This window comes from Pan paniscus, chromosome 17 (genome assembly GCF_029289425.2).
Source record: "Pan paniscus chromosome 17, NHGRI_mPanPan1-v2.0_pri, whole genome shotgun sequence".
In the NCBI taxonomy this organism is placed as follows: Eukaryota; Metazoa; Chordata; class Mammalia; order Primates; family Hominidae; genus Pan; species Pan paniscus.
The window spans coordinates 5,454,390-5,526,478 of NC_073266.2; positions in this window are offsets into that span (position 1 = coordinate 5,454,390).

Here is a 72,089-nt window from a genome sequence, read left to right on the forward strand (position 1 = left end):
TATTACATACTGTACATAAAATGTCAAAAAGTACACCAAATGTGTGTTATATATACTGTAAATAAACTATAAAAACTGCAGTAATTATATTTAATATACTGTACATAAAATATCAAAAATTACTCAAAATGTATATTATATACTGTTAATAAAATATCAAAAATTACAGTAAATATATATTACACATTCTATTTAAAATATCAAAACTACACCAAAAATATATTTTATAATTTACATAAAATATCAAAAGTACACCAAGTATATATTATATACTGTACATTCAATATCAAAATGCACAGTAAATCTATTTCATATATTGTACATATAATATTAACTGAAAGTACACCAAATACATTTTATATAATGTAAATAAAATGTCCAAAAGCACAGTAAATATATATTACATACTGTACATAAAATACCAAAAAGTACACCAAATATGTGTTACATATACTGTAAATAAACAATCAAAAAATACACTAATTATATTTAATATACTGTACATAAAATATCAAAAATTACACGAAATGAATACTATATACCGTAAAAAAAATCTAAAACTACAGTAAATATATATTGCACACTCTATGTAAAATATCAAAAACTATGCCAAATATATATTATATAATTTACATAAAATATCAAAAGTACACAAAATAGATATTATATACAGTACATAAAATATCAAAAAGTCCAGTAAATATATTTCATATATTGTACATATAATATTAACTAAAAGTACGCCAAATACATTTTATATACTGTAAATAAAATATCCAATAGTACAGTAAATATATATTACATACTGTACATAAAATATCAAAAAGTACTCAAAATGTATATTATATACTGTTAATAAAATATCAAAAATTACAGTAAATATATATTACACATTCTATTTAAAATATCAAAACTACACCAAAAATATATTTTATAATTTACATAAATTATCAAAAGTACACCAAATAGATATTATATAGAGTACATAAAATATCAAAAAGTACAGTAAATATATTTCATATATTGTACATTTAATATTAACTAAAAGTACACCAAAAACATTTTATATACTGTAAATAAAATATCCAATAGTACAGTAAATATATATTACATACTGTACATAAAATATGAAAAAGTACACAAATATGTGTTATATATACTGTAAATAAACAATCAAAAACTACAGTAATTATATTTAATATACTGTACATAAAATATCAAAAATTACAGGAAATGTATACTATATACCGTAAAAAAAAATCTAAAATTACAGTAAATATATATTACACACTCTATGTAAAATATCAAAAACTATGCCAAATATATATTATATAATTTACATAAAATATCAAAAGTACACCAAATAGATATTATATACAGTACATGAAATATCAAAAAGTACAGTAAATATATTTCATATATTGTACATATATTAATTAAAAGTACACCAAATATATTTTATATACTGTAAATAAAATATCCAATAGTACAGTAAATATATATTACATACTGTACATAAAATGTCAAAAAGTACACCAAATATGTGTTATATATACTGTAAATAAACTATAAAAACTACAGTAATTATATTTAATATACTGTACATAAAATATCAAAAATTACTCAAAATGTATATTATATACTCTTAATAAAATATCAAAAATTACAGTAAATATATATTACACATTCTATTTAAAATATCAAAACTACACCAAAAATATATTTTATAATTTACATAAAATATAAAACGTACACCAAATATATATTATATACTGTACATTAAATATCAAAATGCACAGTAAATCTATTTCATGTATTGTACATATAATATTAACTGAAAGTACACCAAATACATTTTATATAATGTAAATAAAATGTCCAAAAGCACAGTAAATATATATTATATACTGTACATAAAATACCAAAAAGTACACCAAATATGTGTTATATATACTGTAAACAAACAATCAAAAAATACACTAATTATATTTAATATACAGTACATTAAATATCAAAAATTACACGAAATGTATACTATATACCGTAAAAGAAAATCTAAAATTACAGTAAATATATATTACACACTATGTAAAATATCAAAAACTACACAAAATATATATTATATAATTTACATAAAATATCAAAAGTACACCAAATAGATATTATATACAGTACATGAAATATCAAAAAGTACAGTAAATATATTTCATATATTGTACATATAATATTAACTAAAAGTACACCAAATATATTTTATATACTGTAAATAATATATCCAATAGTACAGTAAATATATACTACATACTGTACACAAAATGTCAAAAAGTACACCAAATATGTGTTATATATACTGCAAATAAACTATAAAAACTACAGTAATTATATTTAATATACTGTACGTAAAATATCAAAAATTACAAGAAATGTATACTATATACCGTAAAAAAAAATCTAAAATTACAGTAAATATATATTACACACTCTATGTAAATATCAAAAACTACGCCAAATATATATTATATAATTTACATAAAATATCAAAAGTACACCAAATAGATATTATATACAGTACATGAAATATCAAAAAGTACAGTAAATATATTTTATATATTGTACATATAATATTAACTAAAAGTACACCAAATATATTTTATATACTGTAAATAAAATATCCAGTAGTACAGTAAATATATATTACATACTGTACATAAAATGTCAAAAAGTACACCAAATATGTGTTATATATACTGTAAATAAACTATAAAAACTACAGAAATTATATTTTATATACTGTACATAAAATATCAAAAATTAATCAAAATGTATATTATATACTGTTAATAAAATATCAAAAATTACAGTAAATATATATTACACATTCTATTTAAAATATCAAAACTACACCAAAAATATATTTTATAATTTACATAAAATATCAAAAGTACATCAAATATATATTATATACTGTACATTAACAATCAAAATGCACAGTAAATCTATTTCATATATTGTACATATAATATTAACTGAAAGTACACCAAATACATTTTATATAATGTAAATAAAATGTCAAAAAGCACAGTAAATATATATTACATACTGTACATAAAATACCAAAAAGTACACCAAATATGTGTTATATATACTGTAAATAAACAATCAAAAAATACACTAATTATATTTAATATACTGTACATAAAATATCAAAAATTACACGAAATGTATACTATATACCGTAAAAAAAATCTAAAACTACAGTAAATATATATTACACACTCTATGTAAAATATCAAAAACTACGCCAAATATATATTATATAATTTACATAAAATATCAAAAGTACACCAAATAGATATTATATACAGTACATAAAATATCAAAAAGTACAGTAAATATATTTCATATATTGTACATATAATATTAACTAAAAGTACACCAAATACATTTTATATACTGTAAATAAAATATCCAATAGTACAGTAAATATATATTACATAATGTACATAAAATATCAAAAAGTACTCAAAATGTATATTATATACTGTTAATAAAATATCAAAAATTACAGTAAATATATATTACACATTCTATTTAAAATATCAAAACTACACAAAAAATATATTTTATAATTTACATAAAATATCAAAAGTACACCAAATATATATTATATACTGTACATTAAATATCAAAATGCACAGTAAAACTACTTCATATATTGTACATATAGTATTAACTGAAAGTACACCAAATACATTTTATATAATGTAAATAAAATGTCCAAAAGCACAGTAAATATATATTACATACTGTACAAAAAAATACCAAAAAGTACACCAAATATGTGTTATATATACTGTAAATAAACAATCAAAAAATACACTAATTATATTTAATATAGTGTACATAAAATATCAAAAATTACACGAAATGTATACTATATACCGTAAAAAAAATCTAAAATTACAGTAAATATATATTGCACACTCTATGTAAAATATCAAAAACTACGCCAAATATATATTATATAATTTACACAAAATATCAAAAGTACACCAAATAGATATTATATACAGTACATAAAATATCAAAAAGTACAGTAAATATATTTCATATATTGTACATATAATATTAACTAAAAGTACACCAAATACATTTTATATACTGTAAATAAAATATCCAATAGTACAGTAAATATATATTACATACTGTACATAAAATATCAAAAAGTACACCAAATATGTGTTATATATACTGTAAATAAACAATCAAAAACTACAGTAATTATATTTAATATACTGTACATAAAATATCAAAAATTACACGAAATGTATACTATATACCGTAAAAAAAACTAAAATTACAGTAAATATATATTGCACACTCTATGTAAAATATCAAAAACTACGCCAAATATATATTATATAATTTACATAAAATATCAAAAGTACACCAAATAGACATTATATAGAGTACAAAAAATATCAAAAAGTACAGTAAATATATTTCATATATTGAACATATAATATTAACTAAAAGTACACCAAATACATTTTATATACTGTAAATAAAATATCCAATAGTACAGTAAATATATATTACATACTGTACATAAAATATCAAAAAGTACACCAAATATGTGTTATATCTACTCTAAATAAACAATCAGAAAATACAGTAATTATATTTAATATACTGTACATAAAATATCAAAAATTACATGAAATGTATACTATATACCATAAAAAATATCTAAAATTACAGTAAATATATATTGCACACTCTATGTAAAATATCAAAAACTATGACAAATATATATTATATAATTTACATAAAATATCAAAAGTACACCAAATAGATATTATATACAGTACATAAAATATCAAAAAGTACAGTAAATATATTTCATATATTGTACATATAATATTAACTAAAAGTACACCAAATATATTTTATATACTGTAAATAAAATATCCTATAGTACAGTAAATATATATGACATACTGTACATAAAATGTCAAAAAGTACACCAAATATGTGTTATATATACTGTAAATAAACTATAAAAACTACAGTAATTATATTTAATATACTGTACATAAAGTATCAAAAATTACTCACAATGTATATTATATACTGTTAATAAAATATCAAAAATTACAGTAAATATATATTACACATTCTATTTAAAATATCAAAACTACACCAAAAATATATTTTATAATTTACATAAAATATCAAAAGTACACCAAGTATATATTATATACTGTACATTAAATATCAAAATGCACAGTAAATCTGTTTCATATATTGTATATATAATATTAACTGAAAGTACACCAAATACATTTTATAAAATGTAAATAAAATGTCCAAAAGAACAGTAAATATATATTACATACTGTACATAAAATACCAAAAAGTACACCAAATATGTGTTATATATACTGTAAATAAACAATCAAAAAATACACTAATTATATTTAATATACTGTACATAAAAGATCAAAAATTACACGAAACGTATACTATATACCGTAAAAAAAATATCTAAAATTACAGTAAATATATATTACACACTATGTAAAATATCAAAAACTACACAAAATATATATTATATAATTTACATAAAATATCAAAAGTACACCAAATAGATATTATATACAGTACATGAAATAGCAAAAAGTACAGTAAATATATTTCATATTTTGTACATATAATATTAACTAAAAGTACACCAAATATATTTTATATACTGTAAATAAAATATCCAATAGTACAGTAAATATATATTACATACTGTACACAAAATGTCAAAAAGTACACCAAATATGTGTTATATATACTGTAAATAAACTATAAAAACTACAGTAATTATATTTAATATACTGTACATAAAATATCAAAAATTACAAGAAATGTGTACTATATACCGTAAAAAAAAATCTAAAATTACAGTAAATATATATTACACACTCTAGGTAAATATCAAAAACTACGCCAAATATATATTATATAATTTACATAAAATATCAAAAGTACACCAAATAGATATTATATACAGTACATGAAATATCAAAAAGTACAGTAAATATATTTCATATATTGTACATATAATATTAACTAAAAGTACACCAAATATATTTTATATACTGTAAATAAAGTATCCAATAGTACAGTAAATATATATTACATACTGTACATAAAATGTCAAAAAGTACACCAAATATGTTTTATATATACTGTAAATAAACTATAAAAATTACAGAAATTATATTTTATATACTGTACATAAAATATCAAAAATTTCTCAAAATGTATATTATATACTGTTAATAAAATATCAAAAATTACAGTAAATATATATTACACATTCTATTTAAAATATCAAAACTACACCAAAAATATATTTTATAATTTACATAAAATATCAAAAGTACACCAAATATATATTATATACTGTACATTAAATATCAAAATGCACAGTAAATCTATTTCATATATTGTACATATAATATTAACTGAAAGTACACCAAATACATGTTATATAATGTAAATAAAATGTCAAAAAGCACAGTAAATATATATTACATACTGTACATAAAATACCAAAAAGTACACCAAATATGTGTTATATATACTGTAAATAAACAATCAAAAAATACACTAATTATATTTAATATACTGTACATAAAATATCAAAAATTACACGAAATGTATACTATATACCGTAAAAAAAATCTAAAATTAAAGTAAATATATATTGCACACTCTATGTAAAATATCAAAAACTACGCCAAATATATATTATATAATTTACATAAAATATCAAAAGTACACCAAATAGATATTATATACAGTACATAAAATATCAAAAAGTACAGTAAATATATTTCATATACTGTACATATATTAACTAAAAGTACACCAAATACATTTTATATACTGTAAATAAAATATCCAATAGTACAGTAAATATATATTACATACTGTACATAAAATATGAAAAAGTACATTAATATGTGTTATATATAATGTAAATAAACAATCAAAAACTACAGTAATTATATTTAATATACTGCACATAAAAGATCAAAAATTACATGAAATGTATACTATATACCATAAAAAAAAATCTAAAATTACAGTAAATATTTATTGCACACTCTATGTAAAATATCAAAAACTACGCCAAATATATATTATATAATTTACATAAAATATCAAAAGTACACCAAATAGATATTATATACAGTACATAAAATATCAAAAGGTACAGTAAATATATTTCATATACTGTACATATAATATTAACTAAAAGTACACCAAATACATTTTATATACTGTAAATAAAATATCCAATAGTACAGTAAATATATATTACATACTGTACATAAAATATGAAAAAGTACACCAAATATGTGTTATATATACTATAAATAAACAATCAAAAACTACAGTAATTATATTTAATATACTGTACATAAAATATCAAAAATTACATGAAATGTATACTATATACCATAAAAAAAATCTAAAATTACAGTAAATATATATTGCACACTCTATGTAAAATATCAAAAACTACGCCAAATATATATTATATAATTTACATAAAATATCAAAAGTACACCAGATAGATATTATATAGAGTACATAAATTATCAAAAAGTACAGTAAATATATTTCATATATTGTACATATAATATTAACTAAAAGTACACCAAATACATTTTATATACTGTAAATAAAATATCCAATATTACAGTAAATATATATTACATACTGTACATAAAATATCAAAAAGTACACAAATATGTGTTATATATACTGTAAATAAACAATCAAAAACTACAGTAATTATATTTAATATACTGTACATAAAATATCAAAAATTACATGAAATGTATACTATATACCGTAAAAAAAATCTAAAATTACAGTAAATATATATTACACACTCTATGTAAAATATCAAAAACTACGCTAAATATATATTATATAATTTACATAAAATATCAAAAGTACACCAAATAGATATTATATAGAGTACATAAAATATCAAAAAGTTCAGTAAATATATTTCATATATTGTACATATAATATTAACTAAAAGTACACCAAATACATTTTATATACTGTAAATAAAATATCCAATAGTACAGTAAATATATATTACATACTGTACATAAAATCTCAAAAAGTACACCAAATATGTGTTATATATACTGTAAATAAACTATAAAAACTGCAGTAATTATATTTAATATACTGTACATAAAATATCAAAAATTACTCAAAATGTATATTATATACTATTAATAAAATATCAAAAATTACAGTATATATATATTACACATTCTATTTAAAATATCAAAACTACACCAAAAATATATTTTATATTTTACATAAAATATCAAAAGTACACCAAATATATATTATATACTGTACATTAAATATCAAAATGCACAGTAAATCTATTTCATATATTGTACATATAATATTAACTGAAAGTACACCAAATACATGTTATATAATGTAAATAAAATGTCAAAAAGCACAGTAAATATATATTACATACTGTACATAAAATACCAAAAAGTACACCAAATATGTGTTATATATACTGTAAATAAACAATCAAAAAATACACTAATTATATTTAATATACTGTACATAAAATATCAAAAATTACACGAAATGTATACTATATACCGTAAAAAAAATCTAAAATTACAGTAAATATATATTGCACACTCTATGTAAAATATCAAAAACTACGCCAAATATATATTATATAATTTACATAAAATATCAAAAGTACACCAAATAGATATTATATACAGTACATAAAATATCAAAAAGTACAGTAAATATATTTCATATACTGTACATATATTAACTAAAAGTACACCAAATACATTTTATATACTGTAAATAAAATATCCAATAGTACAGTAAATATATATTACATACTGTACATAAAATATGAAAAAGTACACTAAATATGTGCTATATATACTGTAAATAAACAATCAAAAACTACAGTAATTATATTTAATATACTGTACATAAAATATCAAAAATTACACGAAATGTATACTATATACCGTAAAAAAAATCTAAAATTACAGTAAATATATATTACACACTCTATGTAAAATATCAAAAACTACGCCAAATATATATTATATAATTTACATAAAATATCAAAAGTACACCAAATAGATATTATATACAGTACATAAAATATCAAAAAGTACAGTAAATATATTTCATATATTGTACATATAATATTAACTAAAAGTACACCAAATACATTTTATATACTGTAAATAAAATATCCAATAGTACAGTAAATATATATTACATACTGTACATAAAATATCAAAAAGTACACCAAATATGTCTTATATATACTGTAAATAAACAATCAAAAACTACAGTAATTATATTTAATATACTGTACATAAAAGATCAAAAATTACACGAAATGTATACTGTATACCGTAAAAAATATCTAAAATTACAGTAAATATATATTGCACACTCTATGTAAAATATCATAAGCTACGCCAAATATATATTATATAATTTACATAAAATATCAAATGTACACCAAATAGATATTATATAGAGTACATAAAATATCAAAAAGTACAGTAAATATATTTAATATATTGAACATATAATATTAACTAAAAGTACACCAAATACATTTTATATACTGTAAATAAAATATCCAATAGTACAGTAAATATATATTACATACTGTACATAAAATATCAAAAAGTACACCAAATATGTGTTATATATACTGTAAATAAACAATCAAAAATTACACTAATTATATTTAATATACTGTACATAAAATATCAAAAATTACATGAAATGTATACTATATCCCATAAAAAAAACTAAAATTACAGGAAATATATATTGCACACTCTATGTAAAATATCAAAAACTACGCCAAATATATATTATATAATTTACATAAAATATCAAAAGTACACCAAATAGATACTATATAGAGTACATAAAATATCAAAAAGTACAGTAAATATATTTTATATATTGAACATATAATATTAACTAAAAGTTCACCAAATACATTCTATATACTGTAAATAAAATATCCAATAGTACAGTAAATATATATTACATACTGTACATAAAATCTCAAAAAGTACACCAAATATGTGTTATATATACTGTAAATAAACTATAAAAACTACAGTAATTATATTTAATATACTGTACATAAAATATCAAAAATTACTCAAAATGTATATTATATACTATTAATAAAATATCAAAAATTACAGTAAATATATATTACACATTCTATTTAAAATATCAAAACTACTCCAAAAATATATTTTATAATTGACATAAAATATCAAAAGTACACCAAATATATATTATATACTGTACATTAAATATCAAAATGCACAGTAAATCTATTTCATATATTGTACATATAATATTAACTGAAAGTACACCAAATACATGTTATATAATGTAAATAAAATGTCAAAAAGCACAGTAAATATATATTACATACTGTACATAAAATACCAAAAAGTACACCAAATATGTGTTATATATACTGTAAATAAACAATCAAAAAATACACTAATTATATTTAATATACTGTACATAAAATATCAAAAATTACACGAAATGTATACTATATACCGTAAAAAAAATCTAAAATTACAGTAAATATATATTGCACACTCTATGTAAAATATCAAAAACTACGCCAAATATATATTATATAATTGACATAAAATATCAAAAGTACACCAAATAGATATTATATACAGTACATAAAATATCAAAAAGTACAGTAAATATATTTCATATACTGTACATATATTAACTAAAAGTACACCAAATACATTTTATATACTGTAAATAAAATATCCAATAGTACAGTAAATATATATTACATACTGTACATTAAATATGAAAAAGTACACTAAATATGTGTTATATATACTGTAAATAAACAATCAAAAACTACAGTAATTATATTTAATATACTGCACATAAAATATCAAAAATTACATGAAATGTATACTATATACCGTAAAAAAAATCTAAAATTACAGTAAATATATATTACACACTCTATGTAAAATATCAAAAACTACGCCAAATATATATTATATAATTTACATAAAATATCAAAAGTACACCAAATAGATATTATATACAGTACATGAAATATCAAAAAGTACAGTAAATATATTTCATATATTGTACATATAATATTAACTAAAAGTTCACCAAATATATTTTATATACTGTAAATAAAATATCCAATAGTACAGTAAATATATATTACATACTGTACATAAAATGTCAAAAAGTACACCAAATATGTGTTATATATACTGTAAATAAACTATAAAACTTCAGTAATAATATTTAATATACTGTGCATAAAATATGAAAATTACACGAAATGTATATTATATACTGTTAATAAAATATCAAAAATTACAGTAAATATATATTACACATTCTATTTAAAATATCAAAACTACACCAAAAATATATTTTATTATTGACATAAAATATCAAAAGTACACCAAATATATATTATGTACTGTACATTAAATATCAAAATGCACAGTAAATCTATTTCATATATTGTACATATAATATTAACTGAAAGTACAACAAATACATTTTATATAATGTAAATAAAATGTCCAAAAGCACAGTAAATATATATTACATACTGTACATAAAATACCAAAAGTACACCAAGTATGTGTTATATATACTGTAAATAAACAATCAAAAAATACAGTAATTATATTTAATATACTGTATATAAAATATCAAAAATTACATGAAATGTATACTATATCCCATAAAAAAAAATCTGAAATTACAGGTAATATATATTGCACACTCTATGTAAAATATCAAAAACTATGCCAAATATATATTATATAATTTACATAAAATATCAAAAGTACACCAAATAGATATTATATAGAGTACATAAAATATCAAAAAGTACAGTAAATATATTTCATATATTGTACATATAATATTAACTAAAAGTACACCAAATACATTTTATATACTGTAAATAAAATATCCAATATTACAGTAAATATATATTACATACTGTACATAAAATGTCAAAAAGTACACCAAATATGTGTTATATATACTGTAAATAAACTATAAAAACTACAGTAATTATATTTAATATACTGTACATAAAATATCAAAAAATAATCAAAATGTATATTATATACTGTTAATAAAATATCAAAAATTACAGTAAATATATATTACACATTCTATTTAAAATATCAAAACTACACCAAAAATATATTTTATAATTTACATAAAATATCAAAAGTACACCAAATATATATTATATACTGTACATTAAATATCAAAATGCACAGTAAATCTATTTCATATATTGTATATATAATATTAACTGAAAGTACACCAAATACATTTTATATAATGTAAATAAAATGTCCAAAAGAACAGTAAATATATATTACATACTGTACATAAAATACCAAAAAGTACACCAAATATGTGTTATATATACTGTAAATAAACAATCAAAAAATACAGTAATTATATTTAATATACTGTACATAAAATATCAAAAATTACATGAAATGTATACTATATACCATAAAAAAATATCTAAAATTACAGTAAATATATATTGCACACTCTATGTAAAATATCAGAAACTACGCCAAATATATATTATATAACTTACATAAAATATCAAAAGTACACCAAATAGATATTATATACAGTACATAAAATATCAAAAAGTACAGTAAATATATTTCATATATTGTACATATAATATTAACTAAAAGTACACCAAATACATTTTATATACTGTAAATAAAATATCCAATATTACAGTAAATATATATTACATACTGTACATAAAATATCAAAAAGTACACAAATATGTGTTATATATACTGTAAATAAACAATCAAAAACTACAGTAATTATATTTAATATACTGTACATAAAATATCAAAAATTACAGGAAATGTATACTATATACCGTAAAAAAAATCTAAAATTACAGTAAATATGTATTACACACTCTATGTAAAATATCAAAAACTACGCCAAATATATATTATATAATTTACATAAAATATCAAAAGTACACCAAATAGATATTATATACAGTACATGAAATATCAAAAAGTACAGTAAATATATTTCATATATTGTACATATAATATTAACTAAAAGTACACCAAATATATTTTATATACTGTAAATAAAATATCCTATAGTACAGTAAATATATATGACATACTGTACATAAAATGTCAAAAAGTACACCAAATATGTGTTATATATACTGTAAATAAACTATAAAAACTACAGTAATTATATTTAATATACTGTACATAAAATATCAAAAATTACTCAAAATGTATATTATATACTGTTAATAAAATATCAAAAATTACAGTAAATATATATTACACATTCTATTTAAAATATCAAAACTACACCAAAAATATATTTTATAATTTACATAAAATATCAAAAGTACACCAAATATATATTATATACTGTACATTAAATATCAAAATGCACAGTAAATCTATTTCATATATTGTACATATAATATTAACTGAAAGTACACCAAATACATTTTATATAATGTAAATAAAATGTCCAAAAGCACAGTAAATATATATTACATACTGTACATAAAATACCAAAAAGTACACCAAATATGTGTTATATATACTGTAAATAAACAATCAAAAAATACACTAATTATATTTAATATACTGTACATAAAAGATCAAAAATTACACAAAATGTATACTATATACCGTAAAAAAAATATCTAAAATTACAGTAAATATATATTACACACTATGTAAAATATCAAAAACTACACAAAATATATATTATATAATTTACATAAAATATCAAAAGTACACCAAATAGATATTATATACAGTACATGAAATATCAAAAAGTACAGTAAATATATTTCATATTTTGTACATATAATATTAACTAAAAGTACACCAAATATATTTTATATACTGTAAATAAAATATCCAATAGTACAGTAAATATATATTACATACTGTACACAAAATGTCAAAAAGTACACCAAATATGTGTTATATATACTGTAAATAAACTATAAAAACTACAGTAATTATATTTAATATACTGTACATAAAATATCAAAAATTACAAGAAATGTATACTATATACCGTAAAAAAAATATCTAAAATTACAGTAAATATATATTGCACACTCTATGTAAATATCAAAAGCTACGCCAAATATATATTATATAATTTACATAAAATATCAAAAGTACACCAAATAGATATTATATACAGTACATAAAATATCAAAATGTACAGTAAATATATTTAATATATTGAACATATAATATTAACTAAAAGTACACCAAATACATTTTATATACTGTAAATAAAATATCCAATAGTACAGTAAATATATATTACATACTGTACATAAAATATCAAAAAGTACACCAAATATGTGTTATATATACTGTAAATAAACAATCAAAAAATACAGTAATTATATTTAATATACTGTATATAAAATATCAAAAATTACATGAAATGTATACTATATCCCATAAAAAAAATCTGAAATTACAGGTAATATATATTGCACACTCTATGTAAAATATCAAAAACTATGCCAAATATATATTATATAATTTACATAAAATATCAAAAGTACACCAAATAGATATTATATAGAGTACATAAAATATCAAAAAGTACAGTAAATATATTTCATATATTGTACATATAATATTAACTAAAAGTACACCAAATACATTTTATATACTGTAAATAAAATATCCAATATTACAGTAAATATATATTACATACTGTACATAAAATGTCAAAAAGTACACCAAATATGTGTTATATATACTGTAAATAAACTATAAAAACTACAGTAATTATATTTAATATACTGTACATAAAATATCAAAAAATACTCCAAATGTATATTATATACTGTTAATAAAATATCAAAAATTACAGTAAATATATATTACACATTCTATTTAAAATATCAAAACTACACCAAAAATATATTTTATAATTTACATAAAATATCAAAAGTACACCAAATATATATTATATACTGTACATTAAATATCAAAATGCACAGTAAATCTATTTCATATATTGTATATATAATATTAACTGAAAGTACACCAAATACATTTTATATAATGTAAATAAAATGTCCAAAAGAACAGTAAATATATATTACATACTGTACATAAAATACCAAAAAGTACACCAAATATGTGTTATATATACTGTAAATAAACAATCAAAAAATACAGTAATTATATTTAATATACTGTACATAAAATATCAAAAATTACATGAAATGTATACTATATACCATAAAAAAATATCTAAAATTACAGTAAATATATATTGCACACTCTATGTAAAATATCAAAAACTACGCCAAATATATATTATATAATTTACATAAAATATCAAAAGTACACCAAATAGATATTATATACAGTACATAAAATATCAAAAAGTACAGTAAATATATTTCATATATTGTACATATAATATTAACTAAAAGTACACCAAATACATTTTATATACTGTAAATAAAATATCCAATATTACAGTAAATATATATTACATACTGTACATAAAATATCAAAAAGTACACAAATATGTGTTATATATACTGTAAATAAACAATCAAAAACTACAGTAATTATATTTAATATACTGTACATAAAATATCAAAAATTACAGGAAATGTATACTATATACCGTAAAAAAAATCTAAAATTACAGTAAATATATATTACACACTCTATGTAAAATATCAAAAACTATGCCAAATATATATTATATAATTTACATAAAATATCAAAAGTACACCAAATAGATATTATATACAGTACATGAAATATCAAAAAGTACAGTAAATATATTTCATATATTGTACATATAATATTAACTAAAAGTACACCAAATATATTTTATATACTGTAAATAAAATATCCTATAGTACAGTAAATATATATGACATACTGTACATAAAATGTCAAAAAGTACACCAAATATGTGTTATATATACTGTAAATAAACTATAAAAACTACAGTAATTATATTTAATATACTGTACATTAAATATCAAAAATTACTCAAAATGTATATTATATACTGTTAATAAAATATCAAAAATTACAGTAAATATATATTACACATTCTATTTAAAATATCAAAACTACACCAAAAATATATTTTATAATTTACATAAAATATCAAAAGTACACCAAATATATATTATATACTGTACATTAAATATCAAAATGCACAGTAAATCTATTTCATATATTGTACATATAATATTAACTGAAAGTACACCAAATACATTTTATATAATGTAAATAAAATGTCCAAAAGCACAGTAAATATATATTACATACTGTACATAAAATACCAAAAAGTACACCAAATATGTGTTATATATACTGTAAATAAACAATCAAAAAATACACTAATTATATTTAATATACTGTACATAAAAGATCAAAAATTACACAAAATGTATACTATATACCGTAAAAAAAATATCTAAAATTACAGTAAATATATATTACACACTATGTAAAATATCAAAAACTACACAAAATATATATTATATAATTTACATAAAATATCAAAAGTACACCAAATAGATATTATATACAGTACATGAAATATCAAAAAGCACAGTAAATATATTTCATATTTTGTACATATAATATTAACTAAAAGTACACCAAATATATTTTATATACTGTAAATAAAATATCCAATAGTACAGTAAATATATATTACATACTGTACACAAAATGTCAAAAAGTACACCAAATATGTGTTATATATACTGTAAATAAACTATAAAAACTACAGTAATTATATTTAATATACTGTACATAAAATATCAAAAATTACAAGAAATGTATACTATATACCGTAAAAAAAATATCTAAAATTACAGTAAATATATATTGCACACTCTATGTAAATATCAAAAGCTACGCCAAATATATATTATATAATTTACATAAAATATCAAAAGTACACCAAATAGATATTATATACAGTACATAAAATATCAAAATGTACAGTAAATATATTTCATATATTGTACATATAATATTAACTAAAAGTACACCAAATACATTTTATATACTGTAAATAAAATATCCAATAGTACAGTAAATATATATTACATACTGTACATAAAATATCAAAAAGTACACAAATATGTGTTATATATACTGTAAATAAACAATCAAAAACTACAGTAATTATATTTAATATACTGTACATAAAATATCAAAAATTACATGAAATGTATACTATATACCGTAAAAAAAATCTAAAATTACAGTAAATATATATTACACACTCTATGTAAAATATCAAAAACTACGCCAAATATATATTATATAATTTACATAAAATATCAAAAGTACACCAAATAGATATTATATACAATACATGAAATATCAAAAAGTACAGTAAATATATTTCATATATTGTACATATAATATTAACTAAAAGTACACCAAATATATTTTATATACTGTAAATAAAATATCCAATAGTACAGTAAATATATATGACATACTGTACATAAAATGTCAAAAAGTACACCAAATATGTGTTATATATACTGTAAATAAACTATAAAACTACAGTAATAATATTTAATATACTGTGCATAAAATATGAAAATTACACGAAATGTATATTATATACTGTTAATAAAATATCAAAAATTACAGTAAATATATATTACACATTCTATTTAAAATATCAAAACTACACCAAAAATATATTTTATAATTGACATAAAATATCAAAAGTACACCAAATATATATTATGTACTGTACATTAAATATCAAAATGCACAGTAAATCTATTTCATATATTGTACATATAATATTAACTGAAAGTACAACAAATACATTTTATATAATGTAAATAAAATATCCAAAAGCACAGTAAATATATATTACATACTGTACATAAAATACCAAAAGTACACCAAATATGTGTTATATATACTGTAAATAAACAATCAAAAAATACACTAAATATATTTAATATACTGTACATAAAACATCAAAAATTACACGAAATGTATACTATATACCGTAAGAAAAAATCTAAAACTACAGTATATATATATTGCACACTCTATGTAAAATATCAAAAACTACGCCAAATATATATTATATAATTTACATAAAATATCAAAAGTACACCAAATAGATATTATATACAGTACATAAAATATCAAAAAGTACAGTAAATATATTTCATATATTGTACATATAATATTAACTAAAAGTACACCAAATACATTTTATATACTGTAAATAAAATATCCAATAGTACAGTAAATATATATTACATACTGTACATAAAATATCAAAAAGTACACCAAATATGTCTTATATATACTGTAAATAAACAATCAAAAACTACAGTAATTATATTTAATATACTGTACATAAAAGATCAAAAATTACACGAAATGTATACTGTATACCGTAAAAAATATCTAAAATTACAGTAAATATATATTGCACACTCTATGTAAAATATCAAAAGCTACGCCAAATATATATTATATAATTTACATAAAATATCAAAAGTACACCAAATAGATATTATATACAGTACATAAAATATCAAAAAGTACAGTAAATATATTTAATATATTGAACATATAATATTAACTAAAAGTACACCAAATACATTTTATATACTGTAAATAAAATATCCAATAGTACTGTAAATATATATTACATACTGTACATAAAATATCAAAAAGTACACCAAATATGTGTTATATATACTGTAAATAAACAATCAAAAAATACAGTAATTATATTTAATATACTGTACATAAAATATCAAAAATTACATGAAATGTATACTATATCCCATAAAAAAAAATCTAAAATTACAGGAAATATATATTGCACACTCTACGTAAAATATCAAAAACTACGCCAAATATATATTATATAATTTACATAAAATATCAAAAGTACACCAGATAGATATTATATAGAGTACATAAAATATCAAAAAGTACAGTAAATATATTTCATATACTGTACATATAATATTAACTAAAAGTACACCAAATACATTTTATATACTGTAAATAAAATATCCAATAGTACAGTAAATATATATTACATACTGTACATAAAATATGAAAAAGTACACCAAATATGTGTTATGTATACTGTAAATAAACAATCAAAAACTACAGTAATTATATTTAATATACTGTACATAAAATATCAAAAATTACATGAAATGTATAGTATATACCATAAAAAAAATCTAAAATTACAGTAAATATATATTGCACACTCTACGTAAAATATCAAAAACTACGCCAAATATATATTATATAATTTACATAAAATATAAAAAGTACACCAGATAGATATTATATAGAGTACATAAAATATCAAAAAGTACAGTAAATATATTTCATATATTGTACATATAATATTAACTAAAAGTACACCAAATACATTTTATATACTGTAAATAAAATATCCAATAGTACAGTAAATATATATTACATACTGTACATAAAATATCAAAAAGTACACAAATATGTGTTATATATACTGTAAATAAACAATCAAAAACTGCAGTAATTATATTTAATATACTGTACATAAAATATCAAAAATTACATGAAATGTATACTATATACCGTAAAAAAAATCTAAAATTACAGTAAATATATATTACACACTCTATGTAAAATATCAAAAACTACGCCAAATATATATTATATAATTTTCATAAAATATCAAAAGTACACCAAATAGATATTATATACAGTACATGAAATATCAAAAAGTACAGTAAATATATTTCATATATTGTACATATAATATTAACTAAAAGTACACCAAATATATTTTATATACTGTAAATAAAATATCCAATAGTACAGTAAATATATATTACATACTGTACATAAAATGTCAAAAAGTACACCAAATATGTGTTATATATACTGTAAATAAACTATAAAACTACAGTAATAATATTTAATATACTGTGCATAAAATATGAAAATTACACGAAATGTATATTATATACTGTTAATAAAATATCAAATATTACAGTAAATATATATTACACATTCTATTTAAAATATCAAAACTACACCAAAAATATATTTTATAATTGACATAAAATATCAAAAGTACACCAAATATATATTACGTACTGTACATTAAATATCAAAATGCACAGTAAATCTATTTCATATATTGTACATATAATATTAACTGAAAGTACAACAAATACATTTTATATAATGTAAATAAAATGTCCAAAAGCACAGTAAATATATATTACATACTGTACATAAAATACCAAAAGTACACCAAATATGTGTTATATATACTGTAAATAAACAATCAAAAAATACACTAAATATATTTAATATACTGTACATAAAACATCAAAAATTACACGAAATGTATACTATATACCGTAAGAAAAAATCTAAAACTACAGTATATATATATTGCACACTCTATGTAAAATATCAAAAACTACGCCAAATATATATTATATAATTTACATAAAATATCAAAAGTACACCAAATAGATATTATATACAGTACATAAAATATCAAAAAGTACAGTAAATATATTTCATATATTGTACATATAATATTAACTAAAAGTACACCAAATACATTTTATATACTGTAAATAAAATATCCAATAGTACAGTAAATATATATTACATACTGTACATAAAATATCAAAAAGTACACCAAATATGTCTTATATATACTGTAAATAAACAATCAAAAACTACAGTAATTATATTTAATATACTGTACATAAAAGATCAAAAATTACACGAAATGTATACTGTATACCGTAAAAAATATCTAAAATTACAGTAAATATATATTGCACACTCTATGTAAAATATCAAAAGCTACGCCAAATATATATTATATAATTTACATAAAATATCAAAAGTACACCAAATAGATATTATATAGAGTACATAAAATATCAAAAAGTACAGTAAATATATTTAATATATTGAACATATAATATTAACTAAAAGTACACCAAATACATTTTATATACTGTAAATAAAATATCCAATAGTACAGTAAATATATATTACATACTGTACATAAAATATCAAAAAGTACACCAAATATGTGTTATATATACTGTAAATAAACAATCAAAAAATACAGTAATTATATTTAATATACTGTACATAAAATATCAAAAATTACATGAAATGTATACTATATCCCATAAAAAAAAATCTAAAATTACAGGAAATATATATTGCACACTCTACGTAAAATATCAAAAACTACGCCAAATATATATTATATAATTTACATAAAATATCAAAAGTACACCAGATAGATATTATATAGAGTACATAAAATATCAAAAAGTACAGTAAATATATTTCATATACTGTACATATAATATTAACTAAAAGTACACCAAATACATTTTATATACTGTAAATAAAATATCCAATAGTACAGTAAATATATATTACATACTGTACATAAAATATGAAAAAGTACACCAAATATGTGTTATATATACTGTAAATAAACAATCAAAAACTACAGTAATTATATTTAATATACTGTACATAAAATATCAAAAATTACATGAAATGTATAGTATATACCATAAAAAAAATCTAAAATTACAGTAAATATATACTGCACACTCTACGTAAAATATCAAAAACTACGCCAAATATATATTATATAATTTACATAAAATATAAAAAGTACACCAGATAGATATTATATAGAGTACATAAAATATCAAAAAGTACAGTAAATATATTTCATATATTGTACATATAATATTAACTAAAAGTACACCAAATACATTTTATATACTGTAAATAAAATATCCAATAGTACAGTAAATATATATTACATACTGTACATAAAATATCAAAAAGTACACAAATATGTGTTATATATACTGTAAATAAACAATCAAAAACTGCAGTAATTATATTTAATATACTGTACATAAAATATCAAAAATTACATGAAATGTATACTATATACCGTAAAAAAAATCTAAAATTACAGTAAATATATATTACACACTCTATGTAAAATATCAAAAACTACGCCAAATATATATTATATAATTTTCATAAAATATCAAAAGTACACCAAATAGATATTATATACAGTACATGAAATATCAAAAAGTACAGTAAATATATTTCATATATTGTACATATAATATTAACTAAAAGTACACCAAATATATTTTATATACTGTAAATAAAATATCCAATAGTACAGTAAATATATATTACATACTGTACATAAAATGTCAAAAAGTACACCAAATATGTGTTATATATACTGTAAATAAACTATAAAACTACAGTAATAATATTTAATATACTGTGCATAAAATATGAAAATTACACGAAATGTATATTATATACTGTTAATAAAATATCAAATATTACAGTAAATATATATTACACATTCTATTTAAATATCAAAACTACACCAAAAATATATTTTATAATTGACATAAAATATCAAAAGTACACCAAATATATATTACGTACTGTACATTAAATATCAAAATGCACAGTAAATCTATTTCATATATTGTACATATAATATTAACTGAAAGTACAACAAATACATTTTATATAATGTAAATAAAATGTCCAAAAGCACAGTAAATATATATTACATACTGTACATAAAATACCAAAAGTACACCAAATATGTGTTATATATACTGTAAATAAACAATCAAAAAATACACTAAATATATTTAATATACTGTACATAAAACATCAAAAATTACACGAAATGTATACTATATACCGTAAGAAAAAATCTAAAACTACAGTATATATATATTGCACACTCTATGTAAAATATCAAAAACTACGACAAATATATATTATATAATTTACATAAAATATCAAAAGTACACCAAATAGATATTATATACAGTACATAAAATATCAAAAAGTACAGTAAATATATTTCATATATTGTACATATAATATTAACTAAAAGTACACCAAATACATTTTATATACAGTAAATAAAATATCCAATAGTACAGTAAATATATATTACATACTGTACATAAAATATCAAAAAGTACACCAAATATGTGTTATATATACTGTAAATAAACAATCAAAAACTACAGTAATTATATTTAATATACTGTACATAAATGATCAAAAATTACACGAAATGTATACTATATACCGTAAAAAAATATCTAAAATTACAGTATATATATATTGCACACTCTATGTAAAATATCAAAAACTACGCCAAATATATATTATATAATTTACATAAAATATCAAAAGTACACCAAATAGATATTATATAGAGTACATAAAATATCAAAAAGTACAGTAAATATATTTCATATATTGTACATATAATATTAACTAAAAGTACACCAAATGCATTTTATATACTGTAAATAAAATATCCAATAGTACAGTAAATATATATTACATACTGTACATAAAATGACAAAAAGTACACCAAATATGTGTTATATATACTGTAAATAAACTATAAAAACTACAGTAATTATATTTAATGTACTGTACATAAAATATCAAAAATTACTCAAAATGTATATTATATACTGTTAATAAAATATCAAAAATTACAGTTAATATATATTACACATTCTATTTAAAATATCAAAACTACACCAAAAATATATTTTATAATTGACATAAAATAACAAAAGTACACCAAATATATATTATGTACTGTACATTAAATATCAAAATGCACAGTAAATCTATTTCATATATTGTACATATAATATTAACTAAAAGTACACCAAATACATTTTATATACTGTAAATAAAATATGCAATAGTACAGTAAATATATATTACATACTGTACATAAAATATCAAAAACTACACAAATATGTGTTATATATACTGTAAATAAACAATCCAAAACTACAGTAATTATATTTAATATACTGTACATAAAATACCAAAAATTACACGAAATGTATACTATGTACCGTAAAAAAAATCTAAAATTACAGTAAATATATATTACACACTCTATGTAAAATATCAAAAACTACGCCAAATATATATTATATAATTTACATAAAATATCAAAAGTACACCAAATAGATATTATATACAGTACATGAAATATCAAAAAGTACAGTAAATATATTTCATATATTGTACATATAATATTAACTAAAAGTACACCAAATATATTTTATATACTGTAAATAAAATATCCTATAGTACAGTAAATATATATGAGATACTGTACATAAAATGTCAAAAAGTACACCAAATATGTGTTATATATACTGTAAATAAACTATAAAAACTACAGTAATTATATTTAATATACTGTACATAAAATATCAAAAATTACTCAAAATGTATATTATATACTGTTAATAAAATATCAAAAATTACAGTAAATATATATTACACATTCTATTTAAAATATCAAAACTACATCAAAAATATATTTTATAATTTACATAAAATATCAAAAGTACACCAAATATATATTATATACTGTACATTAAATATCAAAATGCACATTAAATCTATTTCATATATTGTACATATAATATTAACTGAAAGTACAACAAATACATTTTATATAATGTAAATAAAATGTCCAAAAGCACAGTAAATATATATTACATACTGTACATAAAATACCAAAAAGTACACCAAATATGTGTTATATATACTGTAAATAAACAATCAAAAAATACACTAATTATATTTAATATACAGTACATAAAATATCAAAAATTACACGAAATGTATACTATATACCGTAAAAAAAATCTAAAATTACAGTAAATATATATTACACACTATGTAAAATATCAAAAACCACACAAAATATATATTATATAATTTACATAAAATATCAAAAGTACACCAAATAGATATTATATACAGTACATGAAATATCAAAAAGTACAGTAAATATATTTCATATATTGTACATATATTAACTAAAAGTACACCAAATATATTTTATATAATGTAAATAAAATGTCAAAAAGCACAGTAAATATATATTACGTACTGTACATAAAATACCAAAAAGTACACCAAATATGTGTTATATATACTGTAAATAAACAATCAAAAAATACACTAATTATATTTAATATACTGTACATAAAATATCAAAAATTACACGAAATGTATACTATATACCGTAAAAAAAATCTAAAACTACAGTAAATACATATTGCACACTCTATGTAAAATATCAAAAACTACGCCAAATATATATTATATAATTTACATAAAATAACAAAAGTACACCAAATAGATATTATATACAGTACATAAAATATCAAAAAGTACAGTAAATATATTTCATATATTGTACATATAATATTAACTAAAAGTACACCAAATACATTTTATATACTGTAAATAAAATATCCAATAGTACAGTAAATATATATTACATAATGTACATCAAATATCAAAAAGTACTCAAAATGTATATTATATACTGTTAATAAAATATCAAAAATTACAGTAAATATATATTACACATTCTATTTAAAATATCAAAACTACACAAAAAATATATTTTATAATTTACATAAAATATCAAAAGTACACCAAATATATATTATATACTGTACATTAAATATCAAAATGCACAGTAAAACTACTTCATATATTGTACATATAGTATTAACTGAAAGTACACCAAATACATTTTATATAATGTAAATAAAATGTCCAAAAGCACAGTAAATATATATTACATACTGTACAAAAAATACCAAAAAGTACACCAAATATGTGTTATATATACTGTAAATAAACAATCAAAAAATACACTAATTATATTTAATATAGTGTACATAAAATATCAAAAATTACACGAAATGTATACTATATACCGTAAAAAAAAATCTAAAATTACAGTAAATATATATTGCACACTCTATGTAAAATATCAAAAACTACGCCAAATATATATTATATAATTTACATAAAATATCAAAAGTACACCAAATAGATATTATATACAGTACATAAAATATCAAAAAGTACAGTAAATATATTTCATATATTGTACATATAATATTAACTAAAAGTACACCAAATACATTTTATATACTGTAAATAAAATATCCAATAGTACAGTAAATATATATTACATACTGTATATAAAATATCAAAAAGTACACCAAATATGTGTTATATATACTGTAAATAAACAATCCAAAACTACAGTAATTATATTTAATATACTGTACATAAAAGATTAAAAATTACACGAAATGTATACTATATACCGTAAAAAAAATCTAAAATTACAGTAAATATATATTGCACACTCTATGTAAAATATCAAAAACTACGCCAAATATATATTATATAATTTACATAAAATATCAAAAGTACACCAAATAGATATTATATAGAGTACAAAAAATATCAAAAAGTACAGTAAATATATTTCATATATTGAACATATAATATTAACTAAAAGTACACCAAATACATTTTATATACTGTAAATAAAATATCCAATAATACAGTAAATATATATTACATACTGTACATAAAATATCAAAAAGTACACCAAATATGTGTTATATATACTGTAAATAAACAATCAAAAAATACAGTAATTATATTTAATATACTGTACATAAAATATCAAAAATTACATGAAATGTATACTATATACCATAAAAAAATATCTAAAATTACAGTAAATATATATTGCAAACTCTATGTAAAATATCAAAAACTACGCCAAATATATATTATATAATTTACGTAAAATATGAAAAGTACACCAAATAGTTATTATATAGAGTACATAAAATATCAAAAAGTACAGTAAATATATTTCATATATTGTACATATAATATTAACTAAAAGTACACCAAAAACATTTTATATACTGTAAATAAAATATCCAATAGTACAGTAAATATATATTACATACTGTACATAAAATATCAAAATGTACACAAATATGTGTTATATATACTGTAAATAAACAATCAAAAACTACAGTAATTATATATAATATACTGTACATAAAATATCAAAATTTACATGAAATGTATACTATATACCGCAAAAAAAAAATTAAAATTACAGTAAATATATATTACACACTCTATGTAAAATATCAAAAACTCTGCCAAATATATATTATATAATTTACATAAAATATCAAAAGTACACCAGATAGATATTATATAGAGTACATGAAATATCAAAAATTATAGTAAATATATTTCATATATTGTACATATAATATTAACTAAAAGTACACTAAATATATTTTATATACTGTAAATAAAATATCCAATAGTACAGTAAATATATATTACATACTGTACATAAAATGTCAAAAACTACACCAAATATGTGTTATATATACTGTAAATAAACTATAAACCTACAGTAATTATATTTAATATACTGTACATAAAATATCAAAAATTACTCAAAATGTATATTATATACTGTTAATAAAATATCAAAAATTACAGTAAATATATATTACACATTCTATTTAAAATATCAAAACTACACCAAAAATATATTTTATAATTTACATAAAATATCAAAAGTACACCAAATATATATTATATACTGTACATTCAATATCAAAATGCACAGTAAATCTATTTCATATATTGTATATATAATATTAACTGAAAGTACACCAAATACATTTTATATAATGTAAATAAAATGTCCAAAGAACAGTAAATATATATTACATACTGTACATAAAATACCAAAAAGTACACCAAATATGTGTTATATATACTGTAAATAAACAATCAAAAAATACAGTAATTATATTTAATATACTGTACATAAAATATCAAAAATTACATGAAATGTATACTATATACCATAAAAAAAATCTAAAATTACAGTAAATATATATTGCACACTCTATGTAAAATATCAAAAACTACGCCAAATATATATTATATAATTTACATAAAATATCAAAAGTACACCAAATAGATATTATATACAGTACATAAAATATCAAAAAGTACAGTAAATATATTTCATATATTGTACATATAATATTAACTAAAAGTACACCAAATACATTTTATATACTGTAAACAAAATATCCAACAGTACAGTAAATATATATTACATACTGTACATAAAATATCAAAAAGTACACAAATATGTGTTATATATACTGTAAATAAACCATCAAAAACTACAGTAATTATATTTAATATACTGTACATAAAATATCAAAAATTACAGGAAATGTATACTATATACCGTAAAAAAAATCTAAAATTACAGTAAATATATATTACACACTCTATGTAAAATATCAAAAACTACGCCAAATATATATTATATAATTTACATAAAATATCAAAAGTACACCAAATAGATATTATATACAGTACATGAAATATCAAAAAGTACAGTAAATATATTTCATATATTGTACATATAATATTAACTAAAAGTACACCAAATATATTTTATATACTGTAAATAAAATATCCTATAGTACAGTAAATATATATGACATACTGTAGATAAAATGTCAAAAAGTACACCAAATATGTGTTATATATACTGTAAATAAACTATAAAAACTACAGTAATTATATTTAATATACTGTACATAAAATATCAAAAATTACTCAAAATGTATATTATATACTGTTAATAAAATATCAAAAATTACAGTAAATATATATTACACATTCTATTTAAAATATCAAAACTACACCAAAAATATATTTTATAATTTACATAAAATATCAAAAGTACACCAAATATATATTATATACTGTACATTAAATATCAAAATGCACAGTAAATCTATTTCATATATTGTACATATAATATTAACTGAAAGTACACCAAATACATTTTATATAATGTAAATAAAATGTCCAAAAGCACAGTAAATATATATAACATACTGTACATAAAATACCAAAAAGTACACCAAATATGTGTTATATATACTGTAAATAAACAATCAAAAAATACACTAATTATATTTAATATACTGTACATAAAAGATCAAAAATTACACGAAATGTATACTATATACCGTAAAAAAAATATCTAAAATTACAGTAAATATATATTACACACTATGTAAAATATCAAAAACTACACAAAATATATATTATATAATTTACATAAAATATCAAAAGTACACCAAATAGATATTATATACAGTACATGAAATATCAAAAAGTACAGTAAATATATTTCATATATTGTACATATAATATTAACTAAAAGTACACCAAATACATTTTATAGACTGTAAATAAAATATCCAATAGTACAGTACATACATATTACATACTGTACATTAAATATCAAAAAGTACACCAAATATGTGTTATATATCCTGTAAATAAACAATCAAAAACTACAGTAATTATATTTAATATACTGTACATAAAATATCAAAAATTACACGAAATGTATAGTATATACCGTAAAAAAAATATCTAAAATTACAGTAAATATATATTACACACTCTATGTAAATATCAAAAACTACGCCAAATATATATTATATAATTTACATAAAATATCAAAAGTACACCAAATAGATATTATATACAGTACATGAAATATCAAAAAGTACAGTAAATATATTTCATATATTGTACATATAATATTAACTAAAAGTACACCAAATATATTTTATATACTGTAAATAAAATATCCAATAGTACAGTAAATATATATTACATACTGTACATAAAATGTCAAAAAGTACACCAAATATGTGTTATATATACTGTAAATAAACTATAAAAACTGCAGAAATTATATTTTATATACTGTACAAAAAATATCAAAAATTTCTCAAAATGTATATTATATACTGTTAATAAAATATCAAAAATTACAGTAAATATATATTACACATTCTATTTAAAATATCAAATCTACACCAAAAATATATTTTATAATTTACATAATATATCAAAAGTACATCAAATATATATTATATACTGTACATTAAATATCAAAATGCACAGTAAATCTATCTCATATATTGTACATATAATATTAACTGAAAGTACACCAAATACATTTTATATAATGTAAATAATATGTCGAAAAGCACAGTAAATATATATTACATACTGTACATAAAATACCAAAAAGTACACCAAATATGTGTTATATATACTGTAAATAAACAATCAAAAAATACACTAATTATATTTAATATACTGTACATAAAATATCAAAAATTACACGAAATGTATACTATATACCGTAAAAAAAATCTAAAACTACAGTAAATATATATTGCACACTCTATGTAAAATATCAAAAGCTACGGCAAATATATATTATATAATTTACATAAAATATCAAAAGTACACCAAATAGATATTATATACAGTACATAAAATATCAAAATGTACAGTAAATATATTTCATATATTGTACATATAATATTAACTGAAAGTACACCAAATTCATTTTATATACTGTAAATAAAATATCCAACAGTACAGTAAATATATATTACATACTGTACATAAAATATCAAAAAGTACACAAATATGTGTTATATATACTGTAAATAAACCATCAAAAACTACAGTAATTATATTTAATATACTGTACATAAAATATCAAAAATTACAGGAAATGTATACTATATACCGTAAAAAAAATCTAAAATTACAGTAAATATATATTACACACTCTATGTAAAATATCAAAAACTACGCCAAATATATATTATATAATTTACATAAAATATCAAAAGTACACCAAATAGATATTATATACAGTACATGAAATATCAAAAAGTACAGTAAATATATTTCATATATTGTACATATAATATTAACTAAAAGTACACCAAATATATTTTATATACTGTAAATAAAATATCCAATAGTACAGTAAATATATATTACATACTGTACATAAAATGTCAAAAAGTACACCAAATATGTGTTATATATACTGTAAATAAACTATAAAACTACAGTAATAATATTTAATATACTGTGCATAAAATATGAAAATTACACGAAATGTATATTATATACTGTTAATAAAATATCAAAAATTACAGTAAATATATATTACACATTCTATTTAAAATATCAAAACTACACCAAAAATATATTTTATAATTGACATAAAATATCAAATGTACACCAAATATATATTATGTACTGTACATTAAATATCAAAATGCACAATAAATCTATTTCATATATTGTACATATAATATTAACTGAAAGTACAACAAATACATTTTATATAATGTAAATAAAATGTCCAAAAGCACAGTAAATATATATTACATACTGTACATAAAATACCAAAAGTACACCAAATATGTGTTATATATACTGTAAATAAACAATCAAAAAATACACTAAATATATTTAATATACTGTACATAAAACATCAAAAATTACACGAAATGTATACTATATACCGTAAGAAAAAATCTAAAACTACAGTATATATATATTGCGCACTCTATGTAAAATATCAAAAACTACGCCAAATATATATTATATAATTTACATAAAATATCAAAAGTACACCAAATAGATATTATATACAGTACATAAAATATCAAAAAGTACAGTAAATATATTTCATATACTGTACATATAATATTAACTAAAAGTACACCAAATACATTTTATATACTGTAAATAAAATATCCAATAGTACAGTAAATATATATTACATACTGTACATAAAATATGAAAAAGTACACTAAATATGTGTTATATATACTGTAAATAAACAATCAAAAACTACAGTAATTATATTTAATATACTGTACATAAAATATCAAAAATTACATGAAATGTATACTATATACCGTAAAAAAAATCTAAAATTACAGTAAATATATATTACACACTCTATGTAAAATATCAAAAACTACGCCAAATATATATTATATAATTTACATAAAATATCAAAAGTACACCAAATAGATATTATATACAGTACATAAAATATCAAAAAGTACAGTAAATATATTTCATATATTGTACATATAATATTAACTAAAAGTACACCAAATACATTTTATATACTGTAAATAAAATATCCAATAGTACAGTAAATATATATTACATACTGTACATAAAATATCAAAAAGTACACCAAATATGTCTTATATATACTGTAAATAAACAATCAAAAACTACAGTAATTATATTTAATATACTGTACATAAAAGATCAAAAATTACACGAAATGTATACTGTATACCGTAAAAAATATCTAAAATTACAGTAAATATATATTGCACACTCTATGTAAAATATCAAAAGCTACGCCAAATATATATTATATAATTTACATAAAATATCAAATGTACACCAAATAGATATTATATAGAGTACATAAAATATCAAAAAGTACAGTAAATATATTTAATATATTGAACATATAATATTAACTAAAAGTACACCAAATACATTTTATATACTGTAAATAAAATATCCAATAGTACAGTAAATATATATTACATACTGTACATAAAATATCAAAAAGTACACCAAATATGTGTTATATATACTGTAAATAAACAATCAAAAAATACAGTAATTATATTTAATATACTGTACATAAAATATCAAAAATTACATGAAATGTATACTATATCCCATAAAAAAAATCTAAAATTACAGGAAATATATATTGCACACTCTATGTAAAATATCAAAAACTACGCCAAATATATATTATATAATTTACATAAAATATCAAAAGTACACCAAATAGATACTATATAGAGTACATAAAATATCAAAAAGTTCAGTAAATATATTTTATATATTGTACATATAATATTAACTAAAAGTTCACCAAATACATTCTATATACTGTAAATAAAATATCCAATAGTACAGTAAATATATATTACATACTGTACATAAAATCTCAAAAAGTACACCAAATATGTGTTATATATACTGTAAATAAACTATAAAAACTACAGTAATTATATTTAATATACTGTACATAAAATATCAAAAATTACTCAAAATGTATATTATATACTATTAATAAAATATCAAAAATTACAGTAAATATATATTACACATTCTATTTAAAATATCAAAACTACACCAAAAATATATTTTATAATTTACATAAAATATCAAAAGTACACCAAATATATATTATATACTGTACATTAAATATCAAAATGCACAGTAAATCTATTTCATATATTGTACATATAATATTAACTGAAAGTACACCAAATACATGTTATATAATGTAAATAAAATGTCAAAAAGCACAGTAAATATATATTACATACTGCACATAAAATACCAAAAAGTACACCAAATATGTGTTATATATACTGTAAATAAACAATCAAAAAATACACTAATTATATTTAATATACTGTACATAAAATATCAAAAATTACACGAAATGTATACTATATACCGTAAAAAAAATCTAAAATTACAGTAAATATATATTGCACACTCTATGTAAAATATCAAAAACTACGCCAAATATATATTATATAATTTACATAAAATATCAAAAGTACACCAAATAGATATTATATACAGTACATAAAATATCAAAAAGTACAGTAAATATATTTCATATATTGTACATATAATATTAACTAAAAGTACACCAAATACATTTTATATACTGTAAATAAAATATCCAATATTACAGTAAATATATATTACATACTGTACATAAAATGTCAAAAAGTACACAAATATGTGTTATATATACTGTAAATAAACAATCAAAAACTACAGTAATTATATTTAATATACTGTACATAAAATATCAAAAATTACAGGAAATGTATACTACATACCGTAAAAAAAATCTAAAATTACAGTAAATATATATTACACACTCTATGTAAAATATCAAAAACTACGCCAAATATATATTATATAATTTACATAAAATATCAAAAGTACACCAAATAGATATTATATACAGTACATGAAATATCAAAAAGTACAGTAAATATATTTCATATATTGTACATATAATATTAACTAAAAGTACACCAAATATATTTTATATACTGTAAATAAAATATCCTATAGTACAGTAAATATATATGACATACTGTACATAAAATGTCAAAAAGTACACCAAATATGTGTTATATATACTGTAAATAAACTATAAAAACTACAGTAATTATATTTAATATACTGTACATAAAATATCAAAAATTACTCAAAATGTATATTATATACTGTTAATAAAATATCAAAAATTACAGTAAATATATATTACACATTCTATTTAAAATATCAAAACTACACCAAAAATATATTTTATAATTTACATAAAATATCAAAAGTACACCAAATATATATTATATACTGTACATTAAATATCAAAATGCACAGTAAATCTATTTCATATATTGTACATATAATATTAACTGAAAGTACACCAAATACATTTTATATAATGTAAATAAAATGTCCAAAAGCACAGTAAATATATATTACATACTGTACATAAAATACCAAAAAGTACACCAAATATGTGTTATATATACTGTAAATAAACAATCAAAAAATACACTAATTATATTTAATATACTGTACATAAAAGATCAAAAATTACACAAAATGTATACTATATACCGTAAAAAAAATATCTAAAATTACAGTAAATGTATATTACACACTATGTAAAATATCAAAAACTACACAAAATATATATTATATAATTTACATAAAATATCAAAAGTACACCAAATAGATATTATATACAGTACATGAAATATCAAAAAGTACAGTAAATATATTTCATATTTTGTACATATAATATTAACTAAAACTACACCAAATATATTTTATATACTGTAAATAAAATATCCAATAGTACAGTAAATATATATTACATACTGTACACAAAATGTCAAAAAGTACACCAAATATGTGTTATATATACTGTAAATAAACTATAAAAACTACAGTAATTATATTTAATATACTGTACATAAAATATCAAAAATTACAAGAAATGTATACTATATACCGTAAAAAAAATATCTAAAATTACAGTAAATATATATTGCACACTCTATGTAAATATCAAAAGCTACGCCAAATATATATTATATAATTTACATAAAATATCAAAAGTACACCAAATAGATATTATATACAGTACATAAAATATCAAAATTTACAGTAAATATATTTCATATATTGTACATATAATATTAACTAAAAGTACACCAAATACATTTTATATACTGTAAATAAAATATCCAATAGTACAGTAAATATATATTACATACTGTACATAAAATATCAAAAAGTACACAAATATGTGTTATATATACTGTAAATAAACAATCAAAAACTACAGTAATTATATTTAATATACTGTACATAAAATATCAAAAATTACATGAAATGTATACTATATACCGTAAAAAAAATCTAAAATTACAGTAAATATATATTACACACTCTATGTAAAATATCAAAAACTACGCCAAATATATATTATATAATTTACATAAAATATCAAAAGTACACCAAATAGATATTATATACAGTACATGAAATATCAAAAAGTACAGTAAATATATTTCATATATTGTACATATAATATTAACTAAAAGTACACCAAATATATTTTATATACTGTAAATAAAATATCCAATAGTACAGTAAATATATATGACATACTGTACATAAAATGTCAAAAAGTACACCAAATATGTGTTATATATACTGTAAATAAACTATAAAACTACAGTAATAATATTTAATATACTGTGCATAAAATATGAAAATTACACGAAATGTATATTATATACTGTTAATAAAATATCAAAAATTACAGTAAATATATATTACACATTCTATTTAAAATATCAAAACTACACCAAAAATATATTTTATAATTGACATAAAATATCAAAAGTACACCAAATATATATTATGTACTGTACATTAAATATCAAAATGCACAGTAAATCTATTTCATATATTGTACATATAATATTAACTGAAAGTACAACAAATACATTTTATATAATGTAAATAAAATGTCCAAAAGCACAGTAAATATATATTACATACTGTACATAAAATACCAAAAGTACACCAAATATGTGTTATATATACTGTAAATAAACAATCAAAAAATACACTAAATATATTTAATATACTGTACATAAAACATCAAAAATTACACGAAATGTATACTATATACCGTAAGAAAAAATCTAAAACTACAGTATATATATATTGCACACTCTATGTAAAATATCAAAAACTACGCCAAATATATATTATATAATTTACATAAAATATCAAAAGTACACCAAATAGATATTATATACAGTACATAAAATATCAAAAAGTACAGTAAATATATTTCATATATTGTACATATAATATTAACTAAAAGTACACCAAATACATTTTATATACTGTAAATAAAATATCCAATAGTACAGTAAATATATATTACATACTGTACATAAAATATCAAAAAGTACACCAAATATGTCTTATATATACTGTAAATAAACAATCAAAAACTACAGTAATTATATTTAATATACTGTACATAAAAGATCAAAAATTACACGAAATGTATACTGTATACCGTAAAAAATATCTAAAATTACAGTAAATATATATTGCACACTCTATGTAAAATATCAAAAGCTACGCCAAATATATATTATATAATTTACATAAAATATCATAACTACACCAAATAGATATTATATAGAGTACATAAAATATCAAAAAGTACAGTAAATATATTTAATATATTGAACATATAATATTAACTAAAAGTACACCAAATACATTTTATATACTGTAAATAAAATATCCAATAGTACAGTAAATATATATTACATACTGTACATAAAATATCAAAAAGTACACCAAATATGTGTTATATATACTGTAAATAAACAATCAAAAAATACAGTAATTATATTTAATATACTGTACATAAAATATCAAAAATTACATGAAATGTATACTATATCCCATAAAAAAAAATCTAAAATTACAGGAAATATATATTACACACTCTATGTAAAATATCAAAAACTACGCCAAATATATATTATATAATTTACATAAAATATCAAAAGTACACCAAATAGATATTATATACAGTACATGAAATATCAAAAAGTACAGTAAATATATTTCATATATTGTACATATAATATTAACTAAAAGTACACCAAATATATTTTATATACTGTAAATAAAATATCCAATAGTACAGTAAATATATATTACATATTGTACATAAAATGTCAAAAAGTACACCAAATATGTGTTATATATACTGTAAATAAACTATAAAACTACAGTAATAATATTTAATATACTGTGCATAAAATATGAAAATTACACGAAATGTATATTATATACTGTTAATAAAATATCAAAAATTACAGTAAATATATATTACACATTCTATTTAAAATATCAAAACTACACCAAAAATATATTTTATAATTGACATAAAATATCAAAAGTACACCAAATATATATTACGTACTGTACATTAAATATCAAAATGCACAGTAAATCTATTTCATATATTGTACATATAATATTAACTGAAAGTACAACAAATACATTTTATATAATGTAAATAAAATGTCCAAAAGCACCTTAAATATATATTACATACTGTACATAAAATACCAAAAGTACACCAAATATGTGTTATATATACTGTAAATAAACAATCAAAAAATACACTAAATATATTTAATATACTGTACATAAAACATCAAAAATTACACGAAATGTATACTATATACCGTAAGAAAAAATCTAAAACTACAGTATATATATATTGCACACTCTATGTAAAATATCAAAAACTACGCCAAATATATATTATATAATTTACATAAAATATCAAAAGTACACCAAATAGATATTATATACAGTACATAAAATATCAAAAAGTACAGTAAATATATTTCATATATTGTACATATAATATTAACTAAAAGTACACCAAATACATTTTATATACTGTAAATAAAATATCCAATAGTACAGTAAATATATATTACATACTGTACATAAAATATCAAAAAGTACACCAAATATGTCTTATATATACTGTAAATAAACAATCAAAAACTACAGTAATTATATTTAATATACTGTACATAAAAGATCAAAAATTACACGAAATGCATACTATATACCGTAAAAAATATCTAAAATTACAGTAAATATATATTGCACACTCTATGTAAAATATCAAAAGCTACGCCAAATATATATTATATAATTTACATAAAATATCAAAAGTACACCAAATAGATATTATATAGAGTACATAAAATATCAAAAAGTACAGTAAATATATTTCATATATTGTACATATAATATTAACTAAAAGTACACCAAATACATTTTATATACTGTAAATAAAATATCCAATAGTACAGTAAATATATATTACATACTGTACATAAAATATCAAAAAGTACACAAATATGTGTTATATATACTGTAAATAAACAATCAAAATCTACAGTAATTATATTTAATATACTGTACATAAAATATCAAAAATTACATGAAATGTATACTATATACCGTAAAAAAAATCTAAAATTACAGTAAATATATATTACACACTCTATGTAAAATATCAAAAACTACGCCAAATATATATTATATAATTTACATAAAATATCAAAAGTACACCAAATAGATATTATATACAGTACATGAAATATCAAAAAGTACAGTAAATATATTTCATATATTGTACATATAATATTAACTAAAAGTACACCAAATATATTTTATTTACTGTAAATAAAATATCCAATAGTACAGTAAATATATATTACATACTGTACATAAAATGTCAAAAAGTACACCAAATATGTGTTATATATACTGTAAATAAACTATAAAACTACAGTAATAATATTTAATATACTGTGCATAAAATATGAAAATTACACGAAATGTATATTATATACTGTTAATAAACTATCAAAAATTACAGTAAATATATATTACACATTCTATTTAAAATATCAAAACTACACCAAAAATATATTTTATAATTGACATAAAATATCAAAAGTACACCAAATATATATTATGTACTGTACATTAAATACCAAAATGCACAGTAAATCTATTTCATATATTGTACATATAATATTAACTGAAAGTACACCAAATACATTTTATATAATGTAAATAAAATGTCCAAAAGCACAGTAAATATATATTACACACGGTACATAAAATACCAAAAAGTACACCAAATATGTGTTATATATACTGTAAATAAACAATCAAAAAATACACTAATTATATTTAATATACTGTACATAAAACATCAAAAATTACACGAAATGTATACTATATACCGTAAGAAAAAATCTAAAATTACAGTAAATATATATTGCACACTCTATGTAAATTATCAAAAACTACGCCAAATATATATTATATAATTTACATAAAATATCAAAAGTACACCAAATAGATATTATATACAGTACATAAAATATGAAAAAGTACAGTAAATATATTTCATATATTGTACATATAATATTAACTAAAAGTACACCAAATACACTTTATATACTGTAAATAAAATATCCAATAATACAGTAAATATATATTACATACTGTATATAAAATATCAAAAAGTACACCAAATATGTGTTATATATACTGTAAATAAACAATCAAAAACTACAGTAATTATATTTAATATACTGTACATAAATGATCAAAAATTACACGAAATGTACACTATATACCATAAAAAAATATCTAAAATTACAGTAAATATATATTGCACACTCTATGTAAAATATCAAAAACTACGCCAAATATATATTATATAATTTACATAAAATATCAAAAGTACACCAAATAGATATTATATAGAGTACATAAAATATCAAAAAGTACAGTAAATATATTTCATATATTGTACATATAATATTAACTAAAAGTACACCAAATACATTTTATATACTGTAAATAAAATATCCAATAGTACAGTAAATATATATTACATACTGTACATAAAATATCAAAAAGTACACCAAATATGTGTTATATATGCTGTAAATAAACAATCAAAAACTACAGAAATTATATTTAATATACTGTACATAAAAGATCAAAAATTACACGAAATGTATACTATATACCGTAAAAAATATCTAAAATTACAGTAAATATATATTGCACACTCTATGTAAAATATCAAAAACTACGCCAAATATATATTATATAATTTACATAAAATATCAAAAGTACACCAAATAGATATTATATACAGTACATGAAATATCAAAAAGTACAGTAAATATATATTACACACCATATGTAAAATATCACAATCTTCACCAAATATATATTATATAATTTACATAAAATATCGAAAGGACACAAAATATATCTTATATACTGTACATAAAGTATCAAAAAGTACAGGAAATATATTTCATATATTCTACATGTAATATAAACTAAAAGTACACCAAATACATTTTATATAGTGTAAATAAAATATCAAAAATTACAGTAAATATATATTACATACTGTACATAAAATATCAAAAAGTACACCAAATATGTGTTATATATACTTTAAATAAACTATCAAAAACTACAGTAATTATATTTAATATACTGTACATAAAACATCAAAAATTACACCAAATGTATATTATTTACTTTAAATAAAATATCAATAAATACAGTAAATATATATTACACACCCTATGTAAAATATCACAAACTACACCAAATATATATTATATAAATTACATAAAATATCAAAAGGACACCAAATATACCTTATATACTGTACATAAAATATCAAAATGTACAGTAAATATATTTCATATATTGTACATATAATATTAACTAAAAGTACACCAAATACATTTTATATGCTGTAAATAAAAAATCAAAAATTACAGTAAATATATATTACATACTGTACATAAAATATCAAAAAGTACACCAAATATGTGTTATATATACTGTAAATAAACTATCAAAAACTACAGTAATTATATTTAATATACTGTACATAAAATATCAAAAATTTACTCCAAATGTATATTATTTACTGTAAATAAAATATCAAACAGTACATTAAATATATATTACACACCCTATGTAAAATATCACAAACTACACCAAATATATATTATATAAATTACATAAAATATCAAAAGGACACCAAATATACCTTATATACTGTACATAAAATACCAAAATGTACAGTAAATATATTTCATATATTGTACATATAATATTAACTAAAAGTACACCAAATACATTTTATATACTGTAAATAAAAAATCAAAAATTACAGTATATATATATTACATACTGTACATAATATATCAAAAAGTACACCAAATATGTGTTATATATACTGTAAATAAACTATCAAAAACTACAGTAATTATATTTAATATACTGTACATAAAATATCAAAAATTTACTCCAAATGTATATTATTTACTATAAATAAAATATCAAACAGTACAGTAAATATATATTACACACCATATGTAAAATATCACAATCTACACCAAATATATATTATATAATTTACATAAAATATCAAAAGGACACCAAATATATCTTATATACTGTACATAAAATATCAAAAGCACAGTAAATATATTTCATCTATTGTACATATAATATTAACTAAAAGTACACCAAATACATTTTATATACTGTGAATAAAATATCAAGAAGTACAGTAAATATATATTACATACTGTACATAAAATATCAAAAAGTACACCAAATATGTGTTATATATACTGTAAATAAACTATCAAAACCTACAGTAATTTTATTTAATATACTGTACATAAAATATCAAAAATTACACCAAATGTATATTATTTACAGTAAATAAAGTACCAGAATGTACAGTAAATATATATTACACACCCTATCTAAAATATCACAAACTACACCAAATATATATTATATAATTTACATAAAATATCAAAAGGACACCAAATATACCTTATATACTGTACATAAAATATCAAAAATTACAGTAACTATATTTCACATATTGTACATATAATATTAACTAAAAGTACACCAAATACATTTTATATAGTGTAAAGAAAATATCAAAAAGTACAGTAAATATGTATTATATACTGTACATAAAATATCAAAACGTACACCAAATATGTGTTATATATACTGTAAATAAACTATCAAAAACTACAGTAATTATATTTCATATATTGTACATATAATAATAACTAAAAGTACACCAAACACATTTTATATACTGTAAATAAAATACCAAAAATTACAGTAAATATATTACATACTGTACATAAAATATGACAAAGTACACCAAATATGTGTTATATATACTGTAAATAAACTATCAAAAACTACAGTAATTACATTTAATATACTGTACATAAAATATCAAAAATTACACCAAATGTATATTATATACTCTAAATAATATATGAAAAAGGACAGTAAATATATATTACGCACCCTATGTAAAATATCAAAAACTACACCAAATATATATGATATAATTTACATAAAATATCAAAAGTACATCAAATATATATTATATACTGTACATAAAATATCAAAAAGTACAGTAAATATATTTCATATATTGTACATATAATATTAACTAAAAGTACACCAAATACATTTTATAGAGAGTTAATAAAATATCAAAAATACAGTAAATATGTATTACATACTGTACATAAAATATCAAAAAGTACACCAAATATGTGTTATATATACTGTAAATAAACTATCAAAAACTACAGTAATTATATTTAATATACTGCACATAAAATATCAAAAATTACGCCAAATGTATGTTATTTACTGTAAATAAAATATCAAAAAGTACAGTAAATATATATTGCACACCATATGTAAAATATCACAATCTACACCAAATATATATTACATAATTTACATAAAATATCAAAAGGACACCAAATATATCTTATATACTGTACATAAAATATCAAAATGTACAGTAAATATATTTCATATATTGTACATATAATATTAACTAAAAGTACACCAAATACATTTTATATAGTGTAAATAAAATATCAAAATTTACAGTAAATATATATTACATACTTTACATAAAATAACACAAAGTACAACAAATATGTGTTAAATATACTGTAAATAAACTATCAAAAACTACAGTAATTTTATTTAATATACAGTACATAAAATATCAAAAAATACACCAAATATATGTTATTTACTATAAATAAAATATCAAAAAGTACAGTAAATATATATTGCACACCATATGTAAAATATAACAATCTATACAAAATATATATTATATAATTTACATAAAATATCAAAAGGACACCAAATATATCTTATATACTGTACATAAAATATCAAAAAGTACAGTAAATATATTTCATATATTGTACATATAATATTACCTAAAGGTACACCAAATACATTTTATATACTGTACATAAAATATCAACAAGTACAGTAAATATATATTACATACTGTACATAATATATCAAAAAGTACACCAAATATGTGTTATATATACTGTAAATAAACTATCAAAATCTACAGCAACAATATTTAATGTACTGTATATAAAATATGAAAAATTACACCAAATGTATATTATATACTGTATATAAAATATCAAAAAGTACAGTAAATATATTTCATATATTGTACATATAATATTAACTAAAAGTACACCAAATACATTTTATGAACTGTGAATAAAATATCAAAAAGTACAGTAAATATGTATTACATACAGTACATAAAATATAAAAAAGGAAACCAAATATGTGTTATATATACTGTAAATAAACTATCAAAAACTACAGTAATTATATTTATTATACTGTATATAAAATATAAAAATTACACCAAATGTATATTATATACTGTAAATAAAATATCAAAAAGGACAGTATATATATATTACACTCTATGTAAAATATCAAAAACTACACCAAATATATGTTATATAATTTATATAAAATATCAAAAGGACACCAAATATACATTATATACTGTACATAAAATATCAAAAAGTACACCAAATATGTGTTATATATACTGTAAATATACTATGAAAAACTACAGAACTTATATTTAATATACTGTACATAAAATATCAAAAATTACACCAAATTTTTAATATATACTGTAAATAAAATATCAAAAAGGACAGTAAATATATACTACACACCCTATGTAAAATATCAAATCTACACAAAATATATATTATATAATTTACATGAAATAACAAAAGGACACCAAATATATATTCTATACCGCACATAAAATATCAAAAAGTACAGAAAATATATTTCATATATTGTGCACATAATAATAATTAAAAGTACACCAAATACATTTTATGTACTGTAAATAAAATATCAAAATTACAGTAAATATATATTACATACTGTACATAAAATATCAAAAAGTACACCAAATATGTTTTATATATACTGTAACTAAACTATCAGAAACTAAAATAATTATATTTAATATACTGTATATAAAATATAAATAATTACACAAAATGTATATTTTATACTGTAAATAAAATATCAAAAAGGACATTAAATATCTATGACACACCCTATGTAAAATTTCAAAAACTACACCAAATATACATTATATAATTTACATAAAATATGAAAAGGCCACAAAATATATCTTATATACTGTACATAAAATATCAAAAAGTACAGTAAATATGTTAGATATATTGTACATATAATATTAACGAAACGTACACCAAATACATTTTATATACTGTAAATAAAATATCAAAAAGTACAGTAAATACATGTTACATACTGTACATAAAATATCAAAGAGTACACCAAATATGTGTTATATATACTGTAAATAAACTATGAAAAACTACAGTAATTATATTTATTATACTGTATATAAAATATCAAAAATTACACCAAATGTATATTATATACTGTAAATAAAATATCAAAAAGGACAGTAAATATATATTACACTCTATGTAACATATCACAAACTACACCAAATATATATTATATAATATCTATAAAATATCAAAAGGACACCAAATATACATTATATACTGTACATAAAATATCAAAAAGTACACCAAATATGTGTTATATATACTGTAAATATACTATGAAAAACTACAGTACTTATATTTAATATACTGTACATAAAATATCAAAAATTACACCAAATTTTTAATATATACTGTAAATAAAATATCATAAAGGACAGTAAATATATACTACACACCCTATGTAAAATATCAAATCTACAGAAGATATATATTATATAATTTACATGAAATAAGAAAAGGACACCAAATATATATTATATACCGCACATAAAATATCAAAAAGTACAGAAAATATATTTCATATGTTGTGCATATAATATTAACTAAAAGTACACCAAATACATTTTATGTACTGTAAATAAAATATCAAAAAGTACAGTAAATATATATTACATACTGTACATAAAATATCAAAAAGTACACCAAATATGTGTTATATATACTGTAACTAAACTATCAGAAACTAAAATAATTATATTTAATATACTGTACATAAAATATAAATAATTACACCAAATGTATATTTTATACTGTAAATAAAATATCAAAAAGGACATTAAATATATATGACACACCCTATGTAAAATTGCAAAAACTACACCAAATATACATTATATAATTTACATAAAATATGAAAAGGCCACAAAATATATCTTATATACTGTACATAAAACATCAAAAAGTACAGTAAATATGTTACATATATTGTACATATAATATTAACGAAACGTACACCAAATACATTTTATATACTGTAAATAAAATATCAAAAAGTACAGTAAATACATGTTACATACTGTACATAAAATATCAAAGAGTACACCAAATATGTGTTATATATACTGTAAATAAACTATCAAAAACTACAGTACTTATATTTAATATACTGTACATAAAATATCAAAAATTACAGGAAATGTATATTATATACTGTAAATAAAATATCAAAAAGGACAGTAAGCATATACTACACACCCTATGTAAAATATCAAAAACTACACCAAATATATATTATATTATTTACATAAAATATCAAAAGGACACCAAATATATTTTCTTTACTGTACATAAAATATCAAAAAGTACAGTAAATACATTTCATATATTGTACATATAATATTAACTTAAAGTACACCAAATACATTTTATATACTGTAAATAAAATATCAAAAAGTACAGTAAATATATATTTCATGCTGTACATAATATATGAAAAAGTACACCAAATATGTGTTATATATACTGTAAATAAACTATCAAAAACTACAGTAGTTATATTTAATATACTGTACATAAAACATCAAAAATGACACCAAATGTATATTATATACTGTAAATAAAATATCAAAAAGGAGAGTAAATATATATGACAAACCCTATCTAAAGTATCAAAAACTACACCAAATATATATTATATAATTTACATAAAATATCAAAAGTACACCAAATATATATTATATACTGTACATAAAATATCAAAATGTACAGTAAATATATTTCATATATTGTACATATAATGTTAACTAAAAGTACACCAAACACATTTTATATACTGTAAATAAAATATAAAAAACTACAGTAATTATATTTAATATACTGTACATAAAATATCAAAAATTACACCAAATGTATATTATATACTGTAAATAAAAAATCAAAAAGGACAGTAAATATATATTACACTCTATGAAAAATATCAAAAACTACAAATATATATTATATAATTTACATAAAATATCAAAAGGACCAAAAGTATATCTTATATACTGTACATAAAATATCGAAATGTTCAGTAAATATATTTCATATATTGTACATATAATAATAACTAAAACTACACCAAATATATTTTATAGAGTGTAAATAAAATATCAAAAATTACAGTAAATATATATTACATACTGTACATAAAATATCAAAAAGTACACCAAATATGTGTTATATATACTGTAAATAAACTATCAAAAACTACAGTAATTACATTTAATATACTGTATATAAAATATCAAAAATTACACCAAATGTATATCATATACTCTAAATAAAATATAAAAAAGGACAGTAAATCTATATTACGCACCCTATGTAAAATATCAAAAACTACAAAAAATATATACTCTATAATTTACATAAAATATCAAAAGGAAACCAAATATATATTATATACTCTGAATAAAATATCAAAAAGTACAGAAAATATATTTCATATATTGTATATATATTAACTAAAAGTACAACAAATACATTTTATATACTGTAAATAAAATATCAAAATGTACGGTAAATATATATTACATACAGTACATAAAATATAAAAAATTACACCAAATATGTGTTATATATACTGTAAATAAACTATCAAAAACTACAGTAATTATATTTAATATACTGTACATAAAATATCAAAAATTACACCAAATGTATATTATATACTGTAAATAAAATATCAAAAAGGACAGTAAATATATACTACCCACCCTATGTAAAATATCAAAAACTACACCAAATATATATTATATAATTTACATAAAATATCAAAAAACACCAAATATATCTTATATACTCTATATAAAATATCAAACGTTCAGTAAATATATTTCATATATTGTACATATAATATTAACTAAGAGTACAACAAATACATTTTATATAGTGTAAATAAAATATCAAAAACTACAGTGAATATATATTACATACTGTACATAAAATATCAAAAAGTAAACCAAATATGTGTTATATATACTGTAAATAAACTATGAAAAACTACAGTAATTATATTTAATATACTGTACAAAAAATATCAAAAATTACACCAAATGTATATTATTTACTGTAAATAAAATATCAAAATGTACAGTAAATATATATTACACACCATATGTAAAATATCACAATCTACACCAAATATATATTATATAGTTTACATAAAATATCGAAAGGACCCCAAATATATCTTATATACTGTACATAAAATATCAAAATGTACAGTAAATATATTTCATATATTGTACATATAATATTAACTAAAAGTACACCAAATACATTTTATATAGTGTAAATAAAATATCAAAAAGTACAGTAAATATATATTACACACCATATGTAAAATATCACAATCTACACCAAATATATATTATATAATTTACATAAAATATCAAAAGGACACCAAATATATCTTATATACTGTACATAAAATATCAAAAAGTACAGTAAATATATTTCATATATTGTACATATAATATTAACTAAAAGTTCACCAAATATATTTTATATAGTGTAAATAAAATATCAAAAATTACAGTGAACATATATTACATACTGTATATAAAATATCAAAAAGTACACCAAATATGTGTTATATATACTGTTAATAAACTGCCAAAAACTACACTAATTATATTTAATATACTGTACATAAAATATCAAAAATTACACAAAATGTATATTATTTACTGTAAATAAAATACCAAAAAGTACAGTAAATATATATTACACACCCTATGTAAAATATCACAAACTACACCAAATATATATTATATAATTTACATAAAATATCAAAAGGACACCAATTATACCATATATACTGCACATAAAATATCAAAATTTACAGTAAATATATTTCAAATATTGTACATATAATATTAACTAAAAGTACACCAAATACATTTTATATACTGTAAGTAAAATATCAAAAATTACAGTAAATATATATTACATACTGTACATAAAATCTCAAAAAGTACACCAAATATGTGTTATATATACTGTAAATAAACTATCAAAAACTACAGTAATTATATTTAATATACTGTAATTAAAATATCAAAAATTACACCAAATGTATATTATTTACTGTAAATAAAATATCAAAAAGTACAGTAAATATATATTACACACCATATGTAAAATACTACAATCTACACCAAATATATATTATATAATTTACATAAAATATCAACAGGACACCAAATATATCTTATATACTTTACATAAAATATCAAAAAGTACAGTATATATATTTCATATATTGTACATATAATATTAACTAAAAGTACACCAAATACATTTTATATAGTGTAAATAAAATATCAAAAATTACAGTAAATATATATTACATACTGTACATAAAATATCACAAAGTACTCCAAATATGTGTTATATATACTGTAAATAAACTATCAAAAACTACAGTAATTACAATTAATATACTGTACATAAAATATCAAAAATTACACCAAATGTATATTATATACTCTAAATAAAATATGAAAAACGACAGTTCATATATATTACACACCCTATGTAAAATATGAAAAACTACAACAAATATATATTATATAATTTACATAAAATATCAAAAGGACACCAAATATATCTTATATACTGTACATAAAATATCAAAAAGTACAGTAAATATATTTCATATATTGTGCATATAATATTAACTAAAAGTACACCAAATACATTTTATGTACTGCAAATAAAATATCCAAAAGTACATTAAATATATGTTACATACTGTACATACAATATCAAAAAGTACAAAAAATATTTGTTATATATACTGTAAATAAACTATCAAAAACTACAATAATTATATTTAATATACTGTACATAAATTATAAAAAATTACACCAAATGTATAATATACTGTAAATAAAATATCAAAAAGTACAGTAAATATATATTACACACCCAATGTAAAACAACACAAACTACACCAAATATATATTATATAATTTACATAAAATATCAAAAGGACACCAAATATATCTTATATACTCTACATAAAATATTAAAATGTACAGTAAAGATATTTCATATATTGTACATATAATATTAACTAAAAGTACACCGAATACATTTTACATACTGTAAATAAAATATCAAAAATTACAGTAAATATATATTACATACTGTACATAAAGCATCAAAAGTACACCAAATATTTTTTATATATACTCTAAATAAACTATCAAAAACTATAGTAATTATATTTAATATACTGTACATAAAATATCAAAAATTACACCAAATGTACGTTATTTACTGTAAGTAAAATATCAAAAAGTACAGTAAATATATATTACATACCATATGTAAAATATCACAATCTACACCATATATATATTATATAATTTACATAAAATATCAAAAGGACACCAAATATATCTTATATACTGTACATAAAATATCAAAAAGTACAGTAAATATATTTCATATATTGTACATATAATATTAACTAAAAGTACACCAAATACATTGTATATACTGTAAATTAAATATCAAAAAGTACAGTAAATATATATTACATACTGTACATAAAATATCAAAAAGTACACCAAATATGTGTTATATATACTGTAAATAAACTAGCAAAAGCTACAGCAATTATATTTAATATAATGTAAATAAAATATCAAAAATTACACCAAATGTATATTATTTACTGTAAATAAAATATCAAAAAGTACAGTAAATATATGTTACACACCCTATGTAAAATATCACAAACTGCACCAAATATATATTATATAATTTACATAAAATAACAAAAGGACACCAAATATACATTATATACTGTACATAAAATATCAAAAATTACACCAAATATATATTATATACTGTAAATAAAATATCAAAAAGGACAGTAAATATATATTACACTCTATGTAAAATATCAAAAACTACAAATATATATTATATAATTTACATAAAATATCAAATGGACAAAAAGTATATCTTATATACTGTACATAAAATATCAAAAAGTACAGTAAATATATTTCATATATTCTACATATAATATTAACTAAAAGTACACCAAATACATTTTATATACTGTAAATAAAATATCAAAACGTTCAGTAAATATATATTACATACTGTACATAAAATATCAAAAATTACACCAAAGATGTGTTATATAAACTGTAAATAAACCATCAAAAACTACAGTAATTACATTTAATATACTGAACATAAAATATCAAAATTTACACCAAATGTATATTATATACTGTAAATAAAATATGAAAAAGGACAGTAAATATATATTACGCACCCTATGTAAAATATCAAAAACTACACCAAATATATATTATATAATTTACATAAAATATCAAAAGTACAACAAATATATATTATATACTGTACATAACCTATCAAAAATTACAGTTAATACATTTCATATATTGTACATATAATACTAACTAAAAGTACACCAAATACATTTTATGTACTGTAAATAAAATATCGAAATGTACAGTAAATATATATTACATACAGTACATAAATTATCAAAAAGTACACCAAATATGTGTTATATATACTGTAAATAAACTATCAAAAGCTACAGTAATTATATTTAATATAATGTAAATAAAATATCAAAAATTACACCAAATGTATATTCTTTACTGTAAATAAAATATCAAAAAGTACAGTAAATATATATTACACACCCTATGTAAAATATCACAAACTACACCAAATATATATTATATAATTTACATAAAATAACAAAAGGACACCAAATATACCTTATATACTGTACCTAAAATAGCAAAATGTACAGTAAATATATTTCATATATTGTATATATAATATTAACTAAATCTACACCAAATGCATTTTTTATACAGTAAATAAAATATCAAAAATTACCGTAAATATATATTACATACTGTACATAAAATATCAAAAAGTACACCAAAAGTATATTATATACTGTAAATAAAATATCAAAAAGGACAGTAAATATATACTACACACCCTATGTAAAATATCAAAAACTACACCAAATATATATTATATAATTTACATAAAATACCTAAAGGACACAAAATATATCTTTTATACTGTACATAAAATATCAAAAAGTACAGTAAATATATTTCATATATTGTGCATGTAATATTAACTAAAAGTACAACAAATACATTTTATGTACTGTAAATAAAATATCAAAAATTACAGTAAATATATATTACATGCTGTACATAAAATATCAAAATGTACACCAAATATGTGTTATATATACTGTAAATAAACTATCAAAAACTAAAATAATTATATTTAATATACTGTACATGAAATATAAAAAATTACACCAAAGGTATAATATTCTCTAAATAAAATATCAAAAAGTACAGTAAATATATATTACACACACTGTGTAAAATATCACAAACTACACCAAATATATATAATATAATTTACATAAAATATCAAAAGTACAACAAATATATATTATATACTGTACATAACCTATCAAAAAGTACAGTTAATACATTTCATATATTGTACATATAATAATAACTAAAAGTACACCAAATACATTTTATATACTGTAAATAAAATATCAAAAAGTACAGTAAATATATATTACATACAGTACATAAAATATCAAAAAGTACACCAAATATGTGTTATATATACTTTAAATACACTATCAAAAACTACAGTAATTATATCTAATATACTGTATATAAAATATCAAAAATTACAGCAAATGTATGTGATATACTGTGTATAAAATATCAAAAATGACAGTAAATATATACTGCACACCCTATGTAAAATATCAAAAACTACACGAAATATATATTATATAATTTACATAAAATATCAAAAGGACACCAAATATATCTTATATACTGTACATAAAATATCAAAAAGTACAGTAAATATATTTCATATATTGTGCATACAATATTAACTAAAAGTACACCAAATATATTTTATGTACTGTAAAAAAAATATCTAAAGTACAGTAAATATATATTACATACTGTACATACAATATCAAAAAGTACACCAAATATGTGTTATATATACTGTAAATAAACAATCAAAAACTACAATAATTATATTTAATATACTGTACATAAAATATAAAAAATTACACCAAATGTATAATATACTGTAAATAAAATGTCAAAAAGTACAGTAAATATATATTACACACCCTATGTAAAATATTACAAACTACACCAAATATATATTATATAATTTACATAAAATATCAAAAGGACACCCAATATATCTTATATACTGTACATAAAATATTGAAATTTACAGTAAATATATTTCTTATATTGTACATATAATATTAACTAAAAGTACACCAAATACATTTTATATACTGTATATAAAATATCATATATTACAGTAAATATATATTACATACTGTACATAAAACATCAAAAAGTACACCAAATATGTGTTATATATACTCTAAATAAACTATCAAAACTACAGTAATTATCTTTAATATACTGTACATAAAATATCAAAAATTACACCAAATGTACGTTATTTCCTGTAAATAAAATATCAAAAAGTACAGTAAATATATGTTACACACCATATGTAAAATATCACAAACTACACCAAATATATATTATGTAATTTACATAAAATATCAAAAGTACAGCAAATATATATTATATACGGTACATAACCTATCAAAAAGTACAGTTAATACATTTCATATATTGTACATATAATATTAACTAAAAGTACACCAAATACATTTTATATACTGTAAATAAAATATCAAAAAGTACAGTAAATATATATTACATACTGTACATAAAATATCAAAAAGTACACAAAATATGTGTTTTATATACCGTAAATAAACTATCAAAACTAAAATAATTATATTTAATATACTGTACATAAAACATAAAAAATTACACCAAATGTATAATATACTGTAAATAAAATATCAAAAAGTACAGTAAATATATATTACACACCCTATGTAAAATATCAAAAACTACACCAAATACATATTATATAATTTACATAAAATATCTAAAGGACACCAAATATATCTTCTATACCATACATAAAATATCAAAAAGTACAGTAAATATATTTCATACATTGTGCATATAATATTAACTAAAAGTACACCAAATACATTTTATGTACTATAAATAAAATATCAAATGTACAGTAAATATATATTACATAGTGTACATACAATATCAAAAAGTAAACCAAATATGTGTTATATATACTGTAAATAAACTATCAAAACTACACTAATTATATTTAATATACTGTACATAAAATATCAAAAATTACAACAAATGTGTAATATACTGTAAATAAAATATTAAAAAGTACAGTAAATATATATTACACACACTATGAAATATATCAAAAACTACACCAAATATATATTATATAAGTTACATAAAATATCTAAAGGACACCAAATATATCTTTTATACTGTACATAAAATATCAAAAAGTACAGTAAATATATTTCATATATTGTGCATATAATATTAACTAAAAATACAACAAATACATTTTATGTACTCTAAATAAAATATCGAAAAGTACTGTAAATATATATTACATACTGTGCATAAAATATCAAAATCTACACCAAATATGTGTTATATATACTGTAAATAAACTATCAAAAACTAAAATAATTATATTTAATATACTGTACATGAAATATAAAAAATTACACCAATGGTATAATATACTGTAAATAAAATATCAAAAAGTACAGTAAATATATATTACACACACTATGTATAATATCACAAACTACACCAAATATATATTATATAATTTACATAAAATATCAAAAGTACAGCAAATGTATAATATATACTGTACATAACCTATCAAAAAGTATAGTTAATACATTTCATATATTGTACATATAACATTAACTAAAAGTACACCAAATACATTTTATATACTGTAAATAAAATATCAAAAAGTACAGTAAATATATATTACATACTGTACATAAAATATCAAAAAGTACACCAAATATGTGTTTTATATACTGTAAATAAACTATCAAAAACTACAGTATTTATATTTGATATACTGTACAGAAAATATCAAAAATTACACCAAATGTCTATTAATTACTGTAAATAAAATATCAAAAAGTACAGTAAATATATATTACACACCATATGTAAAATATCACAATCTACACCAAATTTATATTATATAATTTACATAAAATATCAAAAGGACACCAAATATATCTTATATACTGAACATGAAATATCAAAATGTACAGTAAATATATTTAATATATTGTACATATAATATTAACTAAAAGTACAGCAAATACATTTTATATAGTGTAAATAAAATATCAAAAAGTACAGTAAATATATATTACACACCATATGTAAAATATCACAATCTACACCAAATATATATTATATAATTTACATAAAATATCAAAAGGACACCAAATATATCTTATATACTGTACATAAAATATCAAAACGTACAGTAAATATATTTCATATATTGTACATATAATATTAACTAAAAGTACACCAAATACATTTTATATAATGTAAATAAAATATCAAATATTACACTGAATGTATATTACATACTGTACATAAAATATCAAAAAGTACAGCAAATATGTGTTATATATACTGTAAATAAACTATCAAAACTGCACTAATTATATATAATGTACTGTACATAAAATATCAAAAATTACACCAAATGTATATTATATACTGTAAATAAAATATCAAAAAGTACAGTAAATGTATATGACACACCCTATGTAAAATATCAAAAACTACACCAAATATATATTATATAATTTACATAAAATATCAAAATAACTCCAAATATATCTTCTATATTGTACAAAAAATATCAAAAAGTATAGTAAATATATTTCATTTATTGTATATATAATATTAACTAAAAGTACACCAAATACATTTTATATAGTGTAAATAAATTATCAAAATTTACAGTAAATATATATTACATACTGTACATAAAATATCAAAAAGTACACCAAATATGTGTTATATATACTGTAAATAAACTATCAAAACTACACTAATTATATTTAATATACTGTACATAAAATATCAAAAATTACACCAAATATATATTATTTAATGTAAATAAAATATCAAAAAGTACAGTAAATATATATGACACACCCTATGTAAAATGTCAAAAACTACCCCAGATATATATTATATAATTTACATAAAATATCAAAAGGACACCAAATATATCTTCTATACTGAACATATAATATCAAAATGTACAGTAAATATATTTCATATATTGTACATATAATATTAACTAAAAGTACACCAAATACATTTTATATACTGTAAATAAAATATCAAAAGTTACAGTAAATATATATTACATTCTGTACATAAAATATCAAAAAGTACACCAAATATGTGTTATATATACTATAAATAAACTATCAAAACAGCAGTAATTATATATAATATACTGTACATAAAATATCAAAAATTACACCAAATGCATATTATATACTGTAAATAAAATATCAAAAAGTACTGTAAATATATCTTACACACCCTATGTAAAATATCACAATCTACACCAAATATATATTATATAATTTACATAAAATATCAAAAGGACACCAAATATATCTTATGTACTGTACATAAAATATCAAAATGTACAGTAAATATATTTCATATATTGTATATGTAAAATTAACTGAAAGTACACCAAATACATTTTATATACTGTAAATAAAATATCAAAAAGTACAGTAAATATGTATTACATACTGTACATAAAATATCAAAAAGTACACCAAATATGTGTTATATATACTGTAAATAAACTATCAAAACTACAGTAATTATATTTAATATACTGTACATAAAATATCAAAAATTACACCAAATGTATATTATTTACTGTAAATAAAACTATCAAAAAGTACAGTAAATATATATAACACACCCTATGTAAAATATCACAATCTACACCAAATATATATTATATAATTTACATAAAATATCAAAAGGACACCAAATATATCTTCTATACTGTACATAAAATATCAAAATGTACAGTAAATATATTTCATATATTGTATATATAATATTAACTAAAAGTACACCAAATTCATTTTATATACTGTAAATAAATTATCAAAAATTTCAGTAAATATATATTACATACTGTACATAAAATATCAAAAAGTACACCAAATATGTGTTATATATACTGTAAATAAACTATCAAAAACTACAGTAATTATATTTAATATACTGTACATAAAATATCAAAAATTACACCAAATATATATTATTTACTGTAAAGAAAATACCAAAAAGTACAGTAAATATATATTACACACGCTATGTAAAATATCACAAACTACACCAGATATATATTATATAATTTACATAAAATATCAAAAGGACACCAAATATACCTTATATACTGAACATAAAACATCAAAATGTACAGTAAATATGTTTCATATATTGTACATATAATATTAACTAAAAGTACACCAAATACATTTTATATACTGTAAATAAAATATCAAAAGTTACAGTAAATATATATTACATTCTGTACATAAAATATCAAAAAGTACACCAAATATGTGTTATATATACTGTAAATAAACTATCAAAACAGCAGTAATTATATTAAATATACTCCCCATAAAATATCAAAAATTACACCAAATGTATATTATTTACTGTAAATAAAATATCAAAAAGTACAGTAAATATATCTTACACACCCTATGTAAAATATCACAATCTACACCAAATATATATTATATAATTTACATAAAATATCAAAAGGACACCAAATATATCTTATATAGTGTACATAAAATATCAAAATGTACAGTAAATATATTTCATATATTGTATATATAAAATTAACTAAAAGTACACCAAATACATTTTATATTCTGTAAATAAAATATCAAAAATTCAGTAACTATATATTACATACTGTACATAAAATATCAAAAAGTACACCAAATATGTGTTATATATACTGTAAATAAACTATCAAATCTACAGTAATTATATATAATATACTGTACATAAAATATCAAAAATTCCACCAAATGTATATTATATACTGTAAATAAAATATCAAAAAGTACAGTAAATATATATGACACACCCTATGTAAAATATCAAAAACTACACCAAATATATATTATATAATTTACATAAAATATCAAAAGGACACCAAATATATCTTATATACTGTACATAAAATATCAAAATGTACAGTAAATATATTTCATATATTGTACATATAATATTAACTAAAAGTACACCAAATACATTTTATATACTGTAAATAAATTATCAAAAATACAGTAAATATATATTTCATTCTGTACATAAAATATCAAAAAGTACACCAAATATGTGTTATATATACTGTAAATAAAGTATCAAAAACTGCCATAATTATATTTAATATACTGTACATAAAATATCATAAATTACACCAAATGTATATTATTTACTGTAAATAAAATATCAAAAAGTACAGTAAATAAAATACCAAAAAGTACAGTAAATATATCTTACACACCTTATGTAAAATATCACAATCTACACCAAATATATATTATATAATTTACATAAAATTTCAAAAGGACACCAAATATATCTTATATACTGTACATAAAATATCAAAATGTACAGTAAGTATATTTCATATATTGTACATATAATATTAACTAAAAGTACACCAAATACATTTTATATACTGTAAATAAAATATCAAAAAGTACAGTAAATATATATTACATACTGTACATAAAATATCAAATCGTACACCAAATATGTGTTATATATAGTATAAATAAACTATCAAAACTACACTAATTATATATAATGTACTGTGCATAAAATATCAAAAATTACACCAAATGTATATTATATAGTGTAAATAAAATATCAAAAATACAGTAAATGTATATGACACACCCTATGTAAAATATCAAAAACTACACCAAATATATATTATATAATTTACATAAAATATCAAAATGACACCAAATATATCTTCTATACTGTACAAAAAATATCGAAAATACAGTAAATATATTTCTTATATTGTATATATAATATTAACTAAAAGTACACCAAATACATTTTATATACTGTAAATAAATTATCTAAAATTACAGTAAATATTTATTACGTAGTGTACATAAAATATCAAAAGGTACACCAAATATGTGTTATATATACTGTAAATAAACTATCAAAAACTACAGTGATTATATTTAATATACTGTATATAAAATATCAAAAATTTCTCCAAATGTATATTATATAATGTAAATAATATATCAAAAAGTACAGTAAATATAAATGACACACACTATGTAAAATATCAAAAACTACACGAAATATATATTATATAATTTACATAAAATATCAAAAGGACACCAAATATATCTTCTATACTCTACAAAAAATATCAAAATGTACAGTAAATATGTTTCATATATTGTACATATAATATTAACTAAAAGTACACCAAATACATTTTATATACTGTAAATAAAATATCAAAAATACAGTAAATATATATTACATACTGTACATAAAATATCAAAAAGTACACCAAATATGTGTTATATATGCTATAAATAAACTATCAAAACTACAGTAATTATATATAATATACTGTACATGAAATATCAAAATTTACACGAAATGTATATTATATACTGTAAATAAAATATCAAATAGTACAGTAAATATATATTACATACTGTATATAAAATATCAAAAAGTACACCAAATATGTGTTATATATACTATAAATAAACTATCAAAACTAGAGTAATTATATATAATATACAGTACATATAATATCAAAAATTACACGAAATGTATATTATATACTGTAAATAACATATCAAAATGTACAGTAAAAACATATGACACACCCTATGTAAAATATCACAAACTACACCAAATATATATTATATAATTTACATAAAATATCAAAAGGTCACAAAATATATCTTATGTACTGTACATAACATATCAAAATGTACAGTAAATATATTTCATATATTGTACATATAATTTTAACTAAAAGTACACCAAATACATTTTACTGTACTGTAAATAAAATATCAAAAAGTACAGTAAATATGTATTACATTCTGTACATAAAATATAAAAACTACACCAAATATGTGATATATATACTGTAAATAAACTATCAAAAACTGCAGCAATTTTAATTAATATACTGTACATAAAATATCAAAAATTACACCAAATGTATGTTATTTACTGTAAATAAAATATCAAAAATACAGTAAATATATCTTACACACCCTATAAGAAATATCAGAATCTACACCAAATATATATTATATAATTTACATAAAATTTCAAAAGGACACCAAATATATCTTATATACTGTACATAAAATATCAAAATGTACAGTAAATATATTTCGTATATTGTACATATAATATTAACTAAAAGTACACCAAATACATTTTATATACTGTAAATAAAATATCAAAAAGTACAGTAAATATATATTACATTCTGTACATAAAATATCAAAAAGTACACCAAATATGTGTTACATATACTGTAAATAAACTATCAAAAACTACAGTAATTATATTTAATATACTGTACATAAAATATCAAAAATTACACCAAATGTATATTATGTACTGTAAATAATATACCAAAAAGTACAGTAAATATACATTACACACCCTATGTAAAATATCACAATCTACACCAAATACATATTATATAATTTACATAAAATATCAAAAGGACACCAAATATACCTTATATACTGAACATAAATTATCAAAATGTACAGTAAATATATTTCATATATTGTACATATATTATTAACTAAAAGTACACCAAATACATTTTATATACTGTAAATAAAATATCAAAAAGTACAATAAATATATATTACATACTGTACATAAAATATCAAATGTACACCAAATCTGTGTTATATATACTATAAATAAACTATCAAAACTACACTAATTATATATAATATACTGTGCATAAAATATCGAAAATTACACCAAATGTATATTATATACTGTAAATAAAATATCAAAAAGTACAGTAAATGTACATGACACACCCTATGTAAAATATCAAAAACTACACCAGATATATATTATATAATTTACATAAAATATCAAAAGGACACAAAATATATCTTATATACTGTACAAAAATATCAAATTACAGTAAATATATTTCTTATATTGTATATATAATATTAACTAAAAGTACACCAAATACATTTTATATACTGTAAATAAAATATCAAAAAGTACAGTAAATATATATTACATACTGTACATAAAATATCAAAAAGTACACCAAATATGTGTTATATATACTATAAATAAACTATCAAAAGTACAGTAATTATATATAATATACTGTACATAAAATATCAAAAATTACACCAAATGTATATTATTTACTGTAAATAAAATATCAAAAAGTACAGTAAATATATATTACACACAGTATGTAAAATATCACAATCTACACCAAATATATATTATATAATTTACATAAAATATCAAAATGACACAAAATATATCTTATATACTGTACATAAAATATCAAAAAGTACAGTAAATATATTTCATATATTGTACATATAATATTAACTAAAAGTACACCAAATACATTTTATATAGTGTAAATAAAATATCAAAAAGTACAGTAAATATATATTACACACCATATGTAAAATATCACAATCTACAACAAATATATATTATATAATTTACATAAAATATCAAAAAGACACCAAATATATCTTATATACTGTACATAAAATATCCAAAAGTACAGTAAATATATTTCATATATTGTACATATAATATTAACTAAAAGTACACCAAATACATTTTATATAGTGTAAATAAAATATCAAAAATTACAGTGAATATATATTACATACTGTACAGAAAATATCAAAAAGTACACCAAATATGTGTTATATATACTGTAAATAAACTATCAAAACTGCACTAATTATATATAATATACTGTACATAAAATATCAAAAATTACACCAAATGTATATTATATACTGTAAATAAAATATCAAAAAGTACAGTAAATGTATATGACACACCCTAGGTAAAATATCAAAAACTACACCAAATATATATTATATAATTTACATAAAATATCAAAATAACACCAAATATATCTTCTATACTGTACAAAAAATATCAAAAATTATAGTAAATATATTTCATTTATTGTATATATAATATTAACTAAAAGTACACCAAATACATTTTATATACTGTAAATAAATTATCAAAAATTACAGTAAATATATATTACATACTGTACATAAAATATCAAAAAGTACACCAAATATGTGTTATATATACTGTAAATAAACTATCAAAACTACACTAATTATATTTAATATACTGTACATAAAATATCAAAGATTACACCAAATATATATTATTTACTGTAAATAAAATATCAAAAAGTACAGTAAATATATATGACACACCCTATGTAAAATGTCAAAAACTACACCAAATATATATTATATAATTTACATAAAATATCAAAAGGACACCAAATATATCTTCTATACTGAACATAAAATATCAAAATGTACAGTAAATATATTTCATATATTGTACATATAATATTAACTAAAAGTACACCAAATACATTTTATATACTGTGAATAAAATATCAAAAAGTACTCTAAATGTATATTACATACTGTACATAAAATATCAAAAAGTACACCAAATATGTGTCATATATACTGTAAATAAACTATCAAAAACTACAGTAATTATATTTAATATACTGTACATAAAATATCAAAAATTACACCAAATGTATATTATATACTGCAAATAAAATATCAAAAAGAACAGTAAATATATATGACACACTCTATGTAAAATATCAAAAACTACACCAAACATATATTATATAATTTACATAAAATATCAAAAGGACACCAAATATATCTTATTCACTGTACATAAAATATCAAAAAGTACAGTAAATATGTTTCATATATTGTACATATAATATTAACTAAAAGTACACCAAATACATTTTATATAGTGTAAATAAAATTTCAAAAAGTACAGTAAATTTATATTACATACTGTACATAAAATATCAAAAAGTACACCAATTATGTGTTATATATACTGTAAATAAACTATCAAAAACTACAGTAATTACATTTAATATACTGTACATAAAATTTCAAAAATTACACCAAATGTATATTATACACTGTAAGTAAAATATCAAAAAGTACAGTAAATATATACAAAACACACCATGTAATATATCAAAAACTACACCAAATAAATATTATATAATTTACATAAAATACCAAAAGGACACCAAATATATCTTATATACTGTCCATAAAATATCAAAAAGTACAGTAAATATATTTCATATATTGTACATATAATATTAACTAAAAGTACACCAAATACATTTTATATACTGTAAATAAAATATCAAAAACTACAGTAAATATATATTACATACAGTACATAAAATATCAAAAAGTACAACAAATATGTGTTATATATAGTGTAAATAAACTATCAAAATCTACAGAAATTATATATAATATACTGTACATAAAATATCAAAAATTACACCATATGTATATTATATACTCTAAATAAAATATGAAAAAGGACAGTAAATATATATTACACTCTATGTAAAATATCAAAAACTACACCAAATATATATTACATAATTTACATAAAATATCAAAAGTACACCAAATATATATTATATACTGTACATAAAATATCAAAAAGTACACTAAATATATTTCATATATTGTACATATAATATTAACTAAAAGTACACCAAATACATTTTATATACTGTAAATAAAATATCAAAATACAGTAAATATATATTACATACTCTACATGAAATATCAAAAATTACACCAAATATGTGTTATATATACTGTAAATAAACTATCAAAAACTACAGTAATTATATTTAATATACTGTACATAAAATATCAAAAATTGCACCAAATGTATATTATATACTGTAAATAAAATATCAAAAAGACAGTAAATATATACTACACACCCTATGTAAAATATCAAAAACTACACCAAATATATATTATATAATTTATATAAAACACCAAAAGGACACCAAATATATCTTATATACTGTACATAAAATATCAAAAAGTACAGTAAATATATTTCATATACTGTACATATAATATTAACTAAAAATACACCAAATACATCTTATATACTGTAAATAAAATATCAAAAAGTACAGTAAATATATATTACACACAGTTCATAAAATATAAAAAAGTACATCAAATATGTGTTATATATACTGTAAATAAACTATCAAAAACTACAGCACTTATATTTAATATACTGTACAGAAAATATCAAAAATTACACCAAATGTACATTATATACTGTAAATAAAATATTAAAAAGGACAGTAAATATATATGACACACCCTATGTAAAATATCAAAATCTACAACAAATATATATTACATAATTTACATAAAATATCAAAAGGTCACCAAATATATATTATATACTGTACATAAAATATCAAAAAGTACAGTAAATATATTTCATATATTGTACATATAATATTAACTAAAAGTACGCAAAATACATTTTATATACTCTAAATAATATATCAAAATACAGTAAATGTATATTACATACTTTACATAAAATATCAAAAAGTACACCAAATATGTGTTATATATACTGTAAATAAACTATCATAAACTACAGTAATTATATATCATATACTGTATATTAAATATCAAAAATTACACCAAATGTATATTATATACTGTAAATAAAATATCAAAAAGACAGTAAATATATACTACACACCCTATGTAAAATATCAAAAACTACACCAAATATATATTATATAATTTACATAAAATATCAAAAGTTCACCAAATATATCTTATACACCGTACATAAAATATCAAATAGTACAGTAAATATATTTCATATATTGTACATATAATATTAAATAAAGTACACCAAATACATTTTATATACTGTAAATAAAATATCAAAAAGTACAGTAAATATATATTACATACAGTACATAAAATATCAAGAAGTACACCAAATATGTGTTATATATACTGTAAATAAAGTATCAAAAACTACAGTAATTATATTTCATATATTGTACATATAATATTAACTAAAAGTACACCAAACCCATTTTAAATACTGTAAATAAAATATCAAAAAGTTCAGTAAATATATATTACATACAGGACATAGAATATCAAGAAGTACACCAAATATGTGTTATATATACTGTAAATAAACTATCAAAAACTACAGTAATTATATTTCATATACTGTACATAAAATATCAAAAATTACACCAAATGTATATTATATACTGTAAATAAAATATCAAAACGTACAGTAAATATATACTACACACCCTATGTAAAATATCAAAAACTACACCAAATACATATAATATAATTTACATAAAATAACAAAAGGACACCAATTATATATTATATACTGTACATAAAATATCGAAAAGTACAGTAAATATATTTCATATATTCTACATGTAATATTAACTAAAAGTACACCAAATACATTTTATATACTGTAAATAAAATATCAAAATACAGTAAATATATATTACACACTGTACATAAAATATCAAACAGTACACCAAATATGTGTTATATATACTGTAAATAAACTATCATAATCTACAGTAATTATATTTTATATACTGTACATAAAATATCAAAAATTACAACAAATGTACATTATAAACTGTAAATAAATTATTAAAAAGGACAGTAAATATATATGACACACCCTATGTAAAATATCAAAATCTGCACCAAATATATATTATATAATATACATAAAATATCAAAAGGTCAACAAATATATATTATATACTGTACATAAAATATCAAAAAGTACAGTAAATATATTTCATATATTGTACATATAATATTAACTAAAAGTACACAAAATACATTTTATATACTGTAAATAAAATATCAAAATACAGTAAATATATATTACATACTCTACATAAAATATCAAAAAGTACACCAAATATGTGTTATATATACTGTATATATACTATCATAAACCACAGTAATTATGTTTAATATACTGTACATTAAATATCAAAAATTACACCAAATGTATATTATATACTGTAAATAAAATACCAAAAAGGACAGTAAATATATACTACACACCCTATGTAAAATATCAAAAACTACACGAAATATATATTATATAATTTCCATAAAATATCAAAAGGTCACCAAATATATCTTATACACCGTACATAAAGTATCAAAAAGTACAGTAAATATGTATCATATATTGTACATATAATATTAAATAAAGTACACAAAATACATTTTATATACTGTAAATAAAATATCAAAAACTACAGTAAATATATGTTACATACAGTACACAAAATATCAAGAAGTACACCAAATATGTGTTATATATACTGTAAATAAACTATCAAAAATTACAGTAATTATATTTTATATATTGTACACATAATATTAACTAAAAGTACACCAAACACATTTTATATACTGTAAATAAAATATAAAAATGTACAGTAAATATATATTACATACACTACATAAAATATCAAAAAGTACACCAAATATGTGTTATATATACTGTAAATAAACTATCAAAAACTACAGTAATTATATTTAATATACTGTACATAAAATATCAAAAATTACACCAAATGTATTTTATACACTGTAAATAAAATATCAAAAAGTACAGTAAATATATACTACACACCCTATGTAAAATATCAAAAAATACACCAAATACATATGATATAATTTACATAAAATAACAAAAGGACACCAAATAAATATTATATACTGTACATAAAATATCGAAAACTACAGTAAATATATTTCATATATTCTACATGTAATATTAACTAAAAGTACACCAAATACATTTTATATACTGTAAATAAAATATCAAAAAGTACAGTAAGTATATATTACATACTGTACATAAAATATCAAATAGTACACCAAATATGTGTTATATATACTGTAAATAAACTATCATAAAGTACAGTAATTATATTTAATATACTGTACATAAAATATCAAAAATTACACCAAATGTATATTAAATAGTGTAAATAAAATATCAAAATGGACAGTAAATATATACAACACACCCTACGTAAAATATCACAAACTACACCAAATACATATTATATAATTTACATAAAATATCAAATGGTCAACAAATATATCTTAAACACCGTAGATAAAATATCAAAAAGTACAGTAAATATCTTTCATGTATTGTACGTATAATATGAAATAAAGTACACCAAATACATTTTATATACTGTAAATAAAATATCAAAAAGTACAGTAAATATATATTACATACACTACATAAAATATCAAAAAGTACAACAAATATGTGTTATATATGCTGTAAATAAAGTATCAAAAACTACTGTAATTATATTTAATATACTGTACATAAAATATCAAAAATTATTCCAAATGTATACTATATACGGTAAATAAAATATCAAAAAGTACAGTAAATATATACTACACACCCTATGTAAAATATCAAAAACTACACCAAATACGTATTATATAATTTACATAAAATAACAAAACGACACCAAATATATATTATATACTGTACATAAAATATCGAAAAGTACAGTAAATATATTTCATATATTCTACATGTAATATTAACTAAAAGTACACCAAATACTTTTTATATACTGTAAATAAAATATCAAAAAGTACAGTAAATATATATTACATTCTGTACATAAAATATCAAATAGTACGCCAAATATGTGTTATATATACTGTCAATAAACTATCAAAAACTACAGTAATTATATTAAATATACTGTACATAAAATATCAAAAATTACACCAAATGTATATTATATACTGTAAATAAAATATCAAAAAGACAGTAAAAATATACTACACACCCTATGTAAAATATCAAAAACTACACCAAATATATATTATATAATTTACATAAAATATCAAAAGGTCACAAATTATATCTTATACACCTTACATAAAATATCAAAAAGTACAGTAAATATATTTCATATATTGTACGTATAATATTAAATAAACTAACCCAAATACATTTTATATACTGTGAATAAAATACCAAAAAGTACACTAAATATATATTTCATACAGTACATAAAATATCAAGAAGTACACCAAATATGTGTTATATATACTGTAAATAAACTATCAAAAACTACAGTAATTATATTTAATATACTGTACATAAAATTTCAATAATTACACCAAATGTACATTATATACTGTAAATAAAATATTAAAAAGACAGTAAATATATATGACACACCCTATGTAAAATATCAAAATCTACACCAAATATATATGATATAATTTACATAAAATATCAAAAGTACACAAAATATATATTATATACTGTACATAAAATATCAAAAAGTACAGTAAATGTATTTCATATATTGTACATATAATATTAACTAAAAGTACACAAAATACATTTTATATACTGTAAATAAAATATGAAAATACAGTAATTATATATTAAATACTCTACATAAAATATCAAAAAGTACACCAAATATGTGTTATATATACTGTAAATAAACTATCAAAAACTACAGTAATTATATTTCATATATTGTACATATAATAATAACTAAAAGTACACCAAACACATTTTATATACTGTAAATAAAATACCAAAAAGTACAGTAAATATATATAACATACACTACATAAAATATCAAAAGTACACCAAATATGTGTTATATATACTGTAAATAAACTATCAAAAACTACAGTAATTATATTTAATACACTGTACATAAAATATCAAAAATTACACCAAATGTATATTTTAGACTGTAAATAAAATATCAAAAAGGAAAGTAAATATATAGTACACACCCTATGTAAAATAGCAAAAACTACACCAAATTTATGTTATATAATTAACATAAAATATGAAAAGGACACCAAATATATCTTATATACTGTACATAAAATTTGAAAAAGTACAGTATATATAATTCATATATTGTACATATAATATTATCTAAAAGTACACCAAATATATTTTATATACTGTGAATAAAATATCAAAAAGTACTGTAAATGTATATTACATACTATACATAAAATATCAAAAAGTACACCAAATATGTGTTTTATATACTGTAAATAAACTATCAAAAACTACAGTAATTATATATAATATACTGTACATTAAATATCAAAAATTACACCAAATGTACATTATATACTGTAAATAAAATATTAAAAATGACAGTAAATATATATGACACACCCTATGTAAAATATCAAAATCTACACCAAATATATATTATATAATTTACATAAAATATCAAAAGGTCACCAAATATATATTATATACTGTACATAAAATATCAAAAAGTACAGTAAATATATTTCATATATTGTACATATAATATTAACTAAAAGTACGCAAAATACATTTTATATACTCTAAATAAAATATCAAAATACAGTAAATATATATTACATACTCTACATAAAATATCAAAAAGTACGCCAAATATGTGTTATATATACTGTAAATAAACTATCAAAAACTACAGTAATTACATTTAATATACTGTACATAAAATATCAAAAATTACACCACGTGTATATTATATACTCTAAATAAAATATGAAAAATGACAGTAAGTATATATTACGCACCCTATGTAAAATATCAAAAACTGCACCAAATATATATTATATAATTTACATAAAATATCAAAAGGCCACCAAATATATCTTATATACTGTACATAAAATATCAAAAAGTATAGTAAATATATTTCATATATTGTACATATAATATTAACTAAAATTACACCAAATACATTTTATATACTGTAAATAAAATATGAAAAATTACAGTAAATATGTATTACATACAGTGCATAAAATATAAAAAAGTACACCAAATATGTGTTATATATTCTGTAAATAAACTATAAAAAACTACAGTAATTATATTTAATATACTGTATATAAAATATCAAAAATTACACCAAATGTATATTATATACTGTAAATAAAATATCAAAAAGGACAGTAAATATATATGACACACCCTATGTAAAATATCAAATACTACACCAAATATATATTATATAATTTACATAAAATATCAAAAGGACACTAAATATATATTATATACTGTACATAAAATATCAAAAGGTACTGTAAATATATTTCATATATTGTACATATAATATTAGCTAAAAGTACACCAAATACATTTTATATACCGGAAATAAAATATCAAAATGTACAGTAAATATACATTACATACTGTACATAAAATATCAAAAAGTACACCAAATATGTGTTATATATACTGTAAATAAACTATGAAAAACTACAGTAATTATCTTTAATATACGGTACATAAAATATCGAAAATTACACTAAATGTATATTATATACTGTAAATAAATATCAAAAAGTACAGTAAATATATATTACACTCTATGTAAAATATCAAAAACTACACCAAATATATATTGAATAATTTACATAAAATATCAAAAGGGCACCATATATATCTTATATAATCTACATAAAATATCAAACAGTACAGTAAATATATTTCATATATTGTACATATAATATTAACTGAAAGTACACGAAGTATATTTTATATACAGTAAATAAAATATCAAAAATTTCAGTAAATATATATTACATACTGTACATAAAATATCAAAATGTACACCAAATATATGTTATATATACTGTAAATAAACTATCAAAAACTACAGTAATTATATTTAATATACTGTACATAAAATATCAATAATTACACCAAATGTATATTTTATAGTGTAAAGAAAATATCAAAAAGGACGGTAAATCTATATTACACACCCTATGTAAAATATCAGAAACTACACCAAATATATATTATATAATTTACATAAAATATCAAAAGGACACCAAATATATCTCATATACTGTACATAAAATATCAAAAAGTACAGTAAATATGTTTCATATATTGTACATATAATATTAACTAAAAGTACAGCAAATACATTTTCTATACTGTAAATAAAATTTCAAAAATTTCCGTAAATATATATTACATACTGTACATAATATATCAAAAAGTACAGCAAATATGTGTTATATATACTGTAAATAAACTATCAAAAACTGCAGTAATTGTATTTAAAACACTGTACATAAAATGTCAAAAATTACACCAAATGTATATTATTTACTGTAAATAAAATATCAAAAAGTACAGTAAATATATATTACACACCCTATGTAAAATATCACAAACTACACCAAATATATATTATATAATTTACATAAAATATCAAAAGGACACCAAATATACCTTATATACTGTACATAAAATGACAAAATGTACAGTAAATATATTTCGTATATCGCACATGTAATATTACCTGAAAGTACACCAAATACATTTTATATAGTGTAAATAAAATATCAAAAATTAGAGTAAATATGTATTACATACTGTACATAAAATATCAAAAAGTACACCAAATATGTGTTATATATACTGTAAATAAACTATAAAGAACTGCAGTAATTATATTTAATATACTGTACATAAAATATCAAAATTACACCAAATGTATATTACATACTGTAAATAAAATATCAACAAGGACAGTAAATATA